Here is a 61,886-nt window from a genome sequence, read left to right as displayed (position 1 = left end):
AAGTCTAACTTCAACAAAAAAAGGGCCACTTCAAACAAGATAAAAAACCTTTTAAAAAAAAAAAGACCTTGAAGGTTAGTTGCCAACAGGACTAATATATTGGCATTTGATTTCCTGCCACTTAACACAATGCAGAGACAAGTACTGCTGAGAAACAAGTGTTCCAATACAAGGTATACAGATGAGGTAATCTACAACACAGAAGTTGTTACAATCTGTAAACCCTTGCCCTCCCATCACCACTTGGACACACTATCCCAGTCTATTTAGTTGCATGCTTGTGCAGTGAATCTGATGTAGCATTTTATATAAAGAGCTTGTGTCACTTCCAGACGGAGTCCTTCCATTCTCATCTTGTTTTCTTGCTTTCTTTTGCAAGGCTTGATGGGCACAAGAACCTTCAGCTGTTTGTGGTTTCCTTATTATACAGCCTTATCTACAATGATACTCTCCTAGCTAGGAAGGAGCCAACTGTTTTGATTGACAGTCCTCCTTCCTCATTTACCAAAAAAAATAAATTGGTTAAGTGTCCTGTGTAGCTCCCGACCTAGTGCAAACAAACCACAAGTGATATCTTTGCCATACTTGGTGCTTTTAGCTACTGCACATCAAGGAAACAGTCAACATGGTCCGATTTTCACATCATTCTAGGATATAAAAAGATTAAGTACAATACATTTCCACTGGATGACATCATGGAGAAGAAAGCTACCCTGGTGCTCATTAAAAATTCATCTCCCATTTAGGTGATCCTAATGGAAAGGGGACTATGGGTTCCATGCTGGCCAGTTTCTCTCAATTTAATCCAGCCCATGCACTCAACTGCCTTACTTTGCAGAATTAATTGAAGCAATAAGGAAATAATGGTTGAAACCCCCCCCACAAAATTAAAGTGGTAGGTGCTTATAGAACAAGCAGGGATGAAATGCCAGGGCTTCAGGACTTGTTGCAAGAACTAGAAGAGTACTCAATGCCCAGAACAAGCAGCTGCTGCAACGGCATTACAACGAGGATCCAGAAGTGATGGGTGCCATTGTGCTTAAAGTCTCTCCGGTGGAGCACCTGACAAGCTTAAGTGGTTTGATTTCAGTGAACAGCAATGCACAAAAAGCTGGGAATTGTTTCCCTCCCACAAATCCCAGCCTGGTTGAGAAACAAAAGGAGTTCTATGGCAAAAGATCCTTATCCCAGGGGATACTTTGGCTTGTGATGCTTCTATAAGGCTTCTTTGCACTGCTCACTACAACAGATCGTACAAAGGTGCATATGAATAGGAAAGCAGCCTCCCTCAATACCTGCAGGCCACTCCTGTGTAAAAGTGTGCGACACCAACCCAGTGAGACCTTTACACAGGGAACTTAAATCTAACCTTGATAAATAAAACCAAATGTTTATTTACACCAAAGAATTCCAACACTGGATCTTTCACATATGAAGGACAAAGTATATATACACAGCAAAGGGTAGCAAGGCTGTAACAAGGGTGCTTTGTCATCAATAGTAATATCTGTCCACAATTACAGGTCTACCATTTCAGTTTAAATTAGTCTACTCGCTCCTTCCTCTCAGTGCGTATTTACAAGACTGTGAGGTAACCAGTATTCTCACCACATGGCACATGAGGGTGGGGGTGGTGGGTGAGGACTCAATACGTGACTTGGCGCAGTCTGATTTTCCAGCTCTTTAAGTAGCCACCATTTTGAAATCTGTATAAACAATTTAAAAAAACAAAACCAATATCCCCAGTAACAAATTAATTCCAGAATTCCAAGCCAAGGGATTGGCCGGAAGAACCTTATGTGGAAAAGGTACTGATTAGAGTACAGCTTACCCTACTGGAGCACCTTCAACAGCAGATGGCAAGAGCGTCAACTGGATCAGTAACTTTATGCTTTAAGACTAAAATTACATGCAAGGGAGAGAGTCAGCGCTCTGGTTAGCTCCTAGAGAGACATGATTCATACAGGACAGAATAGGGTTTTAGGCCTTATCTGCGCTTATTTCTTGTAAGTTTTTACCATCTCTACAAACTGAAGTGGTCTCCTCAATGTACCCCAGTTGAGTCATATGCAGAATATGGTGTTAAAGTGACTGGTACTTTAAGAATCCCCCTCCCACTGCCTTGTGAAGACTTGGTCTGGTAGACTCCAGAGAAAAGCACAAGACAATCCCCCCAAGTTGTGAGCTGGTGGAGGAGTAATGGTGGGACTATGAAGAGAAGAGATTTCCAGCAGGATACAACAGCCTGGAAATGTAGTTGGTTCATCTTTGTTCTCAAGTGATGCGGAGTCTGGGAAAAAAAATTGTCCGAGAAATATTCCATCTGCAGTATTTTCAGGGATTCCCCTGAGTTACGAAAAGTTCAAGTAAAAAAAAAAAAGAAAAAAAAAATCAGCCTATAATAATTTTTTTATATAATGACTGAACTACTATAAATCCACAAGCAACTGTTCAGACACGGTGCCTCCAAAGCGTTCCATCCCCTCCCTTCCCCGGCCAGGTGCAAGCTGCCGCCTGGGGAGAGGTAGAGGGGGAACCTCTTCCCCACCTGACTCAGCTCAGGCATTCGGAGACAAAACCCATCACTACTGCTGAGCGCCTGCAGCAGCTGGAACCGGCATCCCCAGAGTATTGGTGGCAGAAATCACGGGTGAGCCTGCTAGAGGTCCAAGGGGCGAAGGTGTTGGCACTGAAGAGATCCCTGAAACAAGACAGTTCAGCATGAATTAGAGCAGGGATGGCACATCATACCTGAGGCAACCCAATATGCTTCTCAAGGCCACGTTAGTGGGAGTGTAGCCAAATGCCACTACGTTCTAAAGAACAAGAGCTTTCATTGGCCTCTAAACCATCCCCATTGGTCTCAAATGGTGGGGGGAGAATCACGTTTGTACACGTCTCCTCTTGGGAGCAGCCACGTGACTCTGGATAAGTACTATCCTCCCCTCGCGACATCTTTCAACCCTGCCCCAAAGGCATTCAAAACAATAGAGCACTTCCCTGTGAAACAAGCAGGGACCATGGCAGGTTAGTGAAGCCATACCCAATCTTTCCTCCTATTTCATCCCCAACTCGTTTGTAGCCCCCTTACATAGGTCATACCCTGGGGCTGACGGCTAGCAGCTTTGCCTGCAGAATTCACTAGTCCTGATTGCTTTCCTCACCTCCCATCTCGCTGTTGTACAGGAAGTTTTACAGCAATGACCAAGAAGGAACTGACCTGACATCATACTTGCGCTGCTGACAGGAGTGCTGCCACCTGGCATGCTGGATGAACCCATCCGAGCCTGGTCCTTCACAATGGGATCTAACAACATACGAGGGGTTAGGTTTTGTTCTGCCAGACAGCATCGCAGAAGCACAAGACCTGTATATGCACTGCTAACTGCTGTATAAGTATGTACCAAGCATTTGTATATGAAGTGTCAAATTCTGCCCTCTGACTTCAGCAGGAAATGCACACAGGTGTACGAGGGTTGCATCTGATCACTGATAAGCTGCACTAATGCAGCACTAGTCTCAGTGGGTGTGCTTGACATCATAAAAGGAAGCTGAGGGAAATGCATCCAAAGTTAGTTTGGGAAGGAAAGACTAAGTGACTTGACTTGTAATAAAGCTGATCTCTGAAAGTGAGTTTAGTGGACCAGAGACCAAGATTTATCCCAAATTAACAGATAATTTCCAAATACAACCCTAAGTTGTTCAGCGTATTGAGGGTTTAACACGATACTATAACTTCGGGGGTGACAATGACTTTTTAGGTCTTTATCTTTCATAAAAAGCTTCTGTTTCATTAACTGCCCCTTTTCTTCCCAGCTGCAGACAGACCGTGCCACAGCCAGGGCTGATGATAAAAGACCCGGAGCCTGCAGCAGCAGCAGCGCAAGGAACCATAAATGTTCCCCTGGTTCTGCTGAGCTACAGCTGAGCAAATCTTGAACCCATTTTTCTGCAGATACTGGTTCATATTTGGAATAAAATTCTCTTCAGCTCTTTCTAGACGTCTTTTGCATTTGCTCTTCATGGAAGTTCTAGCACTCAAGCTTTACAATTGCTAATCACCAGGAAAATCAATTTTTTAGCTCTTAGCATTTGCCAAAAGCAAACCGAGTTGTGTATTAAGTTGCAAAATGTTCACTGTAGACTGTGTTGGTTAATGGTATGAGTCAATCAGGGACCAAGGAAACAACATGACGAGTGTTACTAAGCAAATAATCAGATTTAACATTTTTGCAACTATTCACAAAAAAATCTGCAGACGAAGAATTATTTGTTGAAGAAATCGCAAATAAGTTTGAACAAATGTGTGAGAATTTTGCCATACTATCAAACAAAATATAGGCAAAAACTAAAACAAGTTATTCATTCAGTTACACATTAAACAACAAAATGGGATGAGGTACTATTCATTTGGTTTTATTAAAACCCGGGAGATCGATCAGAAATCAGGCATCTGTGCTGCAATGATCACCAAAGCAACACCACTAAGTGTCTTCATTAGCAAGGCAGCTGATTGACTGGTTTGGCAATACCATATACCACAACTCACTCTCCCTCCTGGGAGTGCCTTCCCTTCCCAGAAGGGCAAGTCCAGGCTGGCTTAGGTGTAATGGACTACCCCATCTACCAACATCAGAAGCAAACAATCTCTCAGATCCTATCCAAGTGTCTGGAGAGACAAGGCTCAGTTTACAGCCACTTGCCCCATCTCCATCATCATTAACCAATAGAACCAGCAGTTCAAACAGTAGCAAAACATGAGAAGGTTTATACTTACAGAAGTAGGGGTGTTCCATGGCTTCTCTTGCTGTGAGTCGTGACTGGTGATCATACCGCAGCAATTTGTCTAAGAAATCCAGAGCTTCTGGGCTCACCAAGTGTTGGTTCTCACTGTGAACAAAGCGCTCCCATCGCTTACGGGAGTGCCTGTAGAGTGAGGAAAGTCAAATGAGCGGTGTCTGCAACTCCACTGTTGAATATGGCTTTTCCTCTTTTAAACAGGGCCTGTTGGCCAGGTGTATGCCACAAGAGATACAGTCACTATTCAATGTGGCAGCAAATATGATCAAAATTGTACTGCAGATTATAAATTGAAGTACATCGTGCCACCTCTTGGTGGCACAGTAGTCAATGCGACTTCTTACAGCACTCTTCAGGTTGTGAAATTAACTCCCAGCCCACACTTCGGGGTGGTCTACACTATGGGGGGGGGGGGGGGGGAAAGAGGAGAGGGGGAAAAAAAAACCGATCTAAGGACTTGTCTACATTATGCGCTGGATCGATGGGCAGTGATCGATCCAGCCGAGTGCTCTCCCATCGACTTACTGCAGTGTCTTCGCTGTGGTAAGTAGATCTAAGTACGTCGACTTCACGTAGCTGAAGTTGCGTAACTTAGATCAATCAATCCCCACCCCTCCAGCGTAGACCAGGCCTGAGTTATGCAACGTCAGCTATGTGAATAACGTAGCTGAAGTCGACGTACTTAGATCTACTTACTGTGGTGTGTCGACGGGAGACGCTCTCCCATTGATTCCCCTTGCGCTTCTCGTTGAGCTGGGGTACCGGAGTCGACGCTAGTGCGATTGGCGGTCGATTTACTGTGTCTATACTAGCCACGATAAATCGACTCCCGCTGGATTGATCGCTGCCCGTCGATCTGGCCGGTAGTGTAGACAAGCTCTCTCTCTCCCTACTCCACCTCCCCCAAGATGGTTTTGGTGGATGTCACCATTGAAAACGATCACTGTACTAGAAAAATCTACCTCCTCCTAAACAGTGATTGATTTGCTATAACAAAGTCAACAGCTACCTCATCAAATTCCCCTGAAGAAGAGTGGTAGCATCTGCCTAGTCACTAACTCCAACTGTACATTTATTGCCTACAGGATCTCCCAGAATCTGTCAGCATCTGTCCTTAGCCACATCTGCAGAGACAGGATTCTTTTCAAGGCAGCACTGCTCTACTGGATTGATATCACACAAGAACCAGGTTAGTTTTAGGAGCCCTACAGCTGCTTTCTTCCTAGACAGTGGTCTGTGTCCAGACACAGCACTGCTGCCAGAGCATTAGTCTACCCGCTCAAAGATTTTGGGTTGATCTTAAAGGTTCCAGGCTCACCTGCCCAAGATGTCATTGAAGCGTGGATCCAGCTCAATGTTGTATTTGTCTATGTAGTCATATAGATCTTCTGTCCCCAGCACCTTGGCTATCCTCACCAACTGGTATCAAACAACAAAAGAAACTGCTATGAAGGGGGAAGAAGGATGTAATACAACCATCATGAAAGTAACAGTATATCCCCTTATGAGCACTGAAGTGCTATTCCAGAACACTGAATCCACGTTCAGGGGTGGTCTTGTGGCTCCTACTCCCCAGACCGCATAGAATCACAAATACGGCAAACATGCCCTTACCGATATTCAGTTCTTCTGGTCAGTCATGTCAGTCTATTAGAGGAGGGCATGCAATATTCTAATTCAATTTGTAGAGGAAAAGTCCCAAAATAGCAACTGTGTGGGAAGGCAAGAATAAAACCAGGGAAAAGGCAGAAGCCCCAGAATGAGCCACTGAAGGGCAATACACTATCTTAGAGGGCTCGGGAATGAAGGTCTGAATAAGAAGGCCAACATTCTTTAACTTCACATATCAGTTTAGGCACCTAAATCCATGGGGATTAAGGGCTTAATTTTAGACATGTTCCATTTGAAAGTTTTGGCCCATGGTCCTAGAACCTATATAATTCTGGTGCATAAGTACCAAAAGGGGATAAATAATGAACCTGGTGTGAAGTCAGTCACTTTATTGAATAAGAGAAACCATGAAGATGCTGGGTAAGTCTGAGAGCAAGACTGAAGATTGGTATCAAGAAGGGCTTTTCATATAATGTTACTGGTTCATGCTGTTGTTCTGAAACACACGGTCTACTATGCTAAATAGAACCATCGCTCTTGAGGAGAACAAATATCTTCAGATACACCAGCTGAGACAGGGCTCAAATGATGTACTGTTCCTTCTATCCATACGTTTCCATTGAATCAGTAGATAAATGTTACACATTGAATAGAGACTAAAACATGGCTTCAGATTGAGAAAAATAGTGATGATAAATGCTAATTCTTCAGCCCCTTGTGATGGCTGGAAATGCAAACCAGAAATCTGGACCATGGGGATTGCACCTGCCAAACTCACCTGATCATAATTGTCGTGGCCATGGAAAAATGGCTCCTTTCGGAAGATCATACTGGCCAACATGCAACCCAAGCTCCACATATCCAGACTATAATCATACATCTGGAAAAAGCAAAGACACAATTCACTCCTTCTGGCAAGCTAACTTCTTAAGTGACTCCAATGCTAAAGAGAGTGTTGTCCAAATGATATATAGGCCAGATGATGTTAGGAATAAAGAATGAAACGTGCTCACACAATGCGATCTTAAAAAACCTTGTTTGGCTCTAAAATTCCAGTTGCTCAAACTGGGCTCTGGGAACTTAAAAACAGTGGCAGTTGTCCTCAGCTCCATCTTTGTATCTTGATGGAACTGCAGTCCTCACACACCTTGTTACATTCACTGGAAGTTGATATTATGGAACTGATCAATTGGCAGGTTGTGTTGCCAGAGAAGTAATGTGGGGTAAAGCAAGAAAGAATAGAAACAGGTTGTTTCTCCCCTAGGAAAAATTGGCAGGTGAGAAGTTGGCTTGGCCCTGAACCAGAACAGAATCTGGGAGTGCTGGGCCCCTTGGTCAGTCAGTAACATCCTTCCATCCCCAGCACGCAGTTTGTAACCCTCCACAATGGAAACAGCCTGTAGCTAAAATGAACTACAGCAATAACCTTTCTTTTTAGGATTTTAATGGCTCCATTTAGTAATTTATGCCATACATTTAGTTACCCTGAGTGTAAACATGGGTCCAGTTCAATTCTTTGTATGCTCTTCCTTAGTACAAGGCTGGTCCCCTTATCTTCCCTTGCTTCTGAAATCAAGGAAGCAGGCCTGTAAGTTTTTTGGCTCTTCTCTAGAGCCTCTTAGAAACATTAGTCTCTCCAGTATACTGGTGCTGAATACCCTCTGCTCCTTTTTTTTCCTGCATTGGAGGACAGGTCCTCCAAGGTTCTTGAATTCTGTCAAGTCTTCAGATGTTCTAGTTCCTTTAGTCTCCTACTCTGGTATGGTATTGGGCTTCTGCGTAAGCCAAAGTTAAGCAACTTTGGTCTGAACCTCACTTGTGATTCTTACCTGATAATCTACAAGGAGTTCAGGTCCTTTGAAGTATCGGGAAGCCACTCTGACATTGTACTCCTGGCCAGGATGATAGAATTCAGCCAGACCCCAGTCTATTAGCCTCAGCTAGAAATGGAAGAGGAAGAGGTAAGAAGGCCTGGTCTGGGCCTGGGCTCTCCAATTACTTTAGACACCATGTCTCAGAAAATTTTAATTTGGTGAAATTTTAGACTAAATTGGGTCTTTTTAATCCGCTAGAAGTGAGATCATGAACATTTGTGTTGATTCTTGGTAGAGGATTAGTCTCAACTCAACACTGCTACCCCTCTATCTTTGTGCTGGAAATACTTAATCAACCCCCCCACACACACACATTTGAGACTCTTTGAGCAAGTCAGAGCATTGCATTTCAGTTCCAAGATCTAATGTAGTAGGAAGGAAATTTCTTAGCACAAGCTGCTTCTGTCTGGGTTAACAGGGTGGGGATGTCTCATACAAGATCAGTTTTTGAGGGACAAAGGAACCACATTATAGTCACTAGCATAGCTAGACTTGCAAGTCAAAGCAGTGGCCACATTCCAACCACAGAGGAATCACCTCTGAATGCATGTACACGTAATCACCCCTAGCTATACATGTTACAGTATGAACTACAACATGTGAGGAAGAGCCGTCACTTAAACAGTTGTAATTCTGTATAAAGTTTAACTGTAGCTATTTAGTTAAAGGCTCTTTACAGATTTTCATTTTAGACTTATTCACATGATAGAAAAGCTGCCACTTTAAGCCTTGATCTCTGGCAGCACCACAGCGCAGCGATGGCATGGTGGAGGTGCTGTAGCTCTGAAGAAAAAAAGCGAAACCCACCCAGCATTCTGCTCCTTACCTTTCTGTGCTCATGGTCAATCATGACGTTGTGGGGTTTGACATCTCTGTGCATGATCCCCATGCTATGACAGTAATCTAAAGCCTGTGTATAGAACAGAGGAAAGGAAGAAGTCATTCAACACAGGTTAGCAGCTTTCTTGTGCACCCACTCTGACCCAAGCAGGGGTCACAAAGGAACGACACCATTTGGTGTTCCTTGAGATCTACTCCCTTGACAAGGCTCCCATGCATAGGAAAGGAGGAAGCTGTATGAGGAGGGATTCCAAAAATAGAGAACTGCCCTACTACCGACGGCTTTACGAACCGAACCATTGTAAAGTTAATACTGGTTACGATACGGCTTTCTGCAAACCCAGCAGGTGGGGAAGTGTTTTCATGCACACCCCAATCTCACCACACAGCAGATCTGAGTATCATCCGAGGTCTGTTCTACTCAGAAAAGAAAACCTATAGAACTTGCTTTTCAATACCTTCTCCCCAGGAGTAGGCCCAACAATATGTTTTGGGGAGAGCAATGCTTCTAGTTTCACCTCAGATGCTCCTAATGTAAGTGGAATTTCAATAACGTCCGTAAAAGCAGAGCTATAAGGCACCATGGACCAAACAGGTCTTGCTTCCTTCAAACTCTGATGAAGGGGGAAAAAGGGACACCCCCCATTTGGGTAAGAAAGGGGATTTTGTGCTGCAAATGCACTCAGTTCACATTAAGGCAGGAAGACAGCACATCATAGCTTCCAATCCAAGTTTTCCCCTTTCTCAGGCTGTACACGCACATCTGATTTAGTATTTCTACTTTTCTCAGTGTACCCAAAAATTCAAAGGCAGCAGCCCATCTATACCCAGCAGGGCTAGAATATGTGGGAACAAGGCAGGCCAGTTCCTGTAAACTCGATATTAGCCCTCTCACTTCTGTCATTCAGAGACCTGATCCTCCTCCCACCTGCATTTGTTTTCTATCACTGACTAGTCACGCCAGCCACTGTAGGACTGTATTGGGGGCAAATCCCAGATCCACACAAAACTGATAAAAATCAATGAACTGGAGAACATCCACTTACCTTCAAAATCTCATACATGTAGAACCTAATATCATAGTCTGTTAATGTCTGGTACAATTGCTGTGGGAGACAAAGACATCACTTCAGTGTTAAGAACAAAGCAGGAAATCACATCCATGCCAATACAGACTAAAACAACCAGGTTCCCTGCAGCTATGTTTTTCCAGCTGCATTCATGGCAGTAGCAACATTTCCTCAATCCACCAGCCACTCAGCGCTGCCCCCTTCCTCCCATAATTCAGCTGTATCATTCACCTCTAATTTTGGCCAATGTAAAGCTCACTTCCAAGAAGTACAGTTCTGATTTCATTTCCCACAGACACCCTCAACCCTCGAATGCAGGGTCATAAAAAGCAATGGCCTGCAGGCTGGCTCTCAGAGGCTGAAGATTTCCGCAGAATTAAGACAACTACTCCAGATGGTGTTAATAAAAGAGTGGCCACACTGGGTCAGACCAATCGTCCATCTAGCCCAGTATCCTGTTTTCTGACAGTGGTTAGTGCTAAATGCTTCAGAGGGAATAAACAGACCATGGCAATTATTGACTGATCCATCCCCTGTCGTCCAGTCCCAGCTTCTGGCAGTCGGAGGTTTAGGGACACCCAGAGCAGGAGTTGCATCATTGACCATCTTGTTGAATATCCATTGATGGACCTGTCCTCCATGAACCTATCTAATTCTTCATGGAACCCCGTTAACTTTTGGCTTTCACAAAGTCTCTTGGAAACAAGTTCCACAGGATGACTGTGCATTGTGTGAAGAAGTACTTCCTTTATGTTTGTTTTAAACCTGCTATTTATTAATTTCTTTGAGTGACCCCTGGTTCTTGTGTTATGTGAAGGGGTAAATAACTCCAGAGGTATGTCAAAAGAGGTAGGGGAAGCAATACTTAACTCTCTCTCCACAGAACTGAAGCCACAGTAACATGCATTTTCACATTTCAAAATTGGAAAGTGACCAGGGCAATCAATGTTGGGGAGATTCACCTGATGCACAGGAAGTATTTAACAGTATGGGACTTGGGATCAGGGTTCCTGGATTCTATTAAGTGTTCTACTACTGAGTCATAATGAATGAGCAAGTTACAAACCTCTGCCCTCTTTAATGTCGGGCTAACATGCCAAAAGGAAACAGCGATTGAATTACCTGCCCAAGACAATGGTACTAGTCCCCCCTCTCCATAAATAAAAGTTAAGGGAGGTGGCTTTCAAATGGAAAAGAACACAATTACAAGCAGATATCTCAAACTGTACCTTAAAGTCTGTGTTGTTTACATGTTCAAAAACCAAAGCAGGGGTCCGGGACTAAGAAGAGAGAAAGAAGTATTTAGCTATGTTAAATCTTTGATAAGCAATCTTTGTACACAGTTATGAATGAATCTGGTGATTTTCTATGATTACCACTAAAATCCCTCCCCCCCTTGGACAATTGACATGCTTCAGTTGTTTTCTGGGATTCACAAAGAGATGGCAGAGCTGAAGCCAGCACTACTTTGCACTGGCCCTGTGTTTGCAGAATGAATTCCCACATTTCAGTTCCGTGTTATTGCCCCTTACGCTAGAAGGGTAAGGGCCGGTTTACACTGAAAACTTACATCGGTATAGCTGTGCCTCTCGGGGGTGTGAAAAATCCATACCCCTGAGAGATAGCGCTATGTCCCCCAGGATAGGTAGCGCTAGGTTGATGGAAGAATTCGTCTGTCAACATAGCTACCCCTCCTGTTGCTGTAGCAAGTGTCTACACTGAAGCACTGCAGCTGTGCCGCTGTTAGTGTTTTAAATGTAGACAAAGCCTAAGAAATGGTCTCTGGACGGGGTAGGGCCCTCTGAAAGAAGCTAAACTGATTAGAAGGCTGATCTGATTAAACACTTTAAAGACAGGATTTAAGAGCAGAGGAGAAAGCAGAGTGAGGACAGGTCAACACTGAAGTCAAACGCAGCAATTTGAGCACCATCCCTAAGCCGTTTATACTCACCACAGGGTCTTTTACTATATCTGCAAGGGTGATTATATTGGGACCACCTCGCAAGTTCTCTAAGATCTTGATTTCACGCTTGATTTTCTTCTTTTTTACCGGCTGAAGGAAAAAACCCAAAGCATTGGTAAAATAAAACATTCCAGTGAGTAAGACTAATAGAAAAGTTGCAACTCGGCATCTGTCTCTCTCTTAAAAGAGGCTGTCAGAGCCCTTACGGAATTAGGTTAAAAAGCCAAACTTTCCAGTTTCATTATCTGATTTTGCATGCATTAGAAAGAGGGGAGTCTCAAACATTTGTGATAACAGACCATCTCTCCTTCCACTCTCAGTTGTACAACCACCTGGTGAGAGCAACAGCTAAAGCCACTTATTACCTGGAAAGGTAGCCAAAAATACAAAATGATCCTGATACTATCTATATGATCAGACAGCTGGAAATGAGAAGTAGCACCATGTGACCAGCAAGCTCTGAGTGGAACACCAGCAATACAACCAGTTTGAGAAACTCTGGATTACAACAGTTCACCAATTAAGGCTGCAAGATGTGTGTGTTCCAGTGCTAGTGACCTTTTATTAGCCAGAGACAACATGCCAGAGTCTTTAGCAGTTAGCAGTTGAGAGCCTACCTCTTGAGTCTGCATTTTAGATGTAAATCTTAACTATGGTGACATTCTGTAGAGCAGAAAAGCAATGCTCTAAGGTTAGTAGTCACTAAAGTTTAGCTCAGGGGTAGGCAACCTGCAGCACACGAACTGATTTTCAGTGGCACTCATACTGCCCGAGTCCTGGCCACCGGTCCGGGGGGCTCTGCATTTTAATTTAATTTTAAATGAAGCTTCTTAAACATTTTAAAAGCCTTATTTACTTTACATACAACAATAGTTTAGTTCTATATTATAGACTTATAGAAAGAGATCTTCTAAAAACGTTAAAATGTATTACTGGCATGCGAAACCTTAAATTAGAGTGACTAAACGAAGACTTGGCACACCACTTCTGAAAGGTTGCCGACCCCTGGTTTAGCTAATCCGTGGCCTTAGAGGAACAATTCCAGCTTGACTCTTGGGTGTTTTGCCTCTGTTCTTAAGGAGCAGAGTGCTCACGGGGGAGGGAGCTCATGGCTTCACACAGGGCAAGAGAATTTTCTAATCATCCCTTTGGTGTCAACAGGTTATGAGCTCAGCTCTAAAAGCTAATGTCTGGTGTACTGGCATTAATCTCAAAGAAAACCTAGTTTCCTAATGCAGTGCGGAGAAAGCCATGGCAGCACACCGTGATATAGAGTAGCACCTTGGAAGGATGGATAGGCACAGAAGCGGATGCTACTACAAGCAGAAATTTCCTATAGACAGATTTGACATGGTAAGCAAGCATGGGGCTTGCACGGATGGACTGAGAATAGTGCTAAGTGACAGGAACCTCAAAGGGGTTCCAAGTGCCACTGAGTGACATTTCCCATAACAGAATTATTTCAGGAGACTCAGATGTTCTATGCCAAAGCCTTGCACTTTATATCCACCTAAATACCCCAGGGACAGATTTCCATCTTCCACATGGTCCCTTGCTCACCTTGAGGATTTTAACTACTACTTTTTCATTATTTGTGATGTTGATGGCTTCAAACACTTCGCTGTATTTGCCCCGGCCTAATTTCCGAACTAGCTGGTAGTCATCTTGATTTCTGTGGAGAGATAAAGGCACAGAGTCCCCAAAGAGCTGTCAGTCAGTCCTTTTTCATTCACAAAATTGTCCCTCTACAAACATCAGCTGTCTGCCTAGTCTTCTATAAAAGCTAGGCAGTATGGCTGCCTGGACTCCTCTTTCTAAAATAAAAGATCAAAGACTGATAGAGAAACGTGGAACCTCACCTTTCCATCTCAATACAAATCCAACCCAGGTGAGTAATGACCAAGAGTAGCTGCCATTTGATAATTGCCTATTTGTAATGATCTGGTCTCCATGTAGTTCCTCCTCAACAGGAGTTCACAAAAAAACCCACCTTCATACATGGAGACCTTGAAGCATTCTCATCAAGAGAGGTCAAGGACTGAAGGGACCATGTAGATAGCTACCCTCACACAGAGAGGTGACCCCTCCTGTTCAGGGCTGAAGAACATTGGGAGAGGAGTGTAGGAAACCTTTCATTGTCACTGCCTGTTTTGCATCTTTTCTTGGATAGGGGATTTATTCCCTGGGATGTCACAAGAACCAAGTTCACGTGAACTGATCAGCAAAAAGCACGAGGAGTCCTTGTGGCACCTTAGAGACTAACACATTTATTTGAGCATAAGCTTTTGTGGGCTAAAACCCACTTCATCGGATGCATGCAGTGGAAAATACAGTAGGAAGATATATATACGCACCGAGGACATGAAAAAATGGGTGTTGCCATACTAACTATAATGAGAGTAATCAGTTAAGGTGTTTCTCCTCCAACAAGCGACAAGATAAGCCCAGTATCCAATCTTTCCCCTTGAGTGAAGGGCTGGGAAAAATGGTGTGTTGCAGTTGAGACCATCCCACGACGTTTGTTTGGTCCTTCCAGCACAGACTTGATGTGTATGACTTCCACGCACATCACAAAAATCTAACAGACTGTTAACATCAATTAAAATTACTAAGGGAGACAGCACCAAAAGTGCTATAAAACCGGTTTAAAATGGACTGAGTCTGGGGCACTGCTTATGCTCAAAAGACAACGTCCATTTCAGAGTCAGGCACAGGAAGGGCCTACACAGCCCAGACGCTGCTATATAAAAGCAGAAATGCTGCAATGTCAGCTGGCACCAATGCGGTCTGAATCTTGGGAGGTTTTAGTTCTAAGCTCAATTTAAACACTCCATTCCTTTGAATTAAATGTACAAAACTTCTCCAGCCCCTTGCAGAGAGCTGAGCAATGAGATTGTTACAAAGTGATATACACAGAGACACTAAAAAAAAGTCTCTTCCATTATCACCCAGTTTACAGAGGTACCTTGACATCTTTTCAAATTATTCACCCAGAGCTAAGATCTTAGTTTCTCCATCACCATTGAAAAGCAACTAGACTAAAGGAAGGAGGGAGCTGCTCAAAGTTTTCTATTACTGTTGTGGTTTTAATATAGTGACACAAGAAAATCTTTCAGACACCGTGAAGGGGCACTGTGCTATTTCTACAATTGATGATAAACCTTACAACCCTAACGTACATCGTTCTTACTAGAATACTGGCAAAGCGCAAGAAAAACCTTAAGCATTATAGGTGCTCGAACTGATAGCTTCCCACACACCACTCAGCCGGATCCAACAAGGACCAACCCCTGCCCAGCACAGGCAATACCAAGTACAGACACTTACCCCCATTCGACAACATGTGACTCATAGTCCCAGTACTCTCGGGGTCTGTGCGTGTTTACGTCAGTGTAAACTCTGGCCCTGCTTGGCACGGGTCCTGACATGTCGGACAGGTTGCTAGGTGGAGTTATATTAGGTGTTTAGATTTCTGGTAGCCTCTGAGCTCAAAACCGGACACAGGGTGAAGGCCTTGGATGGGCCTTTGGTTTTTCCAACTACAGAAACAAAACGAACAAAGGTTAAAATCTCAAGGCAATATTAAAATGTTTAAGTTAATCATTAAAAGCTGTCCAGCAGAACTGGAAACTGGCCATGGGCCGGAGATCATTCCTCAGGGCTTGAAAAACGTATTTGCTTGCTCACTGAGTAAGTGGGAAGGAGCACTACCCCATCCATTTTGGCAGATTAAAAATTTCACTTTTAAAAAAGTTTTCTAACTTTCATGGTTGCAAATGGTAATCAATGAGTGTGGTCTGAATCTGCAGACAAACTCCTAGTTTACCCATGTTGCTTTCAGAACAACATCCAACTCCTTAACCCTCCAGTAGAGGAACAATGCCCAAGTCACCGTGCGTTGAAGAGCCCAATCTACTATATCCACATTACAAGGTGACGTATATGACTGGAATACACCACCTATTTGTAATGCAATGATAAATGATGCTGCATAATATAGGGGGATGATGGGCAGATTGACAAGTTTTCTGGAGTAGACTTTTTATAAAATAATATCAATATTTTGTATTTAAATATTTCAATCTTTACTTATAATCCTGTGTGTCTAAGAACTATAAATGCATCGGGGCAAAAGTAGCCTATGATTTCGTTACTTTGTAGTGCAAATATGCATGAAAAGAGGCTTATACATTTCTTTTCACTCTCCCTTGTCCCTATGCTTGCTTTTTATTAAACTCAAGCCCAAGAGTTTCAACCCGATTCCAGTCTAATCCCAAAGTTATTTTATGTTCAGAAAATTAGTTTTCCATCTACAGCAAAATACCAGGGAAAACTGTAAAAAAAAAAAAAAAAAAGCGAAGTTTAGAAATGAAAGACCTTTTGGGTGTCTAGAAACACTTCCTTGCTTTGGCCTCTGCCAATGGCCCAAGAGATCTCAAAGTGGTCTTCTGTTGATGGGGCATTTCGAAGTGGTGAGAGACTTACCCAGCATATATTTAGTAAACACTGTCTGTCTTATCCCAGCTATTGCGAGTACAACCACTCAACCAAGAGCAGACAACCCTTGCCCAAAGCGATCCCTACCCTAATTTAAAATAGTTTGCTACTGATTTTTCCACATCCAACAAATCCTAAATCTGCAAAAAGCAAAGAAAAAAGTCACTGAACGTCAAGACTTGTGCACATTTCACTGATCATTCAACACAGTTTTATACCATCTAGAGTGAAAACTCCTCAGGGCAGAGACTGTGGGTTTTTTTTTACCTCTAAAGCATCTAGAACATTGTGGATGCTATGTTAATGAACAAAAATATTGATGCTTAGTGTCCCAGCCAACAATCCTGCAGTAAAACAAATCCTTCTCTACTGCTTCCCAGTGCTTGTCATCTGTAATTTACTCCATCTCCTCCACTGAGGACAGACATAAATCCAAGCATTTTATCTAGACTAACATGCAGGAGATGTGCTTTTATGACCACATATATCCATTTTGTAGAATAGAAAGAATTACTGGCCTTGAGTCACTGCTGTGGCTTCTCCATGCCACTTAAGGAATTAGCTAGTAACTAGATAAACAACTTCTCTCCCATTATGTATTTAGATAAAGGTTAGCCACCTCCATAAGACCTCCCATAACTTGCGTAAAAAAACCTTGAAATTTGCTTCAGAGCAAGGATCCTTCCATATCTAAGCAGGGAAGTTTGTACTGACCACAAATCTCGTTGAAAAGGCTTGTGTCAAACAGAAATAACCAGACTTTTTAATATAGCTTGCTTACTCTCTCAAGAAATAAAAGTCTAAGTTTAGTAGATTCAAAACACGTCTAGGACCTCAAATGCAACCTAACAGCAACAAAGTTACTGAAGTCAACCCAACACTCCTTTGAATATTTTTTCTATTTTGTGGTGTAAAACTTTCCCAACTTCCTCTTGTTCTGAGAAATAGCGGAGAAGGGTCTATGTTCATGTTCTTCTGCACAGACATCCCAACGCTGACATCCTCTACACACACAAGTCAGCTTTGACACATTAACTTAAGATCAAACAAGATAGTAACAACAGCCAGTCTCTTGGTCCTCATGCTTTTAAGGGCTCGGCATGTACCTTAGGGCTTGCCTACACACAAAGTTGCACTGCTTTAACTTTACTGGTATAGTTAAGGCAGGACATCCCCAGGGTGCATGTCGTTATATCACTATAAAGGTGTTTATACCTGTGGAGCTATTCCCATATGGGAAAAGGAATAAGCTATACCTGTATAAGACACTTTTATATTGATATGACCATGTCCAGACTAAGTGTTGCATCATTAAAAAACTGCACCTGGCTGACAGTTATTCCAGTGCAAGAACTGTGTAGACCTGGCCTTAGTAAGACTGATCATTGTGAGCTATCCAGAGTTTTAAGCATTGGTTTGAAACTATTCTCAATAGCTTGTGACTCATCACCAGGGCCTGCTGCATTAACTAGGGGAAATTCTACAGGCAGAGGAAAATAATTTTGATCACTTGACCATAAAAAGTTAAGACTTCAATTCTGATTGGCCTACAAGAAGATGTGGCTCTCAAAGCTGTGGTCTCACATTCAAATGATTTTCTGACGACATTGCTCTGCATCTTGCTTGTTAGGAGTATTGCAAACCGTTTCTCATGTTCTCGTTTTTAGTGTGACTCTCACTGAGTGTTCAGTTAAGCTTTGCCCTGGCTTTAATGTAAATTAATGCCACTGTAATAACCAGTCAGAATGAGTCAGACCAGACTAACTTCAATTCCAAGGAAAAAATTTAATATTTAAATGTTATGGGTAACAGACTTCCATCTGGTCTGAAATCTAGACCTGAACACACAACATAACTAGTCTACTCCTCCACAAGGGCCACCTATTATTGTTAAATGCTCATGCAATGGTCTCGGCCCAGAGCACTTAAAATATCACCTAAAACTGGGCTGGGGATCGCGGTTGACTACTCTGATCCTCAGGCAAAATGGAATTGTCCATTGTAAGGGTAAAGCTCGTTTGTGCAGAAGACAGCTCTCTCAGGAGCTGGTCCAATATGGTGGAATGAACTTCAGTACCACCTAACCCACCACAAACCTCACCACCTTTTGCTCCAAATGCAAGGCATGCTTTGACCTTGCCTTTGGTAATACAAACAGAGCAAAGTGTACCTATAATCCATTAAAAAAATCCCATACAATATCTCCTTGGTAGGAGGAAGGTTACGAGCTCACTTAGAGACCATAAAGCACCTACAGCTCCTCAGATGGAAGGCTCTATAGAAGTGACTAGTATTTATATTGCACCACAGGTGTGCATTACAGGACATTCACCCTTCAGAGTCATATTAAGTGAATCCTGGGGTTGCAATCTTACATTTCTTCCCCCCTAAAGAGGGAGATATTTCCTGTATCCTTGCATATCCTCACCCCTTCAACTCAAGGGGTGAGGCAACACACTTGTTTAAATTGGGGGGGGGGCAGGAGGTTATTACATGGGGGCGCGAGCTGTCGGCCTCCACCCCGAAACCCTTGCACTCAGAGGCTTGCTGTGTGAAAGTGGTCACCAATACAAAAGTTTGAGAACCACCGGTTTAAATGGCCCCAAATAAAAATCATTGCTAGCTTTAGAAAACAGTTTTGGAAAAGAAGAAGACAGCTGTATTTCAGAATGGTCCACAACCCCCCCCCCCCCCCCCCCAAACCCTTAGAAGTGTACTATTTAGATTGTACAGTTGGGGTAGAGATTGTGTCTTCCTTTGTGTGGAAGACGCCTAGATCAGAGTGGGCAAAATCTAAATAATTCAACCATGTACGTGTTGCACCTTACACCTTGCCCCTTACAAAAACCACAGGTCTCTATTCATATTTTGGAGTCTAAGTGTCTACTGAAGTAATAGCTCCACTGGTCAATTAGTGACCTATAAAAAAGGGAACAAAGAATACCTGGGAAATTACAAGTCTTCCAGCCTAACTTTGATACCTGAAAAGATACTGGAACAAATTATTAAACAATCAATTTGTAAACAGAGGATCACAGGGTGGGAAGGAATAGCCAACATGGATTTGTCAAGAACAAAACATGCCAAACCAACCTTATTTCCTTCTTTGATAGGGTTACTGGCCTAGTGCAGTGTCCCGCCCACCCCTGTCTGTGCCCCCCTCCTTGGGGTAAGGGGCCAAGCGTGGGGCCACAGCTGGAGGCGGGCGTGGGGCTGGTGAGCTGGAAGTGGAGCCCTGGGCGCAGGGACAGGAGCTGAGCTGGGTGGTGCTCCCTCCCTATCCACCGTGGGGGCTGGCCCGGGTCCCAGCCATGCCCCCCTGAATGTTCCTCAGCACCCCCCTAGGGGGACAAGCCCCACAGATTGGGACCGCTGGCCTAGTGGATGGGAAGAAGCAGTAGATGTGATATCTTGATTTTAGTAAGGCTTTTGACACAGTCCCTCATGACAGTCTCAAATAACCTAGGAAATGTACTCTTCATGAAGTTACTATAAGTTGGTGCAAAACTGGTTGAAAGACCATATTCAAAAAGTAGTTATCAATGGTTTGCTGTCAAACTGAGAGGGTGTATCTAACAGAGGCCCACAAGGGTCAGTACTAGTCAATATTTTTATGAATAACTCCGATAATGGAATAGACATATGTTTATAAAACATGTGGATGACACCAAGAGGGGAGGAGCTGCTATCATTTTGTAGGACAAGATAAGAATTCAAGACAACGGTGACAAATTGGAGAATTTGTCTGAAATCAACAAGGTGAAATTCAATAGAGAAGTGCAAAGTACTACACTTAGGAAGGAAGAATCAAATGCGTAACTATGAAGTGTGGAATAACTGGCTAGGTGGTAGTGCTGCTGAAGAGGATTGGGGGATTGTAGTGGATCACAAATTGAATATGAGTCAATAGTAGGATGCAGCCGTGAAAAAGGCTAATATTCTGGAGCGTACGAACAGGAATGTTGTATGTTAGATACCGGAGGTAACTGCCCCACTCTACTCAGCCCTGGAAAGGCCCCAGCTGGAGAACGGTCCAGTTCTGGGTGCCACGCTTTAGGAAAAAAGTTGACAAATTGGAAAGAGTCCAGAGAAGAGCAACAAAAATGACACAAGGTTTAGAAAACCTGACCTGCGAAGAAAGGGTGAAACACTGGGCATGTTTAGTCTTGAGAAAAGAAGGCTGAGGGGTGCTCTGATGAAAGTCTTCAAATCTGTTAAGGGCTGTTATAAATAGGACGGTGATCAACTGTACTCCATGTCCACTGAAGGTAGGACAAGTAGTAATCAGCTCAATCTGCAATTAGGGAGATTTAGGTTAGCTATTAGGAAAAACTTTCAAACTATAAGGATAGTTATGCACTAGAACAGGTTACAAAGGAAGGTTGTGGAAGCTCTATTATCACTGAAGGTTTGTAAGAACAGGTTAGACAAACTCCTGTCAGGGATGGTCTAGGTATACTTGGCCCTGCCTCAGCACAGGAAGCTGGACTACATAACCTCTTGAGATCCCTTCCAGCTCTACATTTCTATGGCTTTATCAACAAGCCTTGCACAGCACCCTGAAGCATGCTAAATTTAGGTTGTGCCACACAACCAGAGGGACAAGTCCCAGAGGTACAGACTCTCCACTGAGAGCATTCCATCCCCTGCCCTTAATAGATGCCAAGCCAACTGCAGGAAGCAATTTACTGGCCCATAATCCCTATGCAAGGACAAAGGGAGAGGTAATTTCTCAGGTGACTAGAATCTGAGACTCTTTTGGACTTTGTACAATGTAACCAGCATCTTGAGCTATACCCAGAAACAAGCAAGTAGAATCTGTTCTCTGCACTGATTAGGTGCTCGTAGTGGCTCATACCTAGGGCCCTACCAAATTCACAGCCATGAAAAACACACCATGGACTGTGAAATCTGGTCTCCCGCCTCGTGAAATCTGGTTGTTTGTGTGCTTTTACCCTATACTATACATATTTAATAGGGGAGACCAGCATTTCCCAAATTGGGGGTCCTGACCCCCAAAAGGGAGTTGCAAGGTTATTTTAGGGGGGTTGCGGTATTGCCAATGCAGAGGTAAGGGTGGCAATACTATAACATGCCATCCTTACTTCTGCATTGCTACTGGCGGCAGCTCTGCCTTCAGAGCTGGGATCCCGGCCAGCAGCTGCCGCTCTCTAGCTGCCCAGCTCTGAAGGCAGCGCTATCACCAGCAGCAGTGCAGAAGTAAGGGTAGCAATACTGCAACCCGCCCCTACAATAATCTTGCGACCCCCCTCAACTCCTTTTTGGGTCAAGACCCCTATAATTACACCACCATGAAATTCCATATTGAAATAGCTGAAATCATGAAATTTATTATTTTTAAAACCCTATGATTGTGAAATTGACCAAAATGGACCATGAATTTGGTAGGACCATATTCATTTCATGGGCTGCAGCATTTTGCAGTAACTGACACATGCAGGTGCTTTTTAAGTGTAGCTCCAAGTAGACGTCATTGTAATAATGCAGCCTCAAGGTTACAAAGGTGTGCATCCTCATCGCACTGTCTGAATCAGAGATATGATTGAAGCCTCCAATAAAATGCAGAATAAAAGACTCATTTACTGGTGCATTTCAGAGTAGCTCAGCTGAGTGGGCCTGGAGCACCAACTGAAAATAGCAGAAGAGAGTATTATGCCTTTGCAACAAACTAATATTACTGTAGAAAACCACGCAGCAATTATCTAAGGCCATGAGCGTGGCTCTGCATGACCTGCACAACTAGAAATTAGGAGTGCAGATAGATGGAAAAGCCCCTGAAGTGTAATTATACACCGCAAGAATCCACAAGTTTACTAAAATGCACTTAGTATACTGCAATCTATTAAGATCATACATTTCAAGTCAAAACTTTCATTTTTATTCATTTCCTTACCCTGCTCCCTCCCAGCAGAGTGACAGAGACTTTCCATTTATGCAACTAAAGAGCTAAAGTTAGAAACCTAGCTGGTTGGATGCACAGAGATCATGCAAGACTAATTAGCAATGTTTCAGCTGGTTAATTTTCTAATTCGAGATTATTTATATTATCGTAGTGCCTAGGAGCCCAGTCACCGACCTGGACCCCATTGTGCTCGGCATTGTACAAACAGAACAAAAAGAGTCTCCCCCAAAGAATTTACGATCCAAGTATAAGACAAGACGGATGGAGACAGACAGATTTGCAGGATGGGGGGCGGGGGAAGAGACAAGGAAACAACGAGAAAATATCAGTCAGCATGATATGCAGTGGTCTCAACGTACCAGTAATCTAGTCATTGTCAAGTTTTGTAGGCATAATAGCAAAGGAGAGTTTGCTAGTAATACTCTTTGTAGAACTAGCTTGATTCTAAGCTAATCTAAACTGACTTGGCTGTTTTAGTTTGAACTCTTACAAGGATTTAAATATCAATAAGAATTCTAGAGTGCTCCATCTGGTCTAGCTTCTTCTAGAAGAACGATTTCATCATTTTGTTGAAAAAAGTGAGTCATACTAGTCAACAGGACAAATTTCACAGTAGATGGCTTCCTAAGTCATGCAGTAATAGCCGGACACAGGATGTACAGTATGAAGAACCCCTCCGAAAAGGCACCTCAGAAAACCACCCCCCACTGGAGATTCCCCAACAATTCCACACAAACTTCTGGGACTGGAAGGATAAATATGTATTTACCTCCACAGTTCTATATGAGGAAGAATGAGAGAATTTGACAGTGGTGGTCATTTTTGATTTTAAAGTAAATGTAACATGACTTGCATATCTTCCATTTCCTTTAAAACCAAAAGTGACCAGCACTGTCAATTCTCTCATCCCTTTCGATAAGAAATGTGTTGTGGGTGGGGTGGGGAGGGTTAATGCATATTTCATCCCCAATCTCAAGAGGGCAAAATAAGATGATTTAAGTTCCTGGCCAAAATGTGCTGATACCAACATGGTTAGGCAGGAACATGCAAAATACAGGTCAATCCATAGCTGTGAGGAAGAAAAGCTGCACTATGGACAACTCAAACAGCTGAGATGTACCTAGGTGAAATGAGTGTAATGAACTGGTTACAAAACCACAGTTACACTTGTAGTGTGGACAGAGCCTATATGTAGCATGTGACTTGTTTATTTCTGCATGAACACTATCATCTCCACTTCCTGCTTCCATCATTTAAGCTCTCAAATCTGGGTGGACACACTTCCCTTCAAACCAAACAGCAATGAAGCCAACAAAATGAACAAAATGTTCAGTATGTCAAACAACAAAAATGATGGGGAAAAGCCCAAGACAGAACAGAGGGCCCCGTCCACACTATTTCTGACCTGTGATTTTGTAACAGATTAAAAGGCACTGTCAAAGTGGTTACAAGCAATAAAGAGAAGTTTGTTTCCATGCAGCAACTTCCTAGCCTTCACTATCTTGTTTGTGCATCTGCACATACCAAACTGCCTGACAATACCTGTTCATTTAGGGAGAATTTAGCTATCCTATAGTGAATCTCAGAGACTAGAGTACACTGAGGAAATGCAGTGTGGCATTGTTCCATGTCCAGGATGTCTTATTGCACATAGAGCTAGGAGAAAGAAGGAACCACCAAACTAGTCACATAAATGTGTTGGGTGGGTAGTGGGGGGAAGACTGGGTCATGTCCACATTGCAAAATACAGTGCGTGCTGAACTGGTTACAGGAAGGCAAGCATGTGCCAGAGCCAACCATGCCAGTTAACTGATTCAATACACGCTGTAGCATGAACAGGGCCTAAAAGCAACAATGGTAACTGCTCCTGGTTGCAACAGGTATTTGAACTCCCTAATCTTCAGCAGAAGCACATGCAATACTGAAAAGACAGACACATGGAGACAAGTGCCAGCAGCTGGATTACTCTAACCTACAGTTCACATTACTATCCTCACCAGATACTAAAACAAAATACAAAATTGTCATCCTGCCCACAGAGACAAAAAACATCCTGGGGCACTAAGCACTGCAAAGCAAGGAAACCAAGTGTCACTGAAGCAAAGCATCATAGTACTTGAGGCCCGTAGTGATGCAGTACAGCTCTGAAGAAATCTCAGCGCCTCCTCATAAGTGGTGAATGTAACCAATGATTTCTAAAGACTTGGAGAAGGCCCACCTCTACCACAAACATGGTTTAAGTGAGAATCACGGTTTGGGGTTTCTAGGCAATGCTATATTGGAGATCAGACAGAGGGGTGAAGGAGGAAGAGTCTGACTTTAGAAAGACTAAAGATTGTTCAACACTAAGGATTTGTCTACATGGGGAAATTGACCAGCATTGCTATAGCAGGATAATTCAGAAAGATTCTGCAACAGATGCAATTCCCAGGTGTGAACACTACTCTGGAAACTGCTAGAGCAGCAGTCTCAAACTGTGGGTCGTGACCCCATTTTAATGGGGTCGCCAAGGCTAGTGTTAGACTTGCTGGCGCCCGGGGCCGAAGGCTGAGCCAAAGGGCTTTAGCCCTGGGTGGTGGGGCTCAGGTTACAGGCTTCCAGCCTGGGGCTGAAGCCCTTGGGCTTCAGCTTTGGCCCCCCGCCTACAGCAGGGCTTGGGCAGGCTTAGGTTTTGGTCCCCCCTCTTGGGGTCGTGTAGTAATTCTTGTTGTCAGAAGGAGGTCGCGGTGCAATGAAGTTTGAGAGCCTCTGTGCTGTAACTATGCTGGTCAATTTCCCCATGCAAACAAACTCTTAGAGACCATTTGAAATTTTCCTAACCAAACTGGGAATGGGCTTATCACTATTTCATATAACATCCTTATTGGAAGTACCCCACAAAACTTAATTTATCCTATGCAGAGTAAAAGCATGAGACCGCAGTTAAATGAAATATGAAGTGTATAATTGATTATTAATTGTATTAGAGTAGCGGCTAAAGGCACCAATCAGAGATCAGAAGCAATTGTGCTAGGTACCATGCACATTACAATCCTCTTTGCTATATCTATTAAAAGGATTAAATCAGTTCTCTAAAATTCAAGTCAGTAACAAGATGCAAACAGTATGTCATCTTGAGAGCTTGACTCTGTAGGTTAGGACACAAGAAATGCAGCTCACCACTAGAATGATGAGAAAGCGGAGACTGAGATGCTTAAAATTCTATTTAAAAAAATATTTTGATTAGTTTAAGCCACAGTTAAATTAGCCATTTAAAAAAAAAATTGACAGCTTTTAAAATCTGCTCTCATTAATTTCAATAGTAAGCCCCTCATATCAGAGAACTTGTGTTTTCTAAAGGGTGGTGTACATTTACAGCAGAAAAAAGTAATATTAATAAATAAGATGTGTGTCAATTCTTGTGTGTCAATTTACTTCTCAGTAGAAGAATTCTCTACAAAATGTCAGCAAAACGTAGCTTCCTATGAGATACCTGCACCCTTCACAGTTCTGGAGACAGGTATTTCTGAAAACTGTTTTGAAAAGGCACTTTGTATATTTTATTGAGAGAGTAACTAAGTTATGGGAATGCATTTTCCCTTTCAGTGGAAGTTCTTCTGGCACCAAGCTCTCCTTGCAGAAAATTCTGACCATGGGATTCTTCAGGGCCCTACACCTAAAACAAGTGTCACACTGAGTCTGAGTGCTTACATTGACACTAATTGAACTGGAAGTCAAGAACTCCCAGAAGACTGGTGGCCTGAGGAATGTTGCAACAGCTATCTAACTCCTGACCTTTCTGAGTAAGTGTATAAATAAGACATCCCTGGATACAAACATCACTAAATAGTAACAATCCATAGAGTGGGTAGTAGAAGCACTGCTTCACTACTTCCACCAGCAGCAGAATACTACCAGAAAGTTAAAAATTTATCTAGACAGAGCACCGCTGAACTCTTTTCAATAGTATGTAATGTGACCATTACAGAAGATGACCCAGTTATAAGAGTCAGACTAAGTTGGCAGAAAATGTCTCCAGAGGAACAAGATGAGCACTGACAAGATTATCCAATTTTTTAAAAATTATTTCTTGTGGCTGCCTGTTGCCCCAAGAGATCCAGGGAAATCTTCCCCTCACTTCAATCAGCCCTAGAAAGCGCATATATCAAACATGTTTCTCTAAGGAAAGAACTAGAGCAAAGTCTGACTACTCAGATGGGTCCAAAGGCTTTCCACTCACTCCTACTTTCCCCACATAAGCTCGTTAACAGCTGTAATTGTAGCAGTGTTCATGTAGCTAGGAAAGAAAACAGCCTGCTCATTCTGAAATACCACTTTTTACCAGGTACTGGAGAGGTGCAAAATTATGATGAATAACCCCCCCACCAAGTGGCCTAAGGAGCAAGAATGAAAAAGAATCCTTTCCAAACCTGCATCTATTTCTCTACTGCACCACTGGGGGGAAAATACCACCTTTCAGAATTAAGGCGTAGGTCCACCTCTGAAATAACCAATGTTTAAAGATGTCCAGTGTAGTTACTGGAAACATTCTACAAGCAGTTGACTTACATACAAACTGTCTGTTATTATTCCCTTTCCTCTAACCTCTGCCTCTTTGTCTGGCTAATCTCAACTGTGGGCTCCCTGGAGTAGGGACTGTCCTTGTGTCTGGAAAGGGCTTAGCACAAAGTGCATGTTACTCTAAATAAAATATCTAGACACACTGTAGATGACTACAGTGAAGCCTATCAGGTCAAAAAGAAGGTAGTCTTTCCTTCACTCAGTACTCAAAAATCCCATTCTTAACCCTAAGACAGAAGAACTAGTGACTGCTGTGGTTTACATTAAAAACAAATTCAATTTGGCAACAGGGACTTGGTTTGCACATCTACAGGGATACAGGAACTCCAGCAATCTGAATTTTTCATAACCCAACTAGAAATGGAAATTGATTTGGATTTACCAGGACTGGTGTTTTGCATTTTTTTTCCAGGAATCCATTTGCCCGTTAAAGGGACAACGTGAACTTGAAAATAAAATCAAATTTTAAAATCCAAAAAAAACATTCTATTGAAATTCAGAGATTAAAAAACCCAACACCAATAGACAAAATGTTTAGGTTTATCCAGGGGTGGCCAAACCGTGGCTCACGAGCTGCATGCGGCTCTTTTACAGTGAAAGTTTGGCTCGTGGAGCCTCCCACGCCTCCCTCCCATTCTCCAGCTACCAGACTTGTGGGGGGAGCTCTGGACTGTGCCTTGTAGAGGGGCGGTGGGGTAGGGGCTTCTGCCCAGCTGGGAGGGAGGTCACAGGGCTTCAGCCCCGCGGCGCGTGCCTGCTCGGGATCGGGGCTTCTGAAGAGTGTCATATGCGCCCCGGCTCTCGAACTTCTGAAGAGTGTCATATGCGACTCGGAGGGTTAGTAAGTTTGGCTACCCCAGTCTTGTTCTCCCACCATTGTTGCCTCCTGAACTACACTTTGAGCCAAAGCTATCCTTCCAGTTTCCTTTTAAATGGGTGGTGATGCTCAGCTGTGGAGAAATGAGGAGTCAGATTTTATAAAGCCTGAGACCCCTCTCTGTCAACTCAGGCAACAAAGGAAGAGTTTGCAACTTAAACTCAAAAGAAAATTTGATCAAGCCTTTATAACTGGAAATGGCAGAAAAGTTTGTTCTGCCATCTGTAAAATGGAGAGAGTACCACACATATCTGACAGGGGTGCTCACTGAGGCAATTAATCTGCTGATGTTTGCAGACAACTTTATAAGGGCTAAATTTCAAAGGAATACACACAGATCCCTCCAATGGTCCCCAATTTATCTGGGCAACTATCGCATGCAAAACTTGTGTAACTACTGGCAGTGACATATGCAACCTGGCCCAAACAACTGGGAACTAGTCCTGCAACAGAAGGCTGCTAGTAGCTAGGAGGTTTCCTTCCACTCTCTCCCACGCCATGACCAACACATACTTTAGGTAGTCTGTTGACTTTGGGAGGCTCTCCCCCACGCCCCCCCCCCCCCCAAAATGTCTCACTGATCCTCCCTTAAATATTAAGGCTAGTTCTGTGCATTGTAGTGTGATCACAGAAGTGAGTTACATTTGAGCAGTGATACTCAAACCTCAGCGGTTCAGGAACCAAATTAGCAATCAACATTACCCAGAAGCATCACAGTAGTGTGAATTCATTGTTTCATTTACCATTTTATTTATAGAATTCTCACAGCAAAATGACCAAGTGTTCTACAACTGGTTAACATCATAAAAGCATCTTGACTGGTGAATAATGAAACCGCACAGTGTGTTAATATCAAGTGCTGCAAAGAGCTGCAGGAGACCCATTAAAGAGTTGCTCGTGGCTCCTGAACCTCCATCTGAGTATCACTGCACTAGAGGAAGGAAAACTGTCTGGCTTTGTTTCATAGACCCAAAAACTCGAGGACCTGTTCTAGATTAAGTCTACTGAATTCTCTCAGGTTCCCAAGTTCTATTGCGGCATCTATATCACAACTAAAAGTCCAACCTCAAGTATTCTCATGAAAGCACAGGCTCTTTCATCCCCACTTCAGAATTGGGCTGAAGGCGCTTTCAGCCTCTCGTTCCATGTTACCCTCACAGTATGGCAGGTGTTAGTGCTACGTTACCTAAGAGACTGGCAGAAAAACTCAATCCAATTTTAAAAGCTTTATTAACGTATCAGAGTAAACAAGTGTTGCCAAACGAATACATCTAGTATAAGACAGTGGTACACATTAGTGTCCTTTTCCCCCACACATGCCACATTGTGCCAATTGGTGCTGTGCCACTAGAATCTCATAGATTACAGGATAACTGAAGGGTGCAAGTCATGCACCAAAGGCTGAAAGTCATGGAATGCATAAAAAAAGCATATACCTCTGCAAATTTGTAATAGACACCACCCAAAGCAAAAGCATTTGTAAGAATTCCAATGCAAAGCCAATCTCTCTCTCATCAGTCTGCCAAATATAAACCTTGTTCTGCTGGGGCTTTGGCCAGCCATATCCAAACTATAACCCTTTATCAAGCTTGTAGCTGCTGGACTTCTCCACTTGGCAACAGTAAATAACTGCTCCTTCAAGTCAGAAAGGGAGATTTCAGCACCACTATATGCATGCAGATGTGGTTGCCCCATCTCAACAAACCTATTGGAATTGGAAAAGGTTCAGAAAAGGGCAACAAAAATTATTAGGGGTATGGAACGGCTTCCGCATGTGGAAAGATTAATAAGACTGGGACTTTTCAGCTTGGAGAAGAGACAACAGAGGGAGTGGGGGGGGGGGGGGGAGGACGGGGAGAGGATATGAGAGAGGTCTATAAAATCACGACTGGTGTGGAGAAAGTAAATAAGCAAGTGTTATTTACTCCTTCTCATAACACAAGAACTAGGGGTCACCAAATGAAATTAATAGGCAGCAGATTTAAAACAAACAAAAGGAAGTATTTCTTCACATAATGCACAGTCAGCCTGTGGAACTCCTTGCCAGAGGATGTGGTGAAGGCCAAGACTATAACAGGGTTCAAAAAAGAACTAGATAAATTCATTGAGGACAGGTCCATTAATGGCTATTAAACAGGATGGGCAGGGATGGTGTCCCTAACCTCTATTTGCCAGAGGCTCTGAATGGACAACAGGGAATGGATCACTTGATGATTACCTGTTCTGTTCATTCTCTCTGGGGCACCTGGCATTGGCCACTGTTGGAAGACAGGATACTGGGCTAGATGGACTTTTGGTCTAACCCAGTATGGCTGTTCTTGTGTTCTATATTCACTTTAAAACTGATCTCAGACTGGATTAACAGTGGGCTCCCATCCAGTTGAGTTCTGGAAAATTATACCCTACCTAGAAACTGGGTTTTTCTTGTCATTAATTAGTAAACAGACTAAGAGAGCACTGATATGCAATCTCCTACCTGATTTCCCTCATGGATTATTTAAGGAGAGTGCTTTCTCTGGAGTTCACACAGCAAAGCCACGGTTATTTTAACTATTTTTTTTGTTTGCTTTTAAAGTTTTTAACTAGCCCATGTATTGGCAGAGTCGGAAAATACCACCACCACTACCACAAGGAAAAAGATCTCACTATTTGGATGTTTCTCCTCAGGAAATCCTCATGGCTGTCTGTTCCTGTCAAGCAGGTAACATTTGTAAACTTTGTTCAACAGAAAATTTGTGGTAACCATCAGAAATTGACAGAACTGGACTGCAAGCCAAGTGACTGCAAGTCATTTTCAATAACATTCAGGCAGCATCAGGAAAGAAACTAAGGCAGGAAAAGTCTGTGCCACTCCCAGATCCTAAAGCAGGAGATGCAATACATAAAAATATTTTCCCCTAAAAAGCTTGCACCCATACAAACCTGATACTTGAACTTCAGAGTAGTTTATATATAAATACTACAAGGGGAGAAAAACAGTCATGGTCCGCATAAATCAGAGTTTGTTAAATGCCAGCTATTGTGTTACTAATACAGTATAAGGAAAGGTTGCCCTGTATAAAAATTATTGTTAGACAGGGCAGTTCTCAGACAGAGCGGGCAATTGAAATGTATCCACTAAGGAATGCGTCACATGATAATTCTGCATTTCATACCAGCACTTTTGAAGACAACTAAATCCACAAGACTAGCAGTATTCAACAGTCATTACAACTTGGTAGGGATATGAATGCTGAAGTCCATCCTTAGCATACAAAATATTAAAAATAAAAATCACACAACTGTCAATTGCTGTTCTAAGGAGAATCTGCCCTCCATCTTGGCAACATTCACCATACCTACTAACTGTAAGTGAATCCAACTGCCTCAGGTTCATTTATTCTGAAAACAGTACAAAACGTATGTGCCTCTGTCAAGAGCGACATACCCAAATGCCCTAAAAATGTAGACTATAGTGGAGATCACACTGCTGTTAGCAACGACCAACCTCATAAGTCAACTTGTTCTGAACACCTAGGCATTTCACTGAAGTGGAAGTTGAACTCCCTTTTGTCAAGGTTCCCATATTGTACAGCCAACTGAACCTAAAATCTGAGAGAAACACGGTGGGTGAGGTAGTATGTTTTATTGGATCAACTTCTGTTGTTGAAAGACAGACTTTTGAGCTTATACAGTGATCTTTTTCAGGACTAAAGAAGAGCTCTGTGTAAGATCGAAAGCTTGTTTCTTTCAGCCACAGAAGTTGGTCCAATAGAAGATATTCCCTCACCCACCTTGTTTCTCTCACATCCTGGGACCAAAATGGCTACTACCACTCTAAAATCTGTGGCACTCTTGTGGTAGATTAAAAAAAAAGAAAGGAAATTTTGGCAAATAAGGTTTTTGTTGAATGAAAGTTAAAATAATCAGTAGTGGCTCTTGTTTTTTATATTAAACTCAATTTGTTCTACAGTATCCCCACTATTAGTTGTCAATATAAGCTAAAGAATTTTGTACCAACCACTCACAACTACACTGTAGAGGTCATCAAGGAAGACGACTAAGGTTTTGGTTACTATGTGTGGTGCATTTGGCACCAGGGGAGTTCATAGGAGGCAGTTTCCTTGTAATCAAAACTAGATGATCATAATGGTCCTTTCTGGACTTAAAAATCTAGGAGTTACTTCTCACTAGAAAGAGCTCAACCCCACCCCAAGAGCCCCATAAGGGACACACATTAATATAAGCAATTCACTATCACTGGATAAAAAGAATGACACATTTGATAGCCCAGAAATAGATTCCCATGCCTCCCTAGAGATAACATGAGGCATGAAAACTAATCACACCTCCACTCTGTCACCTACTCTTACTCCTTTCACATCCTCATTTGGTTAACACACTCCTTCTCTCAGCGAATCCCCCCCATCACATCCTTAACACTCAAAGTAATTTCTTCTTCTACCCTGAGAACGTACCTTTACTACAATTTTTCCCTGCACCCCAGCAGCTCATCTTCATTCTCAACTCACACACCTCCTGACTATGAAGTGGCAACCCTTCCCCATCACTACTACAGCCCTCATCTCCATTGCCCCAGCTCCTTCCTAATATCTAATTCCTCCACTTTGACCACACAACCTACTGCCGATGGTCTAATCCCTTTTCCACACATGGATGTTCCCCCAGGATCTACTCCTCCCATTTTTATTATATAACCTCTACCTTATGTTTCACCCCAACCAAAATGTATTTCCCTGTTTTCTCCATGAAATACTTCCCCTCCACATCAGCAATTTCACCACCCTTTCTCCATCCAGGACCTAGTTTCCTTCAGTTTACTACATCTAATCCTGGCCGTACTAGATCACCTGGTTCTCCACTGATGTCAAATTCCCCCCCTCTTTTTACCACAGCCATTGCCAGGACACATTCCCACCCCCACTGCAGATTCACTCCCTTGTTTTGGAATTCTCTTTATAACCTCCCTCAAATCATTTTTAGGATTAATACCTTCCCAGTACAAACCACCCACTCCATTATGGGATTATACTTGAAAGAAAGTGATTCCTCTTCAGAGGACACATCCTACTTAGAAAAACACAGAAGTTTATACTATCAGCACCCCAAGAGCTTTGCACCTCCCCATGCCAAGATTTTGGAGGATGTAGTTTCCACTAATATGTAGAAAATATCAAAACCTATATCCACCCGAAACATATCCTACTTATCTCCCCACCTCTGAGCTGCAAGGGAACGGACCCCCTGACCTCCACCCCTCAAAGGGCTACACCCCCACCTCAGAGCTGGGAAGAACTCCACCCTCACCCCTTAGGCAATACATTCCCTCTCTGCTACAGGTGTGAGAAGAGGTTGACACCTAACTGTCCAAGGAACAGGTAGGCCCTCCATCACCACAGGGGGATGTAAACCCACCCTCCTCACAGATCCATCTACCCCCAAGATAACTATGAAATGGAGTTTGCCTCTCTGTCAGATGTGTGTGTCTCAACAGAAGAGGGATATATATACGGGACAGATGTTTGATACCTACCTATTACAGATGTCCATGGTCTGAGCCAGTGGAGCCAAACACCCAACCCATGGGCAAATCTTGCCTGCCTCAGGTATCACATGGCCCCATGAATATCTGATTCTGCATATTTAAAGTGGTTTTTTTTTTACAAAGTATATTTTTAGCACCTTTGTCTACAAAGACAGTCTTCTAAACATGAACTGAGGGCTTGTCTACACTTGAAACGCTATAGCAGCTGGGTCACTGTAGCGCTTCAGTGTAGACACTACCTACGGTGAAGGGAGGGGTTTCCCTGTTGGTGCAAGTAATCCACCTCCCTGGGAGGTGAGAGCTAGGCTGACAGAAGAGTTCTTCCATCCACCTAGAACTATGTACATCAGGGTTTGGTCATATTAACTATGCCACTCAGGGATGTGAATTTTTCACACCATTGAGCAATGTAGCTGGGTAGATATAATTTTTTAGTCTAGGCCAGGCCTGAGTATAAACACCTGAAAAGCTGTGTTGTCTCTAGGTGTCTGCAAGTAGCCTGAAACAGCAACTCTAGGAGAGGTGTGAACTGTCCCCCAGTCATCTCAATGGGGTGTTGACTCTTAAGCCTGATTATGACACTTTATGGGCTGCTTTTTCAAAATAATTTAGGTAGTATTGTGAACCAAATTTGCACAGTTACCATATTTATGTGAACAAATCTGGTAACTACATGTGAAACATCAGAGGGGTAGCCGTGTTAGTCTGAATCTGTAAAAAGCAACAGAGGGTCCTGTGGCACCTTTGAGACTAAACAGAAGTATTGGGAGCATAAGCTTTCGTGGGTAAGAACGTCACTTCTTCAGATGCAAGTATCTGAAGAAGTGAGGTTCTTACCCACGAAAGCTTATGCTCCCAATACTTCTGTTAGTCTCAAAGGTGCCACAGGACCCTCTGTTGCTTTTTACATGTGAAACGAGCATAACAAAAGAGAACAAGAGTAGTGTGGTCCTAGCAGTGCCCTCCACCACTTACTCCCCACTAAATGATGCGGATTACAACAGTAACTTTCTTGAGCCCCTCAAACCTGCATCATGTTCTAACAGTGCAAAGCCCTGCATCATTGCAGAGTTCCACTGCAGTCAATGGGACTCCACATGGGCACAGAGGACTGCACTACTGAACCTTGACACAAGATCAGGGCCTAAAAGTTTAGCTAACATATAAGAAGCATATTCCATCCTCAGTCTTTGTATAAATCTCCCATTGTTTCCAATGAAAGACTGGCTAGAAAAATGTATGTGGCCTAAACATTCTTACCCAATTGGTCCTCTTTAAAAAAAAAAAAATCACATGCTTGAGCATTAGTGATATAACTTGCTATTCCAATAAAAGTATTTTGAACCAATTTTCAGCTGGGGTGGAGCTTTCCTCAGGTCATAAGCCCCTGCCATCCACAGAGCTGTGAAGAGACTGGCCAACCACAGCTTCAGGGGCAAGAGCGCCCCCCCAATGAAGCTAAAAGAAACAACATCCTATTTCACATGGGGAGAAGATATACTCCCCTGATAGCAGCATTAGACAGAGATGGACCCTTCCTCTTCCCGCCCCTCATCGTGGTGGGGCAAGCTAGATCCTCTCAGTCAGGGGAACAGTCACCCCCTCCCCCGAACTGATAAGGGGAGTGGGGAAGATACTACCTCTCCCAGGGGTATATACCTTGCCAGCAGAGCTGGGATGGGGAGGGGCTCCTCTTCTCCAGGAGGATATGGACCCCCACCCACTTCCACCCCGCAGAGAACCGAGAGGGGCTGGGACCCTCCCTACTCCTTCCCCCCAGACGGAACGAAGAAGGGGCCCACCCCCGCCCATCAGGCAGAGCTGGGAAGGGGCTGGGCCCCTCTCCCCGGCTCCCCCCCACCCCTCTCCCCTAGCGGGGCCGGGCAGGGGGTAGGCCCCTCCTCTGCAGAGTTCCACCCCGAGGAGGATGAGCCTCCCCTCAGGGCACCCCCCTGCCAGGCCCCACACACAGCGGGGAGGGGCCCCTCCTCTCCAGGGGCGCCCCCTCCCCTCTCCGGGCTGGGGGGGACGGACCCCTCCGCCGTAGCCCCCATTCCCCGTCCCCGTCCCCGCCGGGCCCCGGGAGGAGGGCTCGGGTCCGCCCCGCCCGCCGGTACCTGAAGCGACCGCCGCGCTGGGCTCCCTCCCCACCGGCCTCACACAGACAATATGGCGGAGGCACAAGGCTCGGCAGCCAGCCGCAGGGACCAGAGCGAGGCTGGCCGGAATCGGAAACCCGGCCTCTCCCCGAGCTCGCTACGTGCTGCGGCGGCAGCGGAAGCTGGGACCGCGGGGCGGGGCTTGGCGAGACATCGGGGGAAGCCGAGCGCACGCGAGGAAGGCACGCATGCGCAGTATGAGACACGACGGCACTGCCTCCTGGGAATTGTAGTTCTCTTTCCTTCACAGGCGCCCCTCAGGCGCTGGGGCTTAGAGAGGCCTCAGCCTCAGCTCCTCTATTTAGCCAGACTCTGGTGTCACGACTTCAAGACACTGAAGTGCCAATATATGGCCTGGGCATGCTGGCAGGGCAATGGCGGCAAAGCATTCAGCGTTGATGATGTCATTCTGACACAGGAACTCGCTGCGTCAGAAAGTGATGGCGTCAGATCAGAATATGATGTCGACACAACCGTCCGATGACGTCATATCAACATACGATGTCAGCACCACAACGCATGATGAGGTCATGTCAAGCCCACCACAAAGTGATCATTGCCGCTTCGGAATGTTCCCATGGCACATGCAAAAGTTCCAGAGTCACATGCAATGTCTCTTTGAAACCACTTCGTAAGTTGGAGGTGCTGTACGGAAGCAAGGTGGTGCAGCGCTGAAATGGGATGTTGAATGGAATGTTGCGTTGTCATGAAAAACATCATGTCACGCGGATCGTTTCTGCAGCCCAAGTGTTCTGTCAGGATGTGTCAGTGGTGAGCAAGCTAGAAACACAGAACTTGCCCTATAAAACATGACAGTCTGGTTGACAATACTGTTTATAATTTTCTGTTCTTCAAAACTACTTTGGGCTCCGGTCCTGCAAAGACTTATGCATGTGCTTACTTTTATGCACTGTGAGCAGGCTCCTAAAACTGCAGGTGCATAAAATTAGGCCTATGCATAAATCCTTGCAGGATCAGGGCCTTTCCTGGTACATTTTTGTATCATCATCTTTTGCAAAGTATGTGGTGGGAGGGGAGAGGTTTTTTGTCTGTGTTCCAACTGTAAAAAAATGCAAGTGTAAAACCTAATGATGTCAGTCACCATGTTTTGATTTTATTCCCCCCTCCTCCCACACACACACACACATGCACATTTGGATAACCTAAAAAGCAGCTTGGATTTAAACTTTCCAATATGCCCTGGTCCTAGGACTGTAGGAGGAGAGTGTCTTCTTAAGATAGTCCTTTGTCCCAGTGCCGGAAGCTAATTCCCACCCAAGTTCCATCATGATATTGATCATTATTTTAAAGGCTTTTTTTCAACTGTTTCAGATTTTTAGGTATTTATTTGTAAATTGCAAACAAACTTTGTCTAATTTGTCACTCTTCCTGGATTTCCAGGGCTATTCACAGCGTAATTAACAGTCTCAGCAGCCAAGACTCAGAGGTAGACGTCTACATTCCACACTGGTTGATGAAACCCTTGAAAGGAATTAGGGATCTGTTTCAATGATTGTCCATCTCTTGCCCAAATACGCGACTGCTGCTGTAAAAGAGGAGACAGCCTTTAAGTCTCATGAGATCAGCCCAGTCATTCCCTCAGTCTCTGCCCTTGTTGGGAGAACAGGGCTCTGTGTAGAAATGGGGTGAGGCATTCCGTAGGCTATGGGAAGCACAGGTGGTTCTTTAAAAGTTTCTTTTTAAAACGGCACATCATCTCATGGGGCCATGGCCATGAGAGAGCAAAATATTCTGTTCATGGAGTCTGCCACCAGGTGGCAAGTTTGAGCTACAGTTCAGAAGCTGTCACTAATCCAAGCTGTAAATTCTTCCCAAATATTTTTTCTCTGGATGGATGTTCAGAGAGCGGCCAGGTCTCTGCAGATGCTTTTATTGCAGCAGGGGGACACTCCCAAACATTGGGGAAAATACATGGCCCAGCGGAGTCAGCACATACCCGCCTTTCACCTCAAAGGGGAACTGAGATTTAAAGTGAATATTCCTATAAACACACAAGCCCATGCACAATTTACTGATGTGAGCAGACCCATTGAAGTCAAACATGTTTTTTTGTTTGCAGGGTCAGGGCCTGAATCTCCTCTCCTCATTGCAAAAACTATCACAGAGCTGGCATTCTCTGCTCAGCCGGGATCCACTATGGACAGAGCAGAAGGGCTGAAGGTCAAGATAAAGGTACATTGACTCAGACTGGGGATGGGGGTGGACCTGAAGAGTAGAGGTGCTGTGGGCCTGTTTGATGTAGATTGGCAGAGGAGTGAGGAGAGCAGAACTGGAATAGTAGAACTCTTCTCCGCCAGGATTGAGAGATACTGGCGCTGGGTGGAGGCTGTGACGGTTCTCGGGGTATCCTGGACTGTGAGTAGGCTTGCCCGTGGTGACTGGGTGTCTGCTCCCTATACCCCCAGCCTGTTAGCCACTCAAGCACTCTCCTCTGGGAAATGCAAGTTAACAAGCGGTACAGCTGAATCCCCAAGTCCCTTTCTTCTGTGATATCCAGACCCTGACACTGATTACTCAGAGAAATCCCAAATCCTCTGCCCCGCAAGGAGCAGTGTACCCCCAGTTACTAATTTTACCTTAAATCACAGCTCCTATATAATGCCCAGCACTTGTGAGCACTCATAATAAAACAAAAGTAGGTTTATTTAAGAAGGAATAGAGCTTCATCTAGAAACAAGAGAGACTGGTGGAAACAAATGGTTACAGTACAAAAAAACCCCATAGAATGCGAACTAGGGCCTACACTTATGAATAGTTACCTTTCCTAGCTAATAGAGTAGGCTGCAGAGCTGGCTGGTGTCATAGGAACCAGGAACTAAACTTTGATTAAAACACCCCCATTATACAAGATGTTTCTTCAGTGAATGCATCTAGGGTGCCTGTCTCCACTCAGGGTTATACTGAAAAAGTCTTGTCTCTGTTCATAGACAGGGCGAGCTCTCTAATCTGTTGTAATGTTCCCTTTTTATCTCCAACTGGTTTCGACTGTTTGCAGCTGTCCCTGATGGTTTTCCATTGATAGTCTTGGGGTTGAGCAAGGCTGGACAACCGAGCCTTGCATTACATCACCAGCTAAACAGGGAGGGGTGATAACTCCCTCCTGCTTGAATGGACCATCACTGAGATATGATAGCCCCTGGTGACTAACGTTAATTATAACGAACTATAAAGCAGACTTTCCATATACTTACATTGTCCTTAAATATCACCTGTACACACACCTCACAATGATTCTGAGTCTTGCCAAGTTATGAACTTTCAGTAGATACCTTACATGTTACTCTTGATGGATAAATGCCCTGCAAGAAGTGTGTTTGGTTTAGTGAGTTTGTCAGGTCTGAGACCAGAGTTGCTTGCAAAGAACTGGGGACCCTTTGCCAAGGTGCCAGTGTGTCCCAGGGGCCCAGGGCTGGAGTAAGACTGGTGGATTGACTGAGCTGTGTATGGTATGCTTGTAAAGTGCCTGGCCACGTTGGGTACAGACGCTCCCTGGGTTACGCAAACCCGACTTACGCAAACCCGCACTTATGGAAAAAGTTCCGTAAGTGTGTTTTTGTGTGTGTGTGTGTGTGTGTGTGTGTGTGTGTATGTGTAATTGTCGGTTATACGTCCCTGACTTACGCAAGGTATTCCGGAATGGAATGCTTGCATAAGTCGGGGAGCGTCTGTATATCTAGACTGCACACCAAGCCTGAGTCTGTGGAAACCTGTGTTTCCAAGCCCATGTTGAGTATCCACACTGCATTGTAAACCTGGGTTTATAGCTACTGGGCCAAGGTCTCACAGCCAGGCTAACTCCTCCATACTGCACTACCCTGACCTTCTGACTTGGGTCTGCTGCTTGACCTGTGTCCACTCTGCAAAATGACAGGGCTTGGACCCGAGTCTTAGCAGGACTCAAGCTCTGACCCACTCCCTAGAAGGGTCCTAGGACCAGGGTCCTGAGGCCTTGCTGACCTGAGTCGGACTGATTTGTGTGCAAACAGAAGCGGCCCTTGGACACAAACCCGCGTCAGAGCCTGGGCTTAGGGTGTGGTGTAGACACACCCACTGGGTCTGGCTGCATCCATCGTGACCAGCGCTGCTCAGGAGGCGCCTAGAATAGGGCTTGTGGGGCTGACCTGCAGAGGCAGAGCTGGGTGGGCTTTCACAGAGCCCACCTGCTGCCTCCACCCCTTGCAATCAGCCGCCAGTTTGCAGGACCAAGTTCATGGGGGCGGCATTGAAGGAGAAGAAGGAAAAGCTGTGGCGGACTCTGCAGCTGCTCCCGTTGTTCTCTTTTCTCACAAGCCGTAGTTTCCAGACGTGTCTTGTGTGAAAGGACTAGGTGGCAAGGACGTGAGCTCTGGCCTTCCCCTGTGGGTGCAGTGCTGCTGCCTCTCAAGGAAAGCCCCTTGATACCTTCTTTCACCCTTTTCCCATTCCCACCCAGCCCCCTCCTGGAGCCCGGGCCAACCTTCACTGCTCTGCCTCTAAAGCACCATGGGAACGCTGCAAAAGTGCGGGTTTCCTGGAGTGCTTCGGGTTCATAAGGGACATATAAGGGCCATGAATTCAGGGAACTGGCTCCAGCAGGGGATCTGCCCTATGGCAGAAGCAGTATTGGGGCACGGTGGGGGTGGGGGAAATGCAATCGGGAAGCCAGGAAATTATGTGGACAAGGACCACGGGCTCCGTCCTGGACGGGTCAGAAATCTTGGGTTTTATGCAGTGCTTAATTTGTAATGAAAGAGGGCCCAGGGCTCAAGCTATTTTTTTACATTCAGAACTGATGCAGCAAGTCCAGAGGTGCCGGGCTCTGAACTGCCAGGCCCAGAGGTGCCGGGCTCTGAACTGCCAGGCCCAGAGGTGCTGGGCTATGAACTGCCAGGCCCAGAGGTGCCGGGGCTCTGAACTGCCAGGCCCAGCGGTGCCAGGGCTCGGAACTGCCAGGCCCAGAGGTGCCGGGCTCTGAACTGCCAGGCCCAGAGGTGCTGGGCTATGAACTGCCAAGTCCAGCAGTGCCGGGGCTCTGAACTGCCAGGCCCAGAGGTGCCGGGCTATGAACTGCCAGGCCCAGAGGTGCCAGGGCTCTGAACTGCCAGGCCCAGGGGTGCCGGGCTCTGAACTGCCAGGCCCAGCGGTGCCAGGGGGCTCTGAACTGCCAGGCCCAGAGGTGCCGGGGCTCTGAACTGCCAGGCCCAGCGGTGCCAGGGGGCTCTGAACTGCCAGGCCCAGAGGTGCCGGGGCTCTGAACTGCCAAGTCCAGCGGTGCCAGGGCTCGGAACTGCCAGGCCCAGAGGTGCCGGGGCTCTGAACTGCCAGGCCCAGAGGTGCCGGGCTCTGAACTGCCAGGCCCAGCGGTGCCGGGCTCTGAACTGCCAGGCCCAGAGGTGCTGGGCTATGAACTGCCAAGTCCAGCAGTGCCGGGGCTCTGAACTGCTAGGCCCAGAGGTGCCGGGCTATGAACTGCCAAGTCAAGTGGTTCCGGGCTCTGAACTGCCAGGCCCGGAGGTGCCAGGGCTCTGAACTGCCAGGCCCAGCAGTGCCGGACTCTGAACTGCCAGGCCCGGAGTGCCGGGCTCTGAACTGCTAGGCCCAGAGGTGCCGGGCTCTGAACTGCCATGCCCAGGGATGCCGGGCTCTGAACTGCCAGGCCCAGAGGTGCCAGGGCTCTGAACTGCCAGGCCCAGCGGTGCCGGGCTCTGAACTGCCAAGCCCAGAGGTGCCAGGGCTCTGAACTGCCAGGCCCAGCGGTGCCAGGCTCTGAACTGCCAGGCCCAGCGGTGCCGGGGGACTCTGAACTGCCAGGCCCAGAGGTGCTGCGGGGCTCAGCCCTGACAAGCCCTGGCACAAATTAAGCACTGGGTTTATGTCCGTACACTGGAAATGTCCTGCAAAACCCTGAGCCTGCTTCCCACCGTGGAGCTAAACAAAGCCAGATAAGCCAGCCTGGCTGGCTGTGGAAGGGGTTAGAAAAGGCCAGGGGAGAAGGGTTGTCTCAGCAGGGAAGAGGAGCTGTGCTTTCTGCATCAGTCACCAGCTCCAGATTGCCCTGGATGGAACTTGAATGAAGCACATGGGCTAAGGAGGCAGGTAAGACGCGGGTCAATAATGGGGTGAGAATCCAGAAACACTTCCTGGGTAGTGCAGTATGACCAGCCCCTCTTACGCAGAGATCTGAGGAGATTACTGGATAATGTTCACTAACCAAAGTTCCCAGCTGCATGGCTTATGGCTTTGTCTTTGATCTTCACATGCTGATGGTTTGTAAACCTGCTAAAACTTCCTAAATAAGTAAATAGATAAATACAGAATGGGATGACGCTTTCTCAAAGGGGCAGTAAACAGTTTCCTCCCTCTCTCCAAACTCCAGGCCTTGGATCATTGAGATACTTGGCAAAGGGCAGGGGAGATGGGACAGAGAGAGTCACCTGAATTCCACTGGAATAGTTTCATCTGGTTTCTGCTGGTTCCAATTGGTCAACAACGTGCCATCGCTGGTAAATAGTATCAATGGTCAATGAGGGTCTGGCTGGAGAATCTTGCCTGCATGCTCGGGGTTCTACTGATCGCCATATTTGGGGTCGGGAAGGAATTTTCCTCCAGGGTAGATTGGCAGAGGCCCTGGAGGTTTTTCGCCTTCCTCCGCAGCATGGGGCGGGGGTCGCTTGCTGGAGGATTCTCTGTGACTTGAAGTCCTTAAATCACAGGATTTGGGGACTTCAACAGCTGAGTTAAGGGAAAGGGGATGGGTCAGCTTTTGTGGCCTGCACCATGCGGGAGGTCAGACTAGATGATCATAATGGTCCCTTCTGACCTTAAAGTCTATGAGTCTATGAGTCAGTTGGGCAGCGAGGAACAGAACAATGGGTCTGTTGGTCGGCTGGATACTGGTTCCTCAGTCGGAACCAACAGAAACCAGTAGAAACCAAGTAGATTAGCTGCAGGATTCTTGTGGTGTCCACTGGAATTTGAACTATGGGGGGAGGGGACCAAAGGAGGAAGGGAAAGAGACCACATCCCTGTTGATGGGAGGACAGTGGTTGTGTGTGAGTGATTTTCTGGTAATGCTTCCAGACAGCATCTGATTTCCCAGAATATTCCCAGGGGGAATCCGGGCCCCCGCACTCACCTGACCAGATTTCAGACCGAGCCCGCCCGCTACCAGTAAACTCAACCTTCATCTTTTTTCCCTTCTCGCCCTACTCCTTTGGGTTACACCTGAATCAGCTTCAGTACCATGCCCTGCAGAGACAGCTTTGTCCCTGGACCTCAGTGGCGGTGAAGAAGATTGAATCTCATGCCCTTTTCCAGAGGCTCTTGCAAACCCACTCCTCCTTGCATATGGCCCTGGGACTTTGCCCTGTGCTATCTCCTCAGAATCCCTATTGAGACCTGATTTGGGAGTTAAATTACTCTCTGAGCTTTGGCATTGTGATGGAAATACATGAGCAGTGCCTCTTTCTGTAGGGTCAGACTGGGGTGCAGTCTCAGCACAGGGTGTAGGAGATCCCAAGTGTTAGACCCAACAGGCTCATCTGATTCCCCCAGGGCCCCCTGATACTGGATTATCCCTGGCATTGCCCAGCGTCTGCATTCTCTCTGCCTCCAGCCGCAGGCTTTTGGTCCCCCAGTAATACCTATTACCACGACTGCCCTCTCATCTTCTCCTTAGCAAACCTCATGCAGCAAGCCCTTTTGTGACCTTTACAAACTATTTTTCGAGTTTGTGAATCTTTATATCCCGTAGACTCCTAGACTTTAAGCCCAGAAGGGACCATTTTGATCATCTAGTCTGACCTCCAGGACAGTGCAGGCCACAGACCCTCATTTACAACTTCTGTAACAGACCCCTGACCTCTGGCTGAGGTACTGAAGGCCTCAAATCATGGTTTAAAGACTTCAAGTTACAGAGAAGCCACCATTTACACTAGTTTAAACCTGCAAGTGGCCTGGGCCCCATGCTGCAGAGGAAGACAACTCCCCCCCCCCGCCCCCCCGAAGGGTCTCTGCCAATCTGACCTGGGGAAAATTCCTTCTCAACCCAAAATATGGCTGTTAGTTGGACCCTGAGCATGTGGGCAAGACCCAGCAGTCAGACACCTGGGAAAGAATTCTCTGTCGTAACTCCCCATCTAGTGCCCCATCACTGGCTGTTGGCAATATTTGCTGCTAGCTGTCGCAGAGTGGCTATATGCCATTGTAGGCAATCTCATCACACCACCCCCTCCATAAATGTATCAGTTTAAACCCCATCGTTTCCTTCCCCCCCCCAGACATTGATTCAGCTTAGGAAAGAAAGTTATCAACCAACTGGCTGTCAGGTCCAGCCGTGAGGGTTCCTGGAGGAATTCAAATGGAACTGGACTTGGGCACCTCTGGGTACAGGGCAAGGTGGCTCGTGCTGCGTGGCAGGTTTCTTAGGCGAGGGCGGGGCACAGCATGGTCAGCGGTCAATGCGCGCTTGCCCTTCTGAACTAGGGCACTGTCTGGCCATAACAAGCTGACCCATGCACACCCCTGGGCTCAGAGCCACGAGGACCATGGGGCAGGTTTTCAAACGCACTCGCTGCTCGGCTAACTCTGCTCCCATTGACGTCCATGGGAGAGGCACCACCAGCATGCGTGGGAGTGTCCAGTGGATGGAGGCTCTACCAGGAAAAGGCAGCGCTGTTTGCCTAGCCATGCGGCCCCTGCAATAGCGGCCAGAAGAGGCCCCCGGAGCTGCACAGCAGATGGAACCCTCCTGGCCCTGACGCTGGGTGAAGGCACGCTGGGTTTATTTAGCACACTGTTGCTCTCTGCAAGGCAGATTGGGTCATGGGGACTAAGGGCCACAGGGCACTGGCAGGGAGATACAAGCCTTCCACTGCTAGGCCACTGGTTTCAATCTGGCTCAAGATGCTGGTAACCAAAAGCCGTTGCCGTCCAGAGGCTGTTCTGCATCCTGTGTGCAATGAGTGGGTGTCTACCTGGCCAGTTCCAAGGAGGCACAAGTGCCCCTAACACCCACCATTCTGGGTCCTCAGTGGGGATTGACCCCAAGCCCTCCAGTGGGGAGAACATGAGCCTCGGTCCCTTGAGCTGAAGAGACAACACTAGGAGCTGGAGTATCCTCTGTGGACCAGCCAAGAGCAGATGTGTAACACACTGCAAGGGGTTCACATCCACGCCAGCTGGCTTTGGCTGGCTCCTTGTTGGCAGCCTCAGCAGAGAGACCAAAGACCAAACAGGCCATGGCGACTGAACTCCCCTCTCCTCTTCCCAGAGTTGAGTCCCTCTGACGGGGCAGGGTGGCCGACAGCCCCACTCCTCCTCCACTCCTGCACACGTCCAGGAGTGGGTGACCCACTCCTTCAGCTTCCTAGGTGGGCCCTGCGCACTGAGCCACGCCCCTCGCCTTTGTGCATGGAGCCCCCCCATTCCCCACCGAATTGCGGTTATCTTGATGGGTCTCTGCAGAATTCTTGCACGGTCTAGCAGACAGGCAGGAGCCAGGCCGGTGGCCCCCGCAAACTGCCGCACGTGAGGCTCCACCAAACCTTGGCCCAGCCCTGGACCTACCTAATGGAAACCCTGCTGCACTTCACCCTGTTTTCCCACTTGTGTGGGAGCCTCACCCACGGGAGGAGCTGGGAGAGCTCCTGCTTGCCTGGACTCTCCCAGCCCCTCACCCGGGGTCATTCCCATTAGGTAAAGGAGCAGATCGTCTTGGCTTGGGTATGTCCCTGTTTTGCTTTCCTTGTATTGTATGGACCTGGGTCATCGAGGAAACCTTACAGGTCCTTCTGCTGCCCGGTGGTCACTGGGGAAGCCCAGCCCCCTTCCCCCCATTGTCAGAGTGCTGGCCGAAGCCTCGCTCCTGGCTCCAGCAGCTAAAAATAGCTCTTTGTCAGGCAATTGTTCCGACACCTAAGCGGCAGCATTGACGTGGGGGCTAGGGTGGGACAGAGATAGAGACGGGGTAGGTGGAGATGGAAGGGGCTGAGGAGCCCTCTGGGAATTGCTACAAAACATTCAGCACCGATAACAGCTCAGCGGCTTGTCAGCATCGGACCCTGAGATGGTTAAATAGAATATCCATAAGTGAGGAGAGCATGGCAGAGCCCCCGCCACTCTGTCTCTCCTCCCCCCACTCCCTGCTTTCAGCTCTCTTGCTCCCCCTTCCTTTGTCCTCCTCCCCCCCACGCCTGTCTGCCTCCGCCCCAAATCTGCCCCCTTGCACGTAGTCCCGTCACCATTTCTCTGGCTGCATGGCCGACATGGGGGAGAAGGGGGATGAGTCTGTCTCTCTGCTTCGCCTGTTAAAGTGGCTGCAAAGCTCTGGCCCCTTTGTTTCCTCTCCGTGCGCTGGCACGCTGTTCTGTGAGCTGGGTCAGAACCAGGCCCCTGGATCTGAACCACACTGAACTTCGTCTGGGAGATGGAGAGTGTTGGAATCCAAACCTGGACCCAGATCCAGATTTCACTACTGGTCCGCACCCAACCCCTGAACTTAGCCCTGGGTCCAAGCTTAGCAGGTCAGGCCCCTCTGTGATGGAGCGCAGAACTCGGGGGCTTCTTGCCATGCCCTGCGTCTCTGCTGATCCTTGTTGACTATTGACTGCTGATGGCTCCCTGGGGCTGGAGGGGGTTAGGCTTTCTTAAGGAAGTCCGGAACTGATTCCCACAGGCTGAGTTTTGGACAGATTTAATCTCTACACCCCGGAGAGGCGTTACTGATCTCCACGACACGCTCAGTGGAGCTGCCTTCCGCTTCCACGCACACACACATGCAGAAATACATGGCGGAGCGGTAGATCTTTCACCAGCCAGCCTGTCGCTCCTGCTGGGAGGGCTTGAGCCTTCACTGGGGTCCCGGGGTGGGGCCAATGTCTAATCCACTCTTTTAACTCAATCTGTGGGACTCAATGGGCTCTGCAGGGAGGCTCGGGGAATCCAGCTGAGATTGTGCAGGAGCAGAGTTCTAAGTCTAGTCTGCCAGGTGCCCCGCGCAGCACCAAGGGCTGGATTCAGGTTACCTAGGCCGGGGGCCATCTTCTGAAAGATACAAACCCTGGCTTGAGCCCCCACCCCAAGCTGGGCTCCCACTTCTGGCTCCAGGAAATTAAAATAAATAAATAAACCCTCCCTGGTCCCCTTTGCAGCAGGTGCTTCCCCTCCTGCCAGCACCCTGAGTCCTTGGGAACACAAGGACCTTGTTATTTGGGGAAGAGGGAAAATATGAGGAGACATGAAAACTCTCTCTGCCTAATTAAATGGAAGAAAATGAGCCTCGCAAACCCAGGCATCCAGACTTTGGTCAACTCCACCATTCTGAACAGTAACTCTCTGATTTAGTGAGGCCCAGAATGCTTAATCCTGCCACAAAACCCACCATCTTAAAACCTCCCCGCAGGGGTCCAGCAGGAGTCACTGGTAGTCAAGGGGCAGGTCTTCTCCACCTGTCTGCTCCAGTCCAGAGAGAGCACTCCGCCAGGTCCTGCTCCTGTATGCAGCTTCCCAGTCCAGTTCTGATATCAGGTCGACTGCCAGGAGCTTGGAAGGCTGGAGCGTGGTGTAACCAGCTCAAACTGCTGCCAGATCCAGTCCAGTCCAGTCAATGCTATTTGAAAAACATGCACATGGGGAACCCAGACATTGCCCACAATCCCTGCCCCGGGGGACAGCATTCCTGATCTCTGCGGGAAAGCCCTTCTCCCTCTTAGCTTGAGTTTTGTTACCAAACCAGAGTTCACTCCCATAACTCAGGGTGACCCACGGAGCCACTCAGGATATTTTTGCACAATTCCTGTTCCCGTTCATGAGTCCAGCCATCATCATCATCATCACCATCTAGCTTTACTTATACAATCAGAACATAAACAGATTCCAACTAAAACAACAAAACTCAGTAGATGACATTATGGGTAAACAACATTATAATTAGGGCCCTACCAAATTCACGGCCGTGAAAAACGCGTCATGGACCATGAAATCTGGTCTGTTGTGTACTTTTACCCTGGACTATATAGATTTCATGGGGGAGACCAGTGTTTCTCAAACCGGGGGTCCTGACCCAAAATGCGGGTGCAGGGGGGTCACAAGGTTATTGTAGAGAGGTCACAGTATTGCCATCCTGCCTTCAGTGCTGGGTGGCCAGAGAGTGGCAGCTGCTAGCCGGTGACCAGCTCTGAAGGCGGCAGCGCAGAAATAAATGTGGCAATAACCTACCAGGCCATCCTTACTCCTGCGCTGGTGCTGGCGAGGGCGCTGCCTTCAGAGCTGGGATCCCGGCCAGCAGCCACCACTCTCTGGCCGCCCGCTCTGAAGGCAGCGCCGCCACCAGGAGCATCACAGAAGTAAGGGTGGCAATACCACCACCCCCCTGCAATAACCTTGTGATCCCCCCAACAACCCCCTTTTGGGTCAGGCCCCTACAGTTACAACACTGTGACATTTCAGATTTAAATAGTTGAAATAATGAAATTTACGATTTTGAAAACCCCATGACAGTGAAATTGACCAAAATGGACTGTGAGTTTGATAGGACCCTAATTATAATTCATGTGAATGAAGATGGCCAGACTTGCCTTTTCCCCAGAATTCCATCCCTGAAAGTCTTCTGGCCCCAGGACTTACACAAGAGACACACCTATTCCCAGACTGCAATGGCTGGGAAGGGAATCCCTTTGCATGGGCTGGAACTCTGGGTCTGTGCACCATGGCTGGCCTGCTCGCTTGCTGGGTATTGTGAGAGCCCCCTGCAAGTTCTTGCATCTCAAGTCTTCTTTCCAGTGTCCCAAACCCTGCCACACTGTTAGCTGTGAGCTTCACTGAAAGCTCTGCTCTGGAAATGCACCAGACATGCCCAGCCCTCACCAGCTCAGTGGCATTGCAGCCCTGGTGTCAGAGACTGTGATATGGTGGTCATGCCTAGTAGTTACAGTAGGAGTCAATAGCCAGGGTCAGAGCTGGAGGCCAGGTGCCAGAGCCAAGACTCAGAGTCAAAGTCAGGAATTGGAGCCGCAGGTCAGGACCAGGTTATCTGGAGTGAGGCAAGGCAGGAGCAGGGCTGGGCCAAGGGCAGGATAAGGGAGGAGCAGAATTAGAACAGGGCAGGAGCAAGGCTGGGAACAGCAGGTGGAGGAGCCGTCACACTCAGAGTCATAGGCAGCCAGACTGCTGCTGCTGGGCTTAAAAGCTGTTCTTTGGACTCTTCTCATCAGCCAGGCAGTGCAGCCAGTCAGGCAGCCTACCATAGGCCAGCCGTGCTTGGCAACAGGCTCTGCTGCAGGCCATGATTCCTAACACCTGGGTGGGAATGCACCGGACGTGCCCTGCCCTTGCACGCTTGGCAGCACTGCAGCCCTGGTGTGGGAATGCACCGGACGTGCCCTGCCCTTGCACGCTTGGCAGCACTGCAGCCCTGGTGTGGGAATGCACCGGACGTGCCCTGCCCTTGCACGCTTGGCAGCACTGCAGCCCTGGCGTGGGAATGCACCGGACGTGCCCTGCCCTTGCACGCTTGGCAGCACTGCAGCCCTGGTGTGGGAATGCATCGGACGTGCCCTGCCCTTTACATGCTCAGGGAGGTTGCATTGCTCTAGCTCAGGGCTGGGGTGGGTCAGACGCCCTTTCTGTGAATCATCCACTAATGTCTGTCTCCCTCCCAGCTGTGTATGCATTCCACAGCCATTGGCTCTGATTCACCCAGGAACATTCCTGTCCAGGCATTCTGGACAGGTTCCTTGGAAATGCTGAGTCTTTCTCAGTGGACTCTCTGGGCTGCACCCCAGCAGAAAAAAACTGGACTGGAATTCCTGGAGCGTTCAGACCAGGAGGCTGAGCTCCAAAGAGGCAGGCCAGAGATTGCAGAGAGAGGGCAGTAGAGAAGTCCAAGTCCAGGCCTTGTGAACGTCACCAGCAAAGTACAGAGGGAACCAGAAGCCCCCGGTGGTGCAGGTGCGAAAGCCCGCACCCCTCGCACATCCAACCGCACCCCACGGGAACGGCTGGAGTTCCCTGCAGTTCTCTGGCCTAGAGCACAAGCGTGGCAACCGGCCCCCTAGTGCAATTGTGAAGAGAATCAGATGGGGCAAATGAATGAAACGCTGCAGAGCAGAGGGGGCTGTCCCTGGGATCTGGGCCAGGCTGAGGTGGCAATCCCTACAGACGGGTTGATGTCAGCTCCAGTAAATAAGGGAAGGCAGTTCCCTGCACTGCTCCACGTGTTTCTTTAAGCTCAGGGGAGGGCCACCCTAAGCCCTTTGCTGCAGAAGTACGTTTGAGGGCAACAGGCCCCTCCAGACAAGACGGACCCACCTTCTACCCCCGTGCTCTTGTGTGCAGAGCTGCTGCCAGCCACCATGGCAGCCGGAGTGTAAAACTGGGGCTGGCTATGGAGAAGCAATAACAACATCCGGGAATTGCTTCAGGGCATCAGCTGGTCACCATGGGGGTCAGGAAGGAACCTTTCCTTCACACCCCCATGTGCAGCATTGCCCGTTGGCTATGGCCCCGGGGGAGTCTCTTTTCTTACACCATCCCCTGCAGCATCACGTATCGGCCAGTGCTGGAGGCAAGACACCGGAGCTGATGAGCCACCTGTCCGATCCAGTATAATGATCTCCAGTTTACTCTCCTGGGGTCAGTCTCCTTTGCTGAACTCAGTGGAGCGACACTGATGTACGCCAGCCGGGGCTGGGGCCTGAAGGAACCTGGGAAATTTCCCACTTGCATGTCACAGCGTGGTGTATATCCCCGGGCTGCCAGAGGATGATCACACAGGCAGGGAAAGGGTTAAGGGGCAGGACCCCTCCCCCCATTTCCCTCCCACCTCCACTTTCACTTGAGCTTTCCCCAAGCAAGGGCTAGTTGGTCTCTAGCAGGACCTGTTCATAACCATGGATCCTGGGTCCCAGACTCTGGCCAGTTCTGGAGCTGATTCTGGAATCCCCTTTCTAGGCCGACACTCCAGGGAGAGAGCCTGGGTTGTGGAGGGCTTGAGCCCAAGGCAGCGCGGGGATGGACTGCAGCCTCCTCTCCTTGTTTTCTTTGTTCTGCACTGAGGTTTGTTGCTGTTTGGAATAAGTGCAGCTCAGGTGACCTTCAGGCAGGGCTTGAGTGGCCCCAGGGGTCCCTCCTGGACAGCCCTGGAAGGAACAGGGCCAGGAATGGCTCTAATTGCCTTGAGTTTTTTTTTTTTCTTCAATTTACTGACTGCTAAATACAAATATTACAACTTCCCCTCCTCGGGGCTGGTTTACGCAGGCAGCCCCCGGCCGGGCATTGTCTTATTGTTTTCAGAGGGAAGCTCCATTTGGAAATTAACCTGCTTTTCACCCCGCGCAGTAAGTTTCACACCCTGTCCCTACTGGGGATTAAAAGAGAGATGAAGGAAATAAGAGGGAGGCAAACATCAGGAGGGAAAGAAGGGCCAGTGAGAAGGAGTGAGAGATAAAGGGGTCCGGGAGGCAGAGTGGCTGTGACTGTGGGATGCAGAATATGTATCTGCTATAAATATAAGCAGTCATTCATAGAGACAGTATAGACACATAGTCAGTGCACTGTACACTCACCCACAAGGAGGTAGAAAAACAAACTTGAATTTCCCCATCTTTAAAACAATAATAATAATTAACACCTACACCCCAATGCAAAGCATTTTAGGATCCTTAGATGAAAAGCCCTTTCTCAGTGCAAAAAAAAAAAAGTAGAGCTACAAAGAAATATAGGACCAGCCTGGCCAGGAACTGTGTGTGTGGATGGGAGAGATCAAACCTCCCATGTGCCAGGGCCTACATGTGGGACATGATATGAGATAAATACTCACAATGAAGGAAACCAGGCCAAGAAACCCACTTCAGGGCGTTTATCCCGCTAAGAGAATTTATTCCAGAGGTTCTATAGGTTCAGTTTCAGGATTAATTTTTCTGCGGTAAACTACAGAGTAATGCGATAGCATCCCAGCTTGTGGGGCTAAAATTTCATTTGGGTGATAGTGAGGTACAGTGCTGGGAGGGGCAAGGGGGGCATAAAAGATGGAAGGGAAGATGGGGTGATGCCAGCGAGAGAACGAGATGGATAGAGCACATTGGTGAGAATTGCATGAGTTGCCAGGGTGAATGCACCAGAAATATTAACACCGGTCTTTTAGTCACTGCAGCATTCCATCCTCTGCCCCAAGCCCGCTGGGGAAGGGACAGCACAGGGTTGTTTTCCTTTGAGGGGAGCCAGTCACAGGACACATGAAGTGGGGATCAGGGCTGTGGGCCAGAATGGAGCCTGCCCTGGGGCGGTGAAGATGGGGCAGTGACAGTGAGAGATAAGGGAGAGTGTGAGGTCGTTGATCTACTTAGAGGTCTCAACCGCCATTTAAAAACACCCGTCCAAGGCTCCAGGCATGTATGACATCGATCGGCGCCACCAATCACCTCAACGACCAAAGGCGCCACAGTCAGACTGCTGCCAGCCCACGCAGAGCCACCCCGGAGGCCGGGGCATGAGGGGAGCACTGGCAAAGGGGACTTTGTTGAGGGTAAAGAGATGGCACTGGCTGCCCTGGTAGGAGAGCAGCAAGGAATGGAGATCAGGGCCCACCAGAGCCACACTCAGGACATGAGGAGGGAAGGCAGGGCCCTTCTAACCTGAAGAGCTGTGACGCCCTCTGCTTGGGGCTGCAGCTTAGATCTGCGGAGAGGGCAGCTCGTGCAAATGGCAGCAGGTCCCTCCCTCTCCGATTGAGTCTCCTGCTGTGGGCACATGAGGCTGGGGCTCCCTGATTTGCACTGGCTGCCTGTGGGCTTTTTGCAGAGCTGATTGTCCCAGGCTCAGAGCAGGAGTTAAGGTTAAAGACTAACCCCAGGAGGCAGGTTCAGCTGGTGTGATGAATGCAGTCCCCTGATGATTTACACCTACCTGAAGAAGAGACTGGCTGTGGCTGACCTCCTGCTATATGGATTCTTGGCTTGCTGCCTAGGAAAATGTAAAATTGCAACCCCTCTGGCTTTTATTTCTGGATGACTCCCAGACAATACACTGCACTTATCAGCTGTCTTGGTGGAGGGTTTTGCATTGTCAGTCCACCTTCAGCTTGTAAACTGGGCTTTTGTACCTCTGCACTCTGGGATGGGCTGTGACTCCAGGACGGGCTGTGACTTGGGGGTGTTCTGGGACGGGTTGTGACTCTGGGATGGGCTGTTACTCTGGGGTGTTCTGGGACGGGTTGTGACTCCGGGATAGGCTGTGACTCTGGGGTGATCTGGGACGGGTTGTGACTCTGAGATGGGCTGTGACTCTGGGGTGATCTGGGACGGGTTGTGACTCCGGGATGGGCTGTTACTCTGGGGTGATCTGGGACGGGTTGTGACTCTGGGATGGGCTGTGACTCTGGGGTGATCTGGAGCGGGTTGTGACTCTGGGATGGGCTGTGACTCTGGGGTGATCTGGGACGGGTTGTGACTCTGGGATAGACTGTGACTCTGGGGTGATCTGGGACGGGTTGTGACTCTGGGATGGGCTGTTACTCTGGGGTGATCTGGGGCGGGTTGTGACTCTGGGATGGGCTGTTACTCTGGGGTGATCTGGGGCGGGTTGTGACTCTGGGATGGGCTGTGACTCTGGGGTGATCTGGGACGGGTTGTGACTCTGGGATAGACTGTGACTCTGGGGTGATCTGGGACGGGTTGTGACTCCGGGATGGGCTGTTACTCTGGGGTGATCTGGGGCGGGTTGTGACTCTGAGATGGGCTGTGACTATGGGGTGATCTGGGACAGGTTGTGACTCTGGGATAGACTGTGACTCTGGGGTGATCTGGGACGGGTTGTGACTCCGGGATGGGCTGTTACTCTGGGGTGATCTGGGGCGGGTTGTGACTCTGGGATGGGCTGTGACTATGGGGTGAGCTGGGATGGGTTGTGACTCTGGGATGGGCTGTTACTCTGGGGTGTTCTGGGACGGGTTGTGACTCTGGGGTGATCTGGGGCGGGTTGTGACTCCGGGATAGGCTGTGACTCTGGGGTGATCTGGGATGGGTTGTGACTCTGGGATGGGCTGTTACTCTGGGGTGTTCTGGGACGGGTTGTGACTCTGGGGTGTTCTGGGATGGGTTGTGACTCTGGGGTGATCTGGGATGGGTTGTGACTCCGGGATAGGCTGTGACTATGGGGTGATCTGGGACGGGTTGTGACTCCGGGATAAGCTGTGACTCTGGGATGGGCTGTTACTCTGGGGTGTTCTGGGGCGGATTGTGACTCCGGGATAGGCTGGGACTCTGGGGTGATCTGGGACGGGTTGTGACTCTGGGATAGACTGTGACTCTGGGGTGTTCTGGGACGGGTTGTGACTCTGGGGTGTTCTGGGATGGGTTGTGACTCTGGGGTGATCTGGGATGGGTTGTGACTCCGGGATAGGCTGTGACTCTGGGGTGATCTGGGATGGGTTGTGACTCTGGGATGGGCTGTTACTCTGGGATGTTCTGGGACGGGTTGTGACTCTGGGGTGATCTGGGATGGGTTGTGACTCCGGGATAGGCTGGGACTCTGGGGTGATCTGGGGCGGGTTGTGACTCCGGGATAGGCTGTGACTCTGGGGTGATCTGGGACGGGTTGTGACTCCGGGATAAGCTGTGACTCTGGGATGGGCTGTTACTCTGGGGTGTTCTGGGGCGGGTTGTGACTCCGGGATAGGCTGGGACTCTGGGGTGATCTGGGACGGGTTGTGACTCCGGGATGGGCTGTGACTCTTGGCTAATCAGCACTTTGCAGAATTAGTAAACCAAGGAATAGGGTGTTTACAGAAGAAAAAGGACATTTCTGGATACATTTTCCATACCCCCAGCGATGGCAGAGCCGCTGCTCTGATACGCCACCTCATGGTATGTTCTGTGTGTTCAGTAGCACAGACCCATGCTCTGAGGAGGAGCCAAGGGACAATAGGGGCTAGGACAACAGCAGCCAGATGTTTTAACAAAGGGCACCTTGTAAATCAGTCTAGTGCCATAGGCCTGAACCTCCTCTCACTTACCCTGATTATATCCCAGCGTAACGACTGGCTCCTGATTTGCACCCCTGTTAGTGAGCACAGAATCAGGCCCAGTGTCTTCAGTTCACAGACAGGCGGCACAAACTCCAGGGTCTGGTTCAACACCCACAGCCCTGGGTTTTGTCTGTTTGCAGAGTTGCTCATCCAACTCAGGTTTAATCACTTCCTCCTGCTCTGTAGCCCTGTCCCTCCCCCCACTCCCACCCCACCCCCACCCCCACATAACACTGAGTTTCGCTTTGACTCCCGTCCCCATGTTCCTGGCACTCTCCCCCTCCCACAGTCTGGGGCTCGGTTTCTGCCCTGACTCCCCACATGGCACCAGGTTGAACTCGTCCCTGGAGTTCCGGCCCCCACGACCATGATGTGGCACTAGGATGAGTCCGGCCCAAAGGGACTGCACGGGGCGCATGGCAGTGGAGAGCCCAGCCCACGCCATGTTTGTTGGGTCAACGCTGAGTCCAGCATCAAACGCTGCATCTTTGCCACATTGTGCTGCCCTCCTGAGGGGCAGCTGGGTAACCTCCTGCCAACCCAGTAGGTGAGCAGACCTCTGTTGTGCTGCTGGGCCCTGGTGCCACCTGCTTGGCTACCGTCCCCCTTCTGTTCATGCAGCGCTTACCCACCATTCTCCCGGCTGGAACAACCCCTCTGCACATCACCCACGGCACACAGTGTATCAGAGGGGTTGACAGAGCCCTGGCTCCTGGGGGAGAAGACGGCTCCCCAGCCCCTCTGCATTCCAGAGCCTTTGGCCCTTCAGGGTTAAAATCTCAGAAAGCCTGAAGGATTTGGGAGGGAAAAGAGAAGTTCTATAAAAAGAATGCTTAAAAACACAAGTTACAGGGGAAAAAAAAAATCAGAGGAGCAAAGTGCAGCTGCAGTTCGGGTTCCAGTTCCCAGGTGATGTCAGGCTTGGAGCCCATCCAGCCTCAGCCCCTCAGAGACGGTCGTTGTGGGTTCAGCCCTGAGTGTTTTTCCTTCCTGAGACTCGGGGACACCTTCCTGTCTCAGAGAAAGCAGCCAGGAGCCATTCCAAGGGTGTCCGAGATCAGGAAGAGGGCGAGGGAGGGCGAGGGCAAGAGAGGCAGGCAGAGAGAGCGGCATCTCCGGGCAGCACCGAGCTGGGATGAAAAGAACACGCCCGGGGTTTGGGAGGAAGAGACTATTATGGGCCTCCACAGAAAGCATGCTCGGCCAGATCCCCTTTCCACCGCAAACCAGCATGGGCCTGGTTTAACCCCTTCCCTGCTGGACTCCCCTGCACCAGTGGAACGTGGCAGCAGTCTTTGAGTTACCAGAGTTAGCCGTCCCTAGCACGTACACAGCGCTTGCCATGTTAGCAGCACGGGGAGGGGCGTGTGCCTTGGCTTGCGCAGGAGCCGTGCACTAGCAATACTAGTGCTGTTGGGATCCACACTCCCAGCACTGGAGCCAGCGAGCAGCCGAGCAGCAACGCCCCTAGCTGGGGTGCGTAGTAGCAAACCCAGCAGCGCCGCTGGGACGCCAACTCCCAGGCTACTGTGACTCCTTTAAGAAGCCATGATACCGGCTCTGGGCTTGGCCATGAGCTGCAGGCCTTGGTCCTTCCGAGGAAAACGATATCTTCCTTTAACTGTCTAGCTATGGCTGTTTAGAGAACACAAGCCCACCCCCCCCCCCCCCGCCTCCCTGGCCCCCCAATAAATCCAAGGCCGGGGATTCTATGTCCCAGAAATGTTTAGAGACTCTCACGGCTGTTTATTGGGGTCTGGTACAGATTAGATACGCTGAGAACAAGCCTCTCCCCACCCACCCTGTCCCTGACGGGGACTTGCTCTCACAGCTGTGCTGGGCTGTCACTTCATAAATCAAACCCTGGGGGAAGGGAGCTGGGAGGGAGACGTCTCTGGGGAGCAGGCAGCCAGGAGGGTGCTGCCTCTGGACCAGCTCAAGGCCGCCCCGCCCCCCGGCTCTAGGAGATGGAGGCAGGGAAGGGGATGCTGCCGTTTCTCCTGCTCTCCCTGGCATTGCACCTCAGCTGGGCTTTGAGGGGGCAAAGGTGCAGCTGCAGTGGCAGAGGTTATCGGGGAGGGAAAATGCATGAGCCAGAGTGAGTGAGACATTGGCATGGCAGGACTATGTGTATGAACTGGGGGGGATCTCCCCAGCCCCCCCGCCCCCTGGGTGTGTACAGGGAGGAAATGCCTTCCTCGTCCCCACAGTGAGAGAAAGGGATCTGGCCATTCTAAGGTGAATGGGGCTCAGTGCCTGGGGCCTTCCTCACCCTGCTTTGCCTGTGGACCCCTGAGGAACTGCTGTCTCCTGGCATCCCCTTAGCTCCAGCTCTCCTCGATCATCCCCAGTGACTCAGAGCCAGCTGACCAGCATCTGTCCGACTGGAGAGACCTTGCATCTCTCTGGCTGGGGACTGAGCTGGGCTGGAGGATCCCAGAGCTCAGAGCTGTCCCTGGTGAGGGAACCCTTGAAGTGTCCGTTCTATAAAAGGGAATCCTGTGGGCTTGGGAAGCGACTCCCAGGCTGCCCTACTCCACAGCTGTGTCCGACCGCAAATGAGTCACGAGCTCCCTGGACTCAGTGAGTTACCCCCGTATCTTCGTACCTTTCCCAGGATCCTCCTTCCTCCCTGAGCCGGGGCCATCAGCACTAACCGAAGCCCGTGTGACATGCCAATTCCTGGCAGCACATTGAATGACTCCTGTAGTACCAGGGTCTCTGCATTACCACAGCCAGCCGCAGACACACTGCAGACCAGACCAGGTTGGGCCATTAAGGCACCCGATCAAGACCTCCAGAGCAGAAGCAAAATGCACTTGGGGGAAGCCAAGCCAGTCTGCTGTCAGCCCCCTCAACAGAGAGACTCCCAGCCCTCCACCTCCGACTGGAGCTGTGTTCTGAGCATAACTGAGGGGGAAACAATGAAAAAAGAGCCACCAAATGATCAAAAAAATAACTTTTATTTTCAAACCTGCTGAATATGAAAAAAAAAAACCCAGTGACCATGGAGACCTGCAATAATCTTAACTCTCATAAAGCTCTGTATCAACACTGACCATTGAACGATATTTTACACGCTTGCCCTTGCCCGCTCCTCTGTCCTGCAGCCACTGGGCCAACATCCCCTTCCAGGGGTCAGTGAGCCTTGCTGCCCCCGAGCTCCCGCTGGCCACGAGGGTCAGGCACAGTGGATGGCAGAGGAGCGGTCGCTCTCTCTCTCTCGCTCTCTCTTATTTGCATCTAGAGCATCGTCCTGCCTTTCAGTCCAAGTCGGTGCAGCCCCAGCCCCCTGTGTCTCCGTGTAGTCCTTTGAGTGTGAGCTCATCTCACACAGGCTTTCCTTTCCTTGAGCTCCAGGGGTCCCTTGCTCCTTCCCCCACCCCGGGCTGGAATATCAGGCTCATGTGTTCTGGGGTTCGGCCGCCTGGCCTGGCTCCTCAGGCAGATGCTCCCGCAGCTTGGGCTCATCTCCGCGGCACCCGCATTGGGTTCACCCCTCGCGCCTTCAGGCAGTTGCCCGCAAGCTCCCTCCGGCTGCCCTGCAAGAAAGGAAGGGGAAAGCTGGAGACACGACGCCCACACCGCATTCCTGTGACCCCAGACAGCTGGACTGTGCCCTGAGCCACTGTTCTAGCAGGAGGCAGAGAAAAGCCCAGAGACGGTTGCATCTCGGGGTGGGGGTAGAGACGCTCAGGGGAACAGGAAAATCCTCCCGCAGAGTTTGCTGTGGGCTGTGGTAGCTGGTGTCGCTGCCTTGCTAGCTCTTCATAGGAGCACGATGGACCAGAGCAGGACATCCTCACTCATTTCTACCTGACTTTGCTGGGGACTTCGCCTGACGAAAACCCTAGTAATGCGCTCAGGGGACAGCACAGTCCTGGTGGGATCCACCCCTTTCTCAGAGCTCCTTCCACTCCTCTGGGCTCTTGCAACAGACCGAGCTGTGCAGCCATGGCCCCACAGCGTGTTTTGGAGGAGGGGTGCTACACCACACTCCATCTGGGATGGCTGTGCGACCATCCCATGTGACTCTGCTAACAAGGCCCGTGCTACCATCACCCAGGGAGGGGCCTCCTTTGGGGCTATTCCACCACTGGGAACAGGTTGTGCCTCTCCATAGATCAGCTGGGGCAGTCACGGGGAGCCCAGGCCAGAGGGGTGCGTTCCCACCTCCCTGGAATGGGGTGTGTGTGTGTGGTTGCAAAGGAAGGGCGTGGTGGAAAGTCCATCCCCCAAGCACTAAAGCCCTGAGAGTGACGGGCTGGACTCAAGGCTCCGGCCATGTCGTCTTGTCACGTTTCCAGGCTCCAGAGGAAGGTCTGGCTGCAATGCGGTGCTGTGACTTTCGTAGTACTCTGCCTTGTGATTGGACGACAGAAGGGCAGGTGGCAGAATGGCCAAGTAGCCAGGGCAGGGAGCACAGGGAGGATGGATTTGCAAGTTCTGTAACTGAGACGAAGGGGTGGGTCTGAGAGACGGGCAAGGGCCAGGAGACCGAGCTGGGCTGGAGCTGGCATGCTGACATCTCGCCTGTTCTTGGTATGGCCAGGAGGACGGGATCCTGTGTGATGGGTGCCCAGGGATTAGCTATCAAGGTCAACGTGACATCTAAGCTCTAGAGGTGGAAGCTTATGAAGCACAGTTCTCTCTCCCCACTCCCAGCGCCCCCTGAGTCATGATGAGTCCCTACTTTGGAAAGTGAGGAAATTCCCGGTCTCTTTCCTGGGGACCCACCGGCTAGGAATTTAGCTCTTAAATCCTTTTGGAGTTACGTTTATTCCCTCGTCTCTTGAAGTGAAGCCCCTGGGGGGGAACCTACCCGAGTACTGGGATTGGGGAGGGTTATCCTGGCTGGTACACATCAGAGCAGGCTGCAGGAGAGAGAGCCACTGGCCAGGAAAACAGCTGCTTGAGAGCCTCCCCTCACCAGGGAGCCCGGAGCACGTCACAAGCCACCCCGCAGCCTAGGGCGGCAGGAGGGGACACTTTGGCTAAGGAACAAACTTCTGCTCTGCTGGAAAGCACCATGGGATCTTTCCATCTGACTGTGCCTCTGCCCCAGGCTCCCAAGGAGCCACTGCAACCCCCCCATGGCATCCCCACTGCCCATTTAGAGAGGCCTGGAATCTCTGGGGACAATGACCCCACAGCGGCTCCTGCCCTCCCAGAGGAGCTCTTTGCACTAACCAAAATGAGGTGTCCTGCTCTGCCACCCCTAGCTTGGGGCTCGCAGGTGCTCTGTGTTCCTTAGCCTGTCTCAGGAGTCTGAGACTGTGGGGCAGGGCCTGCAACAGGGAGAGGTCCCAGCAGGTACCATGAGCAGATGCCAATGTCCAGGAAACTAACCCCCTGGACTGAACGTCCACCCACCACACCATGCAGAGAGGGACATGGGTTGGCTCTAGGCAGGGGCCTTGCCCTCAAGGAATCCTGATTACCATGGTAACACATGATCTACCCTGGGGTCCCTGTGTGCTGTGGGAATCGGCTAGGAGATGTGACACCAGGCCCTGCCCTCTCCTGTGCAGGGCATTTGGTGCCCGTTACATTGAGGCCGATCCCCTCTGTGAGGCTCAAGACAGTGCTGACGGTGTTGTACTGTACCAGCTTCTCCCACCCCAACTGCTCTGCAGCCCCAGCCCCAGGCCCAACCTGTGCACCTCTGCCGGGCCCTGCAGCTCTCCCGGCTCGTCCAGCCCTGCCCCGATCCTGATCTGTAGTAGCCCTCCTTTTGGGGCAGGGCCCCTCAAAGCTCTGCTGATTCAGCCTCCCTGTGCTCCTCAGCCGCCCTCGCGTCGGGGGCACTTTGCGATGCAGAGACCTGATCCTGACCGACACGGCTAGCGAGAGGCAGCAGTGAAGTCCTGTGGCTAGGGCACTGGGGAATCCAGCGGCCTGGGCTCTAGTCCCAGTTTTCCCAGTGACCTGCTGAACAAGTCCCTTCCTCTCGCCGCATCTTTGCTGTGGGAAAGAAACCCCAACTGCTGCAGATGCTTGTTTCCCATTTAGAGACAGTGCCCTTGTTCCCACAGACTGGTGTGCAGGCCCTGCTGCAACTGTCCGTGCCAGAGCTCGCGGATCAGCTCTCGGAGCACTACAGTCTCCTTCCTTAGGGCTCAGAGCAGTGGGAGGAAATGCAGATAGGGAGGAAGCTTCCTGACGGGGGAGGTCTATCTGGCTATAGAAGTGGTGGAAGCTCCATTGCTTGGGACGTTTAAAGCTAGGCTTGCCCTGGCACTAGTAAATGTTCTGTGGGGAACAATCCTGCCTTGGGAGGGAGAGATGGTCCTAAAGGTGGGTTCCATCGATAGCTGAATACTTCTCTCCGACCCGCCCCCATCCTGCCAACCGCGCAAGGGGGTGAGAGGGCTTTTTGGTTATCGTCTCGGGCCGCTGAGATCTGGTCTCCCTCTTTCCCATGCCCGAGTCCTTGGGCCACTGAGAACAGCTGCAGACCAGAGCACTGACAAGGGTGCCGGCCTGGGTCTGCCATTCAGGTACAGGCCCAAATGCTGGGGGTGCACAGTGCACGGGCAGGTGGGAAGTGGCCTCTCTTGAGCATCTGTTGCGTTTTTGAAACCCATCAGCTCAAATACTTCACTAGCCAGAGAGAGGAGAGATGGACAAGGAGATGGGGGAAGAGACCGGGGGGAGGTGGGAAATAAAGGGAGAGAAACTGGAACTGGGGACAAATCTCAGTGAGGATTGTGGGTGTGAGAGTGCCCGGCCAGTGTGTAGCTCAGAAGGAGCCTGCTGCAGCCAGTGGAGTCACACTGGGGTAAAGCTGGGATAAGGAGGAGGAGGCTCCAGCCCTGTACCCTTCTGGCCTGCAGAACGGTTTGATGAGCAGAAGGGCTGTCTGACCTGGAGACGACGTGCAGGGACGGGGCAGTGTGTGAGCGCTGGGGCCAGCGTGTGCACCCGGGCAGTGTGCGGAGGGTAAATGAGTCAGGGGCAGCTCTAGCCGCCCCAAGCACGGCAGGCAGGCTGCCTTCAGCGGCATGCCTGCTGGAGGTCCCAGGTCCTGCGGATTCGGTGTACCCGCCGCCGAATTGCCGCCAAATCCGTGGGACCGTCGGACCTCCCGCCGCAGGCAAGCCGCCGAAGGCTGCCTGACTGCCACCCTCGCAGGGACCGGCAGGG

At 48.4% G+C, this 61,886-nt stretch overlaps 2 protein-coding genes across 7 annotated transcripts in view; both read right to left on the bottom strand.

The window, feature by feature from the left end:
- Nucleotides 1-1,370: 1,370 nt before the first annotated feature.
- CSNK2A1 (casein kinase 2 alpha 1) lies at nt 1,371-35,871 on the bottom strand. 6 transcript variants are annotated; one of them, XM_005304905.4, is made up of 14 exons: nt 35,678-35,871; nt 34,821-35,018; nt 15,486-15,697; nt 13,719-13,830; nt 12,147-12,248; nt 11,425-11,475; nt 10,172-10,231; nt 9,112-9,195; nt 8,241-8,351; nt 7,190-7,291; nt 6,119-6,219; nt 4,778-4,926; nt 3,221-3,307; nt 1,371-2,701 (listed from the first exon to the last, which is right to left on the bottom strand). In XM_005304905.4, exons 3-14 carry the CDS (start codon nt 15,584-15,586, stop codon nt 2,586-2,588), a joined length of 1,176 nt encoding a protein of 391 aa, XP_005304962.1. In that variant the 5' UTR covers nt 15,587-15,697; nt 34,821-35,018; nt 35,678-35,871; the 3' UTR covers nt 1,371-2,585. The 6 variants fall into 6 exon arrangements, with proteins under 6 accessions (XP_005304962.1, XP_005304961.1, XP_065422352.1 ...); XM_005304904.4 differs by lacking the exon at nt 34,821-35,018 and having other exon boundaries at nt 35,678-35,856; XM_065566280.1 differs by lacking the exons at nt 34,821-35,018; nt 35,678-35,871 and adding an exon at nt 33,549-33,959.
- A 21,813-nt stretch (nt 35,872-57,684) lies between these two features.
- Nucleotides 57,685-61,886, bottom strand: part of TCF15 (transcription factor 15) — a 7,749-nt gene continuing 3,547 nt past the window's right edge. Inside the window, exon 2 of the mRNA XM_005304906.4 lies at nt 57,685-58,282. Within this exon, the coding sequence (XP_005304963.1) occupies nt 58,208-58,282 (75 nt within the window). The 3' untranslated portion in view covers nt 57,685-58,207. The remainder of the gene's footprint in view (nt 58,283-61,886) is intronic.

Source organism: Chrysemys picta, chromosome 13 (assembly GCF_011386835.1).
Source record: "Chrysemys picta bellii isolate R12L10 chromosome 13, ASM1138683v2, whole genome shotgun sequence".
Classification (NCBI taxonomy): Eukaryota; Metazoa; Chordata; order Testudines; family Emydidae; genus Chrysemys; species Chrysemys picta.
The sequence above is the reverse complement of the archived record's forward strand: the minus strand, read 5'-3'. Positions and strand labels throughout refer to the sequence as shown.

Bases quoted from the DNA above. Each gene is read 5' to 3' on its own strand.
- CSNK2A1 (XM_005304905.4), bottom strand. From the start codon at position 15,586: ATGTCAGGACCCGTGCCAAGCAGGGCCAGAGTTTACACTGACGTAAAC. The intron at 12,249-13,718 runs GTGAGCAAGGGA...TTTTTCCTTCAG, and splicing joins TAGTAGTTAAAATCCTCAAG to CCGGTAAAAAAGAAGAAAAT. The intron at 2,702-3,220 runs GTCAGTTCCTTC...GTCTTGTTTCAG, and splicing joins CAGCGCAAGTATGATGTCAG to GGATCTCTTCAGTGCCAACA.